General features: G+C 41.6%; 1 protein-coding gene across 1 annotated transcript; it reads left to right on the forward strand.

Annotated features, from left to right (window-relative positions):
• The first annotated feature begins 11,848 nt into the window (after nucleotides 1–11,848).
• LOC126176161 (trypsin-2-like) lies at nucleotides 11,849–29,607 on the forward strand. Its single transcript, XM_049923302.1, has 2 exons — nucleotides 11,849–12,235; nucleotides 29,237–29,607. The coding sequence occupies exons 1-2, from the start codon at nucleotides 11,849–11,851 to the stop codon at nucleotides 29,603–29,605; spliced, it is 756 nt and encodes a 251-aa protein (XP_049779259.1). The 3' UTR covers nucleotides 29,606–29,607.
• Nucleotides 29,608–72,089: the final 42,482 nt, after the last annotated feature.

Below are 72,089 nucleotides of genomic sequence, written 5' to 3' on the forward strand. Positions count from 1 at the left end.
AGGGAGGTGGGGAACAAAGATCAAACAAGTGAGTAAGGCATATTGTTGATTTTATTACTAAACGTCGTTTACACAGTTTGTTTAATATGAGCACTGTAGACGCCGACGAGATGCTTCATCCGTAAACGACACGATCAACAGTTGCTCGCAGCAGTTCCGGTGGAATCTGAGCAACGTGTTCCTGTATACTGGTCTTCAAATCAGATAGAGACCAAACCTGTCCTTCTTAAACGCGTTCTTTTAGATATCCTAGGTCCAAAAGTCTGATTCAGATCAGGTGATCTTGCAGGCCATGCATCTGGAAAACCTCTGGAGATAACACGCTCATGGAAATTTGCATTAAGCAGAGCTTTCACCGGGCGAGCGAGAAGACATGTTACCCTGTCTTGCATGAAAACAGTGATTTCGACACAGTTGCGCTCTTCCAGAGCAGGAACCACGTGCTGTACAAGGAGATCTCGATAACGTGCAGACGTCACAGTACTTCTGACAGGCCCCTTGGGTGTATTCTATTCAAAGAAAAACGGACCAAGGATAAAGGTGCTTGTCAACCCACACCATGCAGTCACACATGGCGAGTACAGTGGCTCTTCGTGTACAACACGTGGTTTAACAGTACCCCAATGTCGGCAGTTCTGTGTATATGCCGAACCCTAGAGCATAAAATGTGCCTCGTCACTCCACAGAATATTGCCCGCCCACATGTCATCAACTTTGATCTGTGCCAGAAACCAGAAAGCAAATTCAGAACGTTGTTGCAGATCAGGAAGTTTCAGTTGCTCTACCGTCTGGATGTTGTACAGGAAGTATGAGGTGTGACAATGAAGTAATGAGACTGATTTTCTTTGCAAGATGTGGCAACCCTGCAGGCTTGTGTAGGCACAATATCTTTGACCTTGATCTGTAAGCTGCTTCTAGTCCAAGTGGCACATCGATGCAACTGCTCAGTCGTGAGTTGTGCTGTAATACGTTAACACGTGTTTGTGTCTCTCGTCACTGAAATGGAACTGCATAATATTGCGCAACGGTATGCCATTTCTTTTTGCATTAAATTGGGTGAAAACGCGACGACAACTTATGGCATGCTTCAGAAGGCATTTGGAGAGGAGTTTATGTCAAGAGCTCAAGCTTTTCGTTGGCATAAAATGTTTAGTGAAGGCAGAACGAATGTTGAAAATGAAGACCGCAGTGGACGACCATCAACCTCACGGACGGATGTCAACTTGGCCAGCGTGCATGAACTCGTACGATCTGATCGAAGATTATGCGTGAAAATGATTGCAGAAGAACTGAACATCAATCGAGAAACGGTTCGTTTAATAATAAAAGAAATATTTGTGAAAAACGGTCCCCAAAAATCTCACACCATAACAGCGAGAAACGCGGAAAAATGTGGCACCCGATCTGTTAGAGCAAACGGAAATCAATCCAGAACTGTTGAGCCATGTTATCACTGGTGATGAAAGTTTGTTTTTTCAGTACAATCCAGAGACAAAACACCAAAGTTCGCAATGGTGCTCAAAGCGATCACTCAGACCAAAAAAAGCTCGCATGTCAAAGTCAAAAGTGAAATGCATGCTTGTGTGCTTCTTTGATTCCAAGGGAATTGTTCATAAAGAGTGGGTGCCTCCTGGACAAACAGTTAACCAATATTACTACAAAGACATTTTAGAAAGACTTTGTAAAAGAGTTCTTTGTGTCCGTGCCAATATTGCTGATAATTGGATTCTGTATCACGATATTGCGCCATCCCATACTGCTCTGTCAGTACAGCAATTTTTAACCTCAAAACAAATTTTAGTATTGCAACAGCCACCTTATTCACCAGATATCGCTCTGTGCGACTTTTTTCTATTCCCAAGAGTCAAAACGGCGCTCAAGGGACACCATTTTCAAACAACACAAGATGTCCAAAAAGCCGTGACGAGGATCTTGGAGGATATTACAGAAGATGAGTTCCAGAAATCTTACCATCAATGGCTGAAGCGCTGGAAAAAGTGTGTGCAGTCAGAAGGGAACCACTTTGAAGGAGACAACACTAAACTTGAGTAAAACGGTAAGCAACATTTTTTTTTCACATCAGTCTCATTACTTTATTGTCGCACCTCGTAGTATAAAATAGACTGCAAAACTTTCTGTACTGTTGACTATGGGATAGACAATCCTCGTGGCAGTGCACGAGCGCTAACACTACCTGTGGCACGTGCTGGGTGGCCAGTTAGAGCAAGAACAACTTCGTCAGTACATTCCGCAGCGGTGGGGCATTTTTCTCTTCCAGGTGCCACACGAAGCTCACCCGTGTTTTCGAATTTTATCATCATCTCCTTTAAACCATTTAATGATATCGGATCTCTCCTCTGACCTTCCAGTCGTCGATACTCTCAATGCAGCACTGTAATTGCTACCGCTCACATAAAACAGTTTCACTAACAGCACACGGTCTCCCTTCTCGATAGCCATACTGTTCACTCACGTTATGGTCTGTCAAATGACGACGTAGATGTTCATATCGTCATATAAACAGAATACTGCATCGAATTTTCATATGGTGGCTACAGCTGCAACTAATTTCTTTACCAGCTTGAATTGGTTTCACTTTGACATTACAGACCACCTGCCTCCCTTAATCCTTGATGACTTCACCAGCGGCGATGTATCCTCTAGCAGGATAACTGTTCGTGTCGCAAGGCCAGAATCGTACTACAGTGGCTTGAGGTACATGATAGTGAACTCGCGTTGATATCCTAGCCACAAAATTCGCCTGACATGAACCTGGTGGAACACATCTGGAACACTATCTGGCGCCAGCTCCGCCCTCAAAAACCATCGACCCGTAATTTACGGGAATTGCGTGACCTGTATGAAGACATCTGATGCCACACACCTCTCGAAGCCTAGCAAGGCCTTGGTGCATTCATGATATGCAGAATTGCTGTTCTATCGCGTTCCAAATGTGGACCAACACGCTCTTAAGCAGTTGATCATAATGATTTGGCTTATTGGTGTACGATGAGAAGAGGTGGTAAGCACTGTTCTGAAAGTATTTCGCCCAAATGATGTTTGTTATTAAGCCTATTAATTCGTCTTGCACAAATAGACTAGCGTGAACACCAAACACGAAGGTGGTTTGGTATGTCTGGTAAAAATTAAGAAAACAAGTTTGTTTCGTAAACAGCTCACCTTACTTCCGGACATAATCTCCTTTGAGGGATATACACTGAGGTGAGCAAAATCATGGAACAGCAATATCCACATATATAGAGGGCGATAGAATCGCGTGCATAAGGTGTAAAAGGGCTGTACGTTGGCGAAACTGTCATTTGTACTCAGGTGACTCATGTGCAAAGGTTTCCGACGTGACTATGGTCGCAAAACTGAAATTAACAGACTTTGAACACGAAATGGTAGTTGGAACTAGACGCCCGGCACATTCCATTTCGGAAATCGTTAGGGAATTCAATACTGTGAGATGCACAGTGTCGATAGTGTGCCAAGAGTACCAAATTTCAAGTATTACCTATCACAACGGACAACACAGTATCGACAGCCTTCTCTTAACGACCGAGAACAGCGGCGTTTACGTAGAGTCGTCAGTGCCAACAGACAAGCAACACTGCATGAAATAATCGCATAAATCAATGTGGGACTTACGATGAGCGTATCCGTTAAGATAATGTGGCGTAATTTGGCGTTAATGCGCTATGGAAGCGAATGCTTTTTCTGACAGCACGACGTCACTTGCAGTGCCTCTTCTGGACTCGTGACCACATCGGTTGGAAAACCGTGGCCTGGTCAGATGAGCCTCGAATTCAGTAGTTGAGAACTGATGGCAGGGTTCGAGTGTGCGCAGATCCTACCAAGCCATGGACCCATGTTGTGAACAAGGCGATGTGCAAGCTGTTGGTAGCTCCATAATGGTATGGGCTGTGTTTGCATGGAATGGACTGGGTACTCTGATCCAACTGAACCCACATCATTGACTGGAAATGGTTATGTTCGTTTACTTCGAGATCATTTTCAGCCATTTATGGACTTCATGTTCCCAAACAACGCTGCGCCATGTCACTGGGGTCACAACTGTTCGTGATTCGTTTGAAGAACACTCTGGACAATTAGAGAGAATGATTTGGCCATTCAGGTCGCCCAACATGCATCCCATTTGTGGGGCATAATCAAGAAGCCATTTCGTGCGCTAAGCCCTGCACCGGCAACACTTTCTCAATTGTGGACGGCTATACAGACAGCATGGCTCAATATTTCTGCAGGGAACTTCCTACGACGTGTTGAGTCCATGTCACATCGAGTTGCTGCATTACGCTGGGCAAAACTAGATCCAACACGATATTAGGAGGTGTCCCATGACTTTTGTCACCTCAGTATATACAGGGTGCTTCAAAAATGACCGGTATATTTGAAACGGCAATAAAAACTAAACGAGCAGCGATAGAAATACACCGTTTGTTGCAATATGCTTGGGACAACAGTACATTTTCAGGCGGACAAACTTTCGAAATTACAGTAGTTACAATTTTCAACAACAGATGGCGCTGCAAGTGATGTGAAAGATATAGAAGACAACGCAGTCTGTGGGTGCGCCATTCTGTAGGTCGTCTTTCTGCTGTAAGCGTGTGCTGTTCACAACGTGCAAGTGTGCTGTAGACAACATGGTTTATTCCTTAGAACAGAGGATTTTTCTGGTGTTGGAATTCCACCGCCTAGAACACAGTGTTGTTGCAACAAGACGAAGTTTTCAACGGAGGTTTAATGTAACCAAAGGACCGAAAAGCGATACAATAAAGGATCTGTTTGAAAAATTTCAACGGACTGGGAACGTGACGGATGAACGTGCTGGAAAGGTAGGGCGACCGCGTACGGCAACCACAGAGGGCAACGCGCAGCTAGTGCAGCAGGTGATCCGACAGCGGCCTCAGGTTTCCGTTCGCCGTGTTGCAGCTGCGGTCCAAATGACGCCAACGTCCACGTATCGTCTCATGCGCCAGAGTTTACACCTCTATCCATACAAAATTCAAACGCGGCAACCCCTCAGCGCCGCTACCATTGCTGCATGAGAGACATTCGCTAACGATATAGTGCACAGGATTGATGACGGCGATATGCATGTGGGCAGCATTTGGTTTACTGACGAAGCTTATTTTTACCTGGACGGCTTTCAATAAACAGAACTGGCGCATATGGGGAACCGAAAAGCCCCATGTTGCAGTCCCCCGTCCCTGCATCCTCAAAAAGTACTGGTCTGGGCCGGCATTTCTTCCAAAGGAATCATTGGCCCATTTTTCAGATCCGAAACGATTACTGCATCACGCTATCTGGACATTCTTCGTGAATTTGTGGCGGTACAAACTGCCTTAGACGACACTGCGAACACCTCGTGGTTTATGCAAGATGGTGCCCGGCCACATCGCACGGCCGACGTCTTTAATTTCCTGAATGAATATTTCGATGATCGTGTGATTGCTTTGGGCTATCCGAAACATACAGGAGGCGGCGTGGATTGGCCTCCCTATTCGCCAGACATGAACCCCTGTGACTTCTTTCTGTGGGGGCACTTGAAAGACCAGGTGTACCGCCAGAATCCAGAAACAATTGAACAGCTGAAGCAGTACATCTCATCTGCATGTGAAGCCATTCCGCCAGACACGTTGTCAAAGGTTTCGGGTAATTTCATTCAGAGACTACGCCATATTATTGCTACACATGGTGGATATGTGGAAAATATCGTACTATAGAGTTTCCCAGACGGCAGCGCCATCTGTTGTTGAAAATTGTAACTACTGTAATTTCGAAAGTTTGTCTTCCTGAAAATGTACTGTTGTCCCAAGCATATTGCAACAAACGGTGTATATCTATCGCTGCTCGTTTAGTTTTTATTGCAGTTTCAAATATACCGGTCATTTTTGAAACACCCTGTACGTGTTCCTGCGATCCTCCAGCTTTTTCATCTAATCGGAAAAATAGGTTCTGTCAAATGTCGCAGAATACTCGTTAACTGCAAATATCGTTTCCTTATTTGAGGAAAATTTCTTCCCAGCAAGTAAAAGTTTCAAGTCATGGAACAGGAAGATGTCACTTGGTGTTAAGTACAGTAAAGAGGGTTAATGAGGAATCAATTCAAAGCCGAGTTCACGCACTGTCACCGTTGTTATCTCTGACGTGTTGGATGGTGTACGTATTTTCCTGGTGAAAGAGCACTTTTTTCTGTGGCAACCTTGGTCTTTCCCCAGCCAACTCAAGTTTCAAACGATCCAAGAATGAAACGTAATAGGGTCCAATTATGGTTCGCCCTTTTCCAAGTAATCTTGATGATTATTCCCTGGTAATCCCAAAAAAAAACAGTGATCATCATCTTAATGGATGACAAAATGGTCTTTAAAATTAAAGCAATTACAGCCCTCGGTCACAAAATTTAGGCCTTTTGACCAGGTTTCGACACTTCTACTAGTGACTTCATCAGAAATTAAATATTCAAATTAGCATGTCACGTATAAGATAAATATCAAGCGAGAAAGGCTTTAGTCACAAAAATTTAAAAAAGAATATATGGACGGCGAGCCACTATGAGCTGCCGAGATATATATATATATATATATATATATATATTATTATTATTATTATTAGCGAATGTCCCCATGGGAGAACGATAAGCAGGTGATTAACATTTCTTAATGTTCTTCTTATTTTCCCAGTATTTCTTCATTGCCTCCCCAAAGGCCTTCTTCCTTTCTTCGGTCCACTTTGGTCGGAAAGGTTTAGATTCCGTCTCTGGAGTAAACTTCCACTTGTCGATTTTTCTTCTGAATGTATCCCGGTCTGATGTGTTTGTTATGTCAATTTTTGCCTTTTTCAAATCCTTCTTAACTTCAGTTACCCAGGGTATTGTTGCCTTAAGTGATGTCATATAGTCCAATAGACGTTTAGTTAACCTGTTTCCAGGTAATCTGTCTATATGTCCATAAAACTTCATCCGCCTCTTCCTGATATCTGCCTCGATGTTTGATATTTTTTCGGTTGTCTCGGTAGTCTGCAGCCTGTATCCATCTTGTGTGTATCGTGGTCCTAGGATTTTTCTAATAATTTTTCTCTCTACTTTCTTAATTTCGTGTAAATCTAATTTTCTATTCAGGGAGAGTGTTTCACTTGCATATGTGACTGTTGGTTTGATGACTGTGTTGTAGTGTCTGATTTTAGTGCCTTTTGATAGACATTTCTTGTTATATATATTTTGAATAAGTCCGAATGCTTTCTTGATTTTCTGTAATCGGTTTTTTTGTGCTATTTTCTCAAGTCCTGTTGGTTCAATAACTTCACCGAGATACTTAAAGTGCTTGACTCTAGTTATTTCACCATACTTTCTTTTTAGTTTCGAAATATCTAATTTTGAGCAGATGAATTCTGTCTTCTCAAAGGAGATTTGCAGGCCAACCTTCTCAGCACATTCTTTAAGTGTCTCAATTTGTTTTACTGCTGTTTCTTCACTGTCAGTTATAATTGCCAAGTCATCTGCAAACGCTAAATAAGGGATGTTCAATTTTCCTTTACCTCTTCCTAGTTCAATTGGCTTCCACAAGTTTTGTTTCCTTAGTGTTACTTCCCACTCTTTCATAACTTTGTCCAAAACTATATTGAATAATAGTGGTGAGATCCCATCTCCTTGTCTTACTCCTGTTTTAATTGAGAATGGTTCCGAAATTTCCCCTCAGAATTTAATTTTTGATTTGGTTTCTGTTAGTGTTTGTTCAATTAGTTTCCGGGTTTTAGTGTCTAGGCCTCGTTCTTCGAGAATGTGACATAGAGACTGTCTGTCTATGGAATCGTATGCCTTTTTGAAATCAACGAATGTGCAGATTATTGGTTTTGACCTGATTGCTTTAATCTTTAAAATAGTTTTAAGGTTGAATATCTGTTCCGGGCATGATCTATTAGGACGAAAGCCTGCTTGGTAGTCTGAAATTGTATGTTCTAGTTGTTCTTGTGCCCTCTTTAGGAGACATGTAGATAGAATTTTGTAGGTAACTGGTAAAAGTGAAATGCCTCTGTAGTTGTTTACGTCTGATCTCTCTCCCTTTTTGTGCAATGGGTGAATTAGTGCACACTTCCACTCCTCTGGGATATTTTCTGTCTGCCAAATTTCTTGGATGATGCTAGTGATCTCTTTTAACGAATTTGGACCAAGGTTTTTCAGTAGTTCAGCTACAATTCCATCTTCTCCCGATGATTTATTGTTTTTGAGTTTTCTAATGTGACTATAAATTTCTTCTTGAGATGGTGGTAGTGAAGTCTCATTCGTGTGTTCTGGTTGTAATCTGGGGAATCTTGTACTTGGTTGTGGGCAATTTAGGAGTTGTGAGAAATATTTAGCTAGTTCTTGGCAATTTTCTTTGTTAGTTAGTGCCAATTTTCCATTCTGTTTCCGGAAGCAGAGATTTTGTGGAGTGTATCCTTTGATTTGATTTGCGAATATTTTATAAAAATCTTGAGTGTTGTGGTTCTTAAAGTTTTCTTCAATTGTGTTTAGTTGTTCATTAAGGTATTTTCTTTTAGTTTGTCTAAGTATTTTAGCTGTTTGTTTTCTCACTTTGAAAAATGTTTGTTGTGTGGTTTCTGATTTGTCACAATTGTAATTTAAAAAGGCTTGTTGTCTCTCTTCTAATGCGTTATCACAATTCGAATTCCACCATGGATGCTTGGATATTTTCTTTAACGGAATCAAATCTCTTGCTTTCTGTATAATTTTCGTTCGGAAATCTTTCCAGTTGTTTGTTGGTTGTTTATCCCATGCTTCTGTAATTTCTGATTCCTTGATATTTTTCAAGTCAAATTTGGGAATTAGTGGTGATTTCCTTTGGCGTTTCCTTTTTGGAGTGAATTTAATTTTAACTCTGGTAAGGTAGTGGTCAGAATCTATATTTGCCCCTCTGCGGACTTGAACGTCGTGTATTTCTTTCTGGAAGTCATAGGAGATCGCAACATGGTCTATTTGAAATTCACCAAGCTGAAGGTTTGGTGATCTCCATGTTTTTTGTTTATTGGGGTCTTTTCGAAGTGATGTTGTCACGATTTTTAGGTTGTTTTGCTGACATAACTCGATGAGTCTCATGCCGTTCTTGTTTGTGAATTTGTGTGCAGGGTAATTACCGACTGTTTTTTTATATTTCCTCTCTTTGCCAATTTGCGCGTTGAAATCCCCTAGAAGAATTTTTACATCCTCCTCTGGAATTTTGGACATTTCAGTTTCGAGTTTTTCCCAAAATTTTTCTGTCTTCTCCGGTTCTTTTTTGTTGGCAATGTTGGTAGGTGCATGAACATTAATAAATGTATATATTTTGTTGGTGTGCTTGATTCGCATGGTCATTAGTCTGTTACTGATTTGATTTATGTCTATAACAGAGTCAAGGGTGTCCTTATTTACAATAAAAGCCATGCCAAATATTGCAGCTCCTTTGCCAATTTTCTTGTCTGTTTTACTTTTAAAGATACGGTAATTGTTGTAGTCTATTGTTTCTGAATCAGTGAATCTGGTCTCTTGGAGAGCAAGGATTTGAATTTTCTGTTTGTTGAGTTCTGTTGTAAGATTATGAAGTTTGCCTGTCTGAATTAGTGTCTGAATGTTAAAAGTGCCAATAAATGTATGGGACTTTCGTGGACGTTTACTAGAGAACTCCGACTTTCTCTGTCGTACGAGCCCAAGCTCCCCAGAATCCGATAGCTTGGTTGTCGCCACAGGGCGAGTGGATTGGCCACCTGGGGTAATATTAATTTTACTTGTACGAATCATACTGCTTGTAATTAAGTTCCAGCTAATGCTGGGTAGTTAGAACCAGGGATTGTTAGTTCCTGGAGCTTGGTGTTCAGCCGCACCTCACATGGTGAACAGACGCTGGCCAGAGTACCGGTGGTTGCCACACAGACGTGTCTGGGCTTTTCAATATGCTTTATCTTGTTGATAATGCTTGCCTCTTCCGCCATATATATATATTCCATTATATATATATATATAATTTTTCACTTCACTTAATTTGTATATCGACGACTAGTTATGAAATGGAAAGATGAAATACACATAGGAATTAAAACAGGATCTAGCGTACTATCAAATACTCTATTACATGCTGATGACCGGATAAATATGCAGGAAACAGAAGACAACTTACATGTTGAGCCGAAATGCAGGTTATTACAACTTAACTATATTTGCAACTAAGACAAGGATAATGGCTTTCAAAGGAAAGAAAATAATAAGAAATGAGAAAAATTTTAGAACAAGTATCGCACTTTAGTTTTCTAGGATGTGACATTAGGTGTAACCGCGACAAAGACATTGAGAAGAAGGTTCATAAATGTCACGCTATCTGCGGAACAATTGGAAGAGCTTTGGGAAGAAAGACAAGAAAAGAAACACATATGAATTTCTATAAAATTATGGCTGTATCCACTCTTGTATAACTTTCCGAATCATGGACAGTAACAAAAAAAAAAGAAGTGTCACACATACAAGGAGCAGAGATATGTAAGAGGCTGTAATACAATGGATAAAATAAGGAGCGAAACAATAAGATCAGATATAAAAATCTTTTCAGTTAATGACAAGACAGAAGAAATGGAAAGATATGGAAAGATAGATAAAATGAAATGGAAAGATAGATGGAATCGAAGGATCATGTTGATAGAAAGGCAGAAAATATATTTCCAGGCAAGATAATAAATTATCGGCCGACTGGAAAGAGAGAGTTAGGTAGACCTCGTTATAGATGGATGAATGGATAATAGACACCACAACAGATCATTAGAGCACCTAATCCTTGGAAGGAGATGATGACGATAATGATGATGATAATGGTGATGATGATGATCAAAAAGTAAGTGGTCCTCAATAATAGTGTAGTGTAGTGTAGATATTGAAATAGAAAGATAGATGTAATGAAATGGAAAGATAGATGAAATGGAAGGCTCATGTTGACAGAAAGGCAGAAAACATATTTCCAAAGAAGATAATGAAGTATCGGCCGACTCGAAAGAGAGAATTAGGAAGAACTCGTTATAGATGTATGGATGGATAATAGAGACCACAACAGATCAATGCAATGCCTAATCCTTCGAAGGAGATGATGATGATGATGATAATACAAAAGTAAACGGCCTTCAATGATAGTGTATAGAGTTCGCGTGAACTTCATCCAATTCTGTTTTGATTTTTGCTGCTGTCCAACTCTTCGAATGAAAATGTTTAACAACGGCACGAAACTTAGCTTTCTCTATCTTCAATGTCAGCCAACACTGACCATTTCAGACGGCTATCAGTAACGGACAGTACGCTGTAAATTGTCGAAATACCTTACACGATCCTTGGAATAATCGAGCTTACCAATCACGAAGGCGCAACAAAAACGTTGCATGCTTTCTTGGAAATTTACCAAATGGTTCAAATGGCTCTGAGCACTATGGGACTTAACTACTGAGGTCATCAGTCCCCGAGAACTTAGAACTACTTAAACCTAACTAACCTAAGGACATCACACACATCCATGCCCGAGGCAGGATTCGAACCTGCGACCGTAGCGGTCACGCGGTTCCAAACTGACGCGCTTAGAACCGCACGGCCACACCGGCCGGCTGGAAACTTACCAGTCTTATGAAACCACCCTCGTATCTATAAAAATAAATAATGATTGCCGCACATTGAGTACCGCTCTTTCCCCTACGATATCTCAGAGAGACTGAAAGGAAAATCCCATAGCGTGAGAATGTTGGCTGTTTATCTAATCTGGCGTGAAGTGTGCGGGTTTCTACTGCTGCTTGTTGCGGCTGAGGTCAGGAGACAGGCTGCAGCAGTATGGCGATGCGTGTGCTGCTGATGTTGCTGCTGCCGTGTCTGATCGCTGCGTCCAGCGCGCTGGCGCACGGCGCGCGGATCGTCAACGGCAGCGACGCCAGCATCGAGGACTACCCGTGGATGGCCGTCATCCAGTACCGCAGCGACATCAAGTGCTCCGGCACCATCATCAGCGACACCTGGGTGCTGACCAACGCCGCCTGCGTGCAGAAGTTCGAGCCCACAGACTACTGGGTGCTGGTCGGCACAGCGGATCGTACCAGTGGAGGACTTCTGTACAACGTCACGCGGAACGAATACAACCACAAGTTCAGCTCCAAAAAGAGGGACTACGACGTGGGCGCCGTTCAAATTGACGGCACCTTTACCTTCACCGACAGTGTGCAGGTACGGTGGCACTGTCATTCGTATTCATTTTGAGACGTGCAAGTGGTCATTCACAACTTTTGTGGTGAAGTTGCTTAAGGGGGGTAGGACATCAAACGGGCCGACTTGGAGCAGGAGAGGCACCACAGGACATTTTAATTTCCACTGTCTATAATTTTACAAATAAATTCACAAAACTTTTAAAGCATGATCAGGAAGGATTCAGGATTCATACTCATAGTAGTGGAAGCTCAAAACCGTAACAAAATACATTTTTTTACATGTAAAATTTCATCATTTTTTCACTGACTACTGGCTGCATTTGTTGCTATAGGTACACTTTTCTTCCTAAGCAAGAGAGATTCTTCGATGAATTTTGCACAGCACACAAACTACAGTTACATGTGTATATGTGTATGAAACTCAATTTTTTATTTAATTTATGAAAAAATAAATGAGCTGCTACATTTTAAACTTCTTGTTTAGAAAAAAACTCAAATTTTATAGTTAATTATCTCAATTTTTACCACAGTTTTTAATAGATTTGGAAAATTCTAGAGTTTCATACACCTGTAAGTATTGCTTATATGCTGTGCAAAATTCATCGAAGAATCTCTCTTACTTAGGAAGAAAAGTGTACCTACAGAAACAAATGCAGCCAGTAGTAAGTGAAAAAATGATGAAATTTCACATGTAAAAAAAAGGTATTTTGCTACGTTCCTCAATCCTTCCTGGTCATGCTGACAAAGTTTTATGAACTTATTTGTAAAAGTATAGACAGTAGAAATTAAAATGTCCTGTGGTGCCTCTCCTGCTCCAAGTCGGCCCGTTTGACGTCCTACCCCCTTGCATCATTATTTAAGTCTGCAAAGTTCACAGATTACAGACTCGAGTCCAAACTACAGAAGACATTTTTGTAATTGTAATTTTTCTGTAAAAGAATCAATACTTTCTGATCACGTTGATACGATACCTCGACACGCAACCGTTCACTTATAGAAAGATCCGAACAGAAAGACTGGAAAGTTGCACAAGTAACACCAACACCCACAAAAAGATATAGAAGTAATCCGCTGAATTATAGACCCCTACCACTAACGCAGATATGCAGTATCATCTTGGAACGCGTACTCTTCCCCGAAATTTTGAATCATCTCGAAGAAAAAGGTTTATTGACAAATAGCGAACACGGATACGGAACATATCGTACTTGTGAAACACAACTAGCTCTTCATCCTCGCGAAGTATTAAGTGCTATCGACAGGGGACGTCAAACTGATTCCATATTTTCAGATTTCCAGAAAGCTGTTCCTCGTAAGCGACTTCTAATTAAATTGCGTGCCTGTGGGGTATCGCCTCAGCTGTGTGACTAGATCCGTGATATGCTGTCAGAAACGTCACAGTTCGTAATAACTGACGGAAAGTAGTCGAGTAAAACAGTAATATCTGCCGTTTCCCAAGAAAGTGCTATAGGCCCTCTAATGCTCCTTATCTACATAAACGATTTATGAGACAATCAGAGCAGTCCTGTTAGATTGTTTGCAGGTGATTCGGTCATTTACCGTCATGTAAAGTCATCAGATGATCAAAACGAGTTGTAAAATGATTTAGACAAGATATCTGTATGGTGTAAGAAGCGGCAGTTGATTCTAAATCATGAAAAGTATGAAGTCATCCACAAGAACACTAAAAAGAATCTCCGAAATTTCAGTTACGGGGTAAATCATACAAATCAAAAGGCTGGAAACTCAGCTAAATACTTAAGGATTACAATTACGAATAACTTAAATTGGAACGATCACATAAATAATGTTATAGGGAAAGCAAACCTAAGACAGCGATTTATTGGCAGAAAACTTAGAAAATGGAACAGGCCTACTAAAGAGACTACTTACACAACGCTTCTTTGTCTCTTCTGGAGTACTGCTCTGCGGTGCGGGATCCGCATAAGTTACGACTGACGGACATCGAAAACGTTTAAAGACGGGCAGATCATTTTGTATTATCGCGAAACAGGGGACAGAGTGCTAGGATATGATACACGAATTGGGGTGGCAGTCATTAAAACAAAGGCGTTTTTCGCTGCGGCAAGACATTCTCATGAAATTTCAATCTTCAACTTTACCCTCAGAGCGTGAAAATACTTTTTCGCGTCCATCTACTAGAATGAAATGGTCATGATAACAAAATAAGAGAAATCAGAGCTCGCCTGAAAAGCTTTAAGTATTCTTTTCCCCGAGCGCTCTTCCCGAGAGTGGAACGGTAGAGCAGTAGCTTAAACATGGTTCGATGAACCCTCTGCCAGGCTCTTAATTGTGAATTGTAGAGTAGTCATGTAGATGTAAATGTAGATTTAGAATCGAGACGAAATGCTGTGGCCAATGCTGAGGATGTTTGCTATGGACCAAATAACTGGGTAGTCTTTCCTTGGGTTTAAGTTTAGACTAGCATCTTTCTTCTTTTTCTTTGGAGTAGGTGATCTTCCTGTTCTGCCCACAGAGGAAGATGTTATAAACGTTTCCTTGGTCTTTTGCTGTCTACTTCATTATTCGGTCTCTACGATAAAACTTTATCTGATGTTGGTGAACAACGCAACCAGTCCACAAATACTTTTAACATGTTTTATTTTAGTGCCACAAACATTTTCGGTCTACCATGCTCATCGAAAGATGACTAATATTTTCAGTTAAATAGATGTTTTGATCAGTAGCATGTCGTCTGCTCCTACACTGCACAAACACGTGTGAATACTTGGGGTAGCTTTATAGGTTGTTTCATTAATTAAAACACGCTAATGTGCTCACATTTATTTATGTGTAATGTGAAATAATTGTACTCACTTACGTACGTTCCCGTAGATGGCGATTTGTTTTGTTGTGGTCCATACGGTTTTCCATGTCGATGTATGTGTTGTTGAATTGCAAACAGCACACATACCGTAAATAAATTACTGTAGCGCACTTCGTAACATTCTTAATGCCAGTGTTGAGTGTCAAACACGTTCTATAGATTTTATGTTTTTGTTTGAAATGTAAAGATTATCATTAAGCGAAGATAAAAAGATATCGTTCGTTTCCTACCGACCAAGGATGTAAACAGAGGAAAGGTGATGTGTGGGGTGTGTAAATTAAAATACGTTAATAACAGAATAACATTTGCACTCAAAAAGTAAACTTATTATTAAAAGACAATAGGACAAACTGTTTTTGGTATATCATCTTTTTTCTGTTACTCTAATCTCAGAGTGCAAACATTTTTCCGTTATTAACATGTTGCATTTTGTACATATCACACATCTTCTTTGCCCTGTTTACATGCTTGGTCAATAGGCAATGCATGATGTCTTTATATCTTTGCTTAATGATGATCTTTGACTTGTCAACAAAAACATCACGTGTATAACACGTGTCTGATGCTCAAAACTGACGTTAAGAATATTATTAAGTGTGCCACAGTAATCTATTTGCAATACATGTGCTGCTTGTACTAGGGTATTTGACTGTTTTCTGCAAATTGTCTTAAATGATTAATTATGTCATTTTATACCCCTAACATGCTTTTTTCCTCTTGAGTTTCAGTATTCTTCTATAAAAACGGCAATGACATTCAGATAATTTGAAAGCCCGCTGAAACGCTCGCTCTATTCGAGTCATGTGATGCCTGTGACGTCACTTGCTAGCTCACTGCTTCTAGTGTCATAACGCTAATTCACGCTGATATCTTGTTTTGGTATTAACGTTTCGGAAAATGGGTTACAAATGCCGTGTAATACCATACTGTACAAACACATCTATAAAAAGTAAGTCTGTTTTAGACGTCAACTTTAGTTTACACTCTGAAACATCACAGCCCTTACGTTTGTGTCACCTGCATCTTGAACGCGCTTTATATCTCTCCGTATAACCTCATCGTCCTACAACTCGTTGTACTGTGGCCGTATGGTGATACCTTCACTATTTGCAACGCTCTTCAAAAAAAGTGAAAAGTTTGTTCGCAAAATAAATGTGTTTATCTTCCGTTATCCATTTCTCAGACTAAGACTAATGTGAAACTGCATATACTACATCACACAATCGAAACAACTGCTACAATCAATTCTTGTTAACGCTATTTTCGTATTTCGTGTAAAACTTTTAAAATATATGATCCTCCCCAGAATCGAACACGTCACCTCTCTCTTCGAAGTCGATGCGTTATGCAGTATGTTGGGCTGCGGAATGCTTGTTAGATATAAGTTTTCTCCTGAGTTTCTTCTACAGAGGAAATCGGTACTTATTTTTGCCAGTAAGTTTTGCCAAGAATAATGTTATTGTGCCTTGGGTCGTAGCTCATGACTGATAATCGACAATCTAGTTACAATATACGGACACATTTACAAAAGTTCTTCAATTCCTTAGTTCTGAGCGAGCTTAATGATGTTGCAGAATGTCCGTCGTTGCACATATCGCCGCTCTAAATGATTGGAGGCTAAGCGCATCAGTTTTCGCAAGGCATCCACTATCGGTGTTCACAAAATTCCTTTCCATTGTTACTTAAAAGTTGTAATTGCGTTTTTCATCACTAAATAGCTAAACTGTTTGCAGAAAAAGTACGTAATAACCTCGTAACGTCGGCTAACGCTTCTGTAACGCACGTGTAGCTTCGTCTTATTCCTAGCCTGTCACGTCACCAGAGCATCAGCCAATAACAGAGCGTTTTCGATCACGTGACCAGATCTTGATATTTAATGATTTTTAAGCTTTAATTACGTAAAGTAACAGATATTTTGTGAGAACATTTGACTGTAAATGCTATTTAAATGTTATGATTAATCAGAATAACAACAATCCGAACCATATTTTTAACATAGGAAAATAGCCTAACATTGACATCGAAAGCCACATGGACCACAACAAAACAAATCGCCATCCATTGGAACTTACGTAAGCGTGTACAGCTTTTCACATTATACCTAAATGAATGCAACTGTTTTCATTAATGAAACAACTTATAAAGTGGTACTAAATATGCAGATATTCTTGTGCAGTGTAGGAGTAGACGACATTATCAAAACACTTATCTAAGGAAAATATTAGCCTCTGAAGACTGACATGGTAGCCCGAAACTGGCTCTGGGACTAAAATAAAATACTTAAAAAGTACTTGTGGCTTGTGCCTCATTAGCCGGCCGTTGTGGTTGAGCGGTTCTAGGCGCTTCAGTCCGGAGCCGAGCCACTGCTACGGTCGCAGGTTCGAATCCCGCTTCGGGCATGGATGTGTGTGATGTCCTTAGGTTAGTTCGGTTTAAGTAGTTCTAAGTCTAGGGGACTGATGACCTCAGGTGTTAAGTCTCGTAGTGCTCAGAGCCATTTGAACCATTTGTGGCTCATTCACCTTCTATCATAAATGGCCAAGGAGTTAACAAGTTAAAATAACATCTATTTGATGTTTCTCCTTCTTATAATGTCCTCTGGTGCGAAAGCCATCTTTCTTTATTTTTGTTGATTCTGTCGCTTATTTCAGAAATATAAATCATAATTAAATCTAGCCAGTCTAATGCAACCTTTCCGTGCGAGCATTCTCTTCAGATGATAAATAACCGTGAATTAAATTTCTCCCACCCAAGCATTCTAATTACTTATTTTTGGGTCGTGGATCATTATGATTTAGAACCATCGGAGGTTGCACTGCTTTAGGTGAGGTAAATGTTTACTGAAGGCAGTGAATGTGTTAAGTTACCAAATCTTGCTGCAAGCGACTTACAAAACTGAACAAAATAAACACAGAGCAAAGTAAGCAGGAGAGATGGCTTATTATCGGCTATGGTATGGTTTGCTCACAGGGCAAATAGTGCAAAAATTATATTTCAGATATAATGATTGGTAAGCAGTAATATGGATGCCTTATCACTGTGTGTTCGTATTCAGTACCTGCTTTGCTACATTTCAGTTATCACATTCCAGTAAAAGCTTAATTCAGGAACAAGCCTATTAACATTATACAGGGTGAGGCAGCTAAGTCATAACACCTCTTGTATCTCCCGAACCGTAATAGATACAAAGATGCCGTTTGGACAGTGAATTGCAGGGACAAGGGCTACCCGAATACATCACATTTCATGTTTGTGATTTTTTTTTATTACAGCGATATGAGGCCATCTTTGGTTTTTTTTAATGGAACCCTATGTTAAATTTTAGCATAACATGATGGTCTTAAAAAGATGGTTTCAAATATGTGTATCATAATACTTAGGCGAATAGTTTTTGAGACACAAATATCTTCCTGTATCGTATTCGTCCTTCGCAGCGGCGTTGTCCAGTGCGACCTTTCCTGTTGACCACTGAGGAAATTAACGGGGAAGGCGTTGTTTTCCTGCTTCTCGATAACGCCGCAAGGTGACGCACGAGGTAGCTGGAGAGAAGGGTATAAATGTGCTGCAGTGGTAATGAGACATCGCGTTTCCGTCCCAGTTTCTTGGAGCAGACATGTACACCAATGAAGAAAAGTTAGATATGCTTCTAGTGTATGGTGAAAGCAGAAGAAATGCTGTTAGAGCAATAAAGCGATATGGAAAGCTGTATCCTGAACGAGAGCGTCCTACCCGCCAACTTCTTGCACGTATTTGCAAGAAACTACTTGAATCAGGATCATGGAACGCCATACAGAGGACAAGGCAGAAAACTGCAACTGGCGAGGTACATGAAATGGCATTCTAGCGTTGGCTCATAACGACTCTACTGTTTCGTCGTGACATATCGCCTCGGAATGTGGTATAAGTCAAAGAAGTGTAAGGTGTCAGGCAAATCCAACACCTTCCATGAAAACCCTGCCATGATAGCAAATCCACCAGTATGTCACATAGCTCCGAATAAATCCTGACATTAAATTAACCAAAGTAATATGATCAACGAGTGAGCAAATGGAATGCCACAGACTAACACAAGAACGTCTAAATGCATGTCATACCTTCCCACCGTGAACCAGACGCAGTTCCGAGGGGAGAAAAGCTCTACAGTAAGGGACACCCACATCGCCGGCCGATCGCCGGGAGGTCCACTCCCCAGCCCATGTTGAAGGATAGAGACCTCCAGAAGAACAGTGTAGATCTTAGAATAAGACTAAAAAGGCCACACCAGCTGCAAGTTTTAGCTTGAGACTATACGCATCTCTGTTACGTAGCAAACATTAAAAACATTGCCCCACCACGAAAAGTATAACGTTTCTCATTGGATAGACGGAATTTTTGTAGGCGGAGCTTAAGGTTAACATTGAGACCCTGACTGGTCAGTTGAAAACACAGCCAGATACCCAGATACCCAGTTCTCGGATTGTTGGATAGGACGATGTGCGGAAGTGAAGTGGCCAGCCCGGTCTCCTGATTTGAACCCTCTTGATTTTTTTTCTGTGGGAAGCAATCAAACATAAAGTGTATGCTCAAATTCCAACTACGCCAGACAATATGAAGCAACGTATCATCGAAGCATGCGCTGATATCTCACGTGACACCCTCACAACCGTTCACAAATCATTCGAACAGCGACTACAAATGTGCATTGCAGCAGAGAGGAATCATTTTGAGCACATGCTTCACTAAAGTTTTGTGACATGTACAGCACGTATTTTGCATCTTTGTGTGTATTTGCTTCGTATTGTGATCAATAGTAAATATTTTCAAATAAAAAACAAATACGTACGAAATAATTGTGACCAATAAGGACCTCCTAATTTTCATACGTATTTCTGTTACTTAAATTGTATTAACATCTTGTAGTATTTTAATACTGTATGTTGTCTTCTATTTTGGTATCACAGTTGTAAAATAACTGAATAATATTTGCGCGACATCATCAGTTAATTTTTGCGCAAAATATCGCAGTATGTATTCCTATTATCGGGTAAATGGGCGTGTTTGTGTAAGGACGGACTCGCGACGTTTACCATGTACTCTACACAACAGGAAAGGTCGCATTGGACAACTCCACGTCGAAGGACGAACATGATACGATATACACATATTTGAAATCGTCTTTTTAAGCCCATCATGTTACGCTAAAATTTAACATAGGGTTCCATTAAAAAAACCAAAGACGGTCTCACATATCTGTAATAAAAAATAGCAAAAACATGAAATGTGATGTATTCAAGTAGCCCCTGTCCTTGCAATTCACTGTCCAAACGGCATCTTTGTATCTGTTACGGTTGAGGAGATACAAGGGGTGTTATGACTTAGCTGCCTCATCTTGTATAACGGAAATACAAGGTACATAAAGGCTGATCCGAAGAACAACCGCAACTGAGCATCATATTGATAGGAGTGAGTAATCAGCTTCAGTTTGTAAATGATATTTTAGTAGCACGACTAGTTTCAGAGACTATTGCTCCATCATCAGAAGCTACACATCATACAATTTGTCAAGTGATGGGTATGGAAGGTGTGGGCCAGTTAACAGCATAGCACATGTGACGTAAAAGGTGCGCCGCAGCTACTAGAGAAACACCCGTCTTGCCAGTACACAGCTCCTGTGTGGGGACATGAGAACAGGCATACTTGTTATCATGGCTCCTATCGACTATGTCTGACCACCGCAAGGGAGGGACCCCATTTTTGTGTACCAAGGACATTGTAACCTCCTCATACCTTGCACCTGCCACTCGAGAGCAAGTAATGGGCACCACGTAACGTGCTGTGACATCCCGCACCATTGGTCGGAGGCTAGCAGCAGCGAGAGTAGGGATTACAGGGCTATGTGCAGACTGCTGTTAACATCACTACCCAAATGCTGCCTTTGGAGTGGTGCTGTGACAGAGAAGCACGGACTGATGATGGCGTCCCATTGTGTTCGGCGATGAATCGCAGCTCTGCGTTGCTATGGATGACCGTCGTTGGTGAGTACGGCGGCGACTTAGGGAGACGTCTAATTCTTCCAGTGTTTGGGAAATGCACAGGGCTGTTATTCCTGGCGTCATGGTATGAGGAGCCATTGGGCACGACATCAGGTCGTGGAAGGTAGTGCATGAGGGAACTCTGGCGGCACAGTGGCACATCACTGTCATCCTGTGTCCTCATATGTCAGTAGTGTGGGGGCTATTTTTCAACAGGACAATGCTTGCCCCCAATTAGAATGTGTTTCTATGAACTGTCTGCGTGATTTTGAGATACTCCCGTGGCCACCAAGATCTCCAGATCTGTCCTTGATGAAACATGTGTGGAACCAGATAAGAAGTCAACGCAGTCCCTGCGCCAGTGTCTAGAAAATAAAGGACAAGTTACAATAGGGTGAGCCAGTTTGCCTCAGGAGAGGATACAACGACTTTTCTGACAGCATCCAGTCGGCCGAAGTGGCCGCGCGGTTCTGGCGCTGCAGTCTGGAACCGCGAGACCGCTACGGTCGCAGGTTCGAATCCTGCCTCGGGCATGGATGTGTGTGATGTCCTTAGGTTAGTTAGGTTTAACTAGTTCTAAGTTCTAGGGGACTAATGACCTCAGCAGTTGAGTCCCATAGTGCTCAGAGCCATTTGAACCATTTTTTTGACAGCATCCAGTCCAGAGGGCCTGCAACGTCACACTGATAAGTGGGGACATACTGTTATTTGTAAATGTGACTCGGTTCTGTAATCAGTGAAATATCAATACATATCCTCTTTACCCTCTCAACCCGCTAAGTTTCATTTCGTTTCCTCCTTCCTTTCTGGATGCTTCATTTTTTATTTTATTTTATTTGTTTATTTATGTCAGCCAGCGTATACTCGTACTGAAAATTTATTTTGTTTGTCGGGGTATCGTTCTTGATGACAGATTCTTTTTAAGTGTGAATGAAATAATTCTGTTACATATGAAGATAGTAACTGTTCTCGAAAGAACAGATACCATTGATGACCGTGCAGCTTCTCTAGAATAAATGATAATTAATTGAAACCTTCAGCTGCCAACAGGTATTGCTGACATAACTTGATAGGACAGCTGAAAATGTGTGCGCCGACCGGGACCCGAACCCGGGATCTCCTGCTTACATAGATGGGCAAAGTATCTACTAGGAACATTACGTATGTAGATTGTGGACAGCCGGGAATGTGGGTCTCACGGGAAGCGTGCAAGGGATAAGTCCCTGCAGTCGCGCTATACATTTGTGTCCTCGGTGGCTGAGATGGATAGAGCGTCTGCCATGCAAGCAGAAGACCCCGAGTTCGAGTCCCGGTCGGGGCACACATTTTCAGCTGTCCCCTTCAAGGTATGTCAACCACACCTGTCGGCAGCTGATGGTTTCAATGAATTATCATTAATTCTGTTACATGTTGTTCTGTCGGAACCATAACCAGGCAATATGTTTAAATTCCTTAGGATATCAGACACTGAACTACGAGATAAGTGAATTCCTAAAGGCGATACATCTTTCCACTTCCCCAGAACGTCCATTACTTCTGTTCATCAACTCGAAACAGTTGAGGAACAGAAGTGAGGAATGCGGGTCACAGGAATATATTGACTGTTAAATATGCCATATTGTGTGTCAATGGTTTTTCACTGTGCACACTGTCAGCCATATTATGTATCTTCGATGTGCTCACGTATCCTGTGTTTCTTCGGCGATGACGTCTCATGGACAGGTGAAGTGTATTTTACCATTTCAACATGCACTTGAGAAAGGCTATAAGGCGGAAATCATGACTGTGTAAAATGAATGAACACTTGACAGTCAAATAGCGGAAATTTCATTTAAAGAGTTTATATTAAGTTTTAAACAGGTCACAATAACTTTTGCGGGAGTCCAGTGAACTTTTTCACACTGAGGAGGACTTGCTACATTGGTGATTAAATGCCCCTCTGTCTACCCTTAGGATCCCTGCAAGATCTGTGACGCCTAGCAATAGTCTGTCTTCCGTAGCCCCACAAGCTATGTGGTGCAAATGTTAAGTCAATGCGGTTCAAATTATCGCCTGGTTGCCAAGAATAGTAAACCATTTCACGAAAGCTATTCCTAACATAACCTAGACAACAGCGTAAATGCATAAAGTAGCTGAAATAGTTCAGCCAGGCACTCGATCTCTCGTAGTAGGTGTAGATCACAAGAAAAACACTGAGAATTGTTGGTCAATATGTAATAGAAATTCTTCGTTGTATTATCATAAAACATCTATAGCCAATATATTACAATTTCAGGTTACATCTTTTCTGTATCTAGGATATAGGTTACTGTTTCTATACATTATACACTCCTGGAAATGGAAAAAAGAACACATTGACACCGGTGTGTCAGACCCACCATACTTGCTCCGGACACTGCGAGAGGGCTGTACAAGCAATGATCACACGCACGGCACAGCGGACACACCAGGAACCGCGGTGTTGGCCGTCGAATGGCGCTAGCTGCGCAGCATTTGTGCACCGCCGCCGTCAGTGTTAGCCAGTTTGCCGTGGCATACGGAGCTCCATCGCAGTCTTTAACACTGGTAGCATGCCGTGACAGCGTGGACGTGAACCGTATGTGCAGTTGACGGACTTTGAGCGAGGGCGTATAGTGGGCATGCGGGAGGCCGGGTGGACGTACCGCCGAATTGCTCAACACGTGGGGCGTGAGGTCTCCACAGTACATCGATGTTGTCGCCAGTGGTCGGCGGAAGGTGCACGTGCCCGTCGACCTGGGACCGGACCGCAGCGACGCACGGATGCACGCCAAGACCGTAGGATCCTACGCAGTGCCGTAGGGGACCGCACCGCCACTTCCCAGCAAATTAGGGACACTGTTGCTCCTGGGGTATCGGCGAGGACCATTCGCAACCGTCTCCATGAAGCTGGGCTACGGTCCCGCACACCGTTAGGCCGTCTTCCGCTCACGCCCCAACATTGTGCAGCCCGCCTCCAGTGGTGTCGCGACAGGCGTGAATGGAGGGACGAATGGAGACGTGTCGTCTTCAGCGATGAGAGTCGCTTCTGCCTTGGTGCCAATGATGGTCGTATGCGTGTTTGGCGCCGTGCAGGTGAGCGCCACAATCAGGACTGCATACGACCGAGGCACACAGGGCCAACACCCGGCATCATGGTGTGGGGAGCGATCTCCTACACTGGCCGTACACCACTGGTGATCGTCGAGGGGACACTGAATAGTGCACAGTACATCCAAACCGTCATCGAACCCATCGTTCTACCATTCCTAGACCGGCAAGGGAACTTGCTGTTCCAACAGGACAATGCACGTCCGCATGTATCCCGTGCCACCCAACGTGCTCTAGAAGGTGTAAGTCAACTACCCTGGCCAACAAGATCTCCGGATCTGTCCCCCATTGAGCATGTTTGGGACTGGATGATGCGTCGTCTCACGCGGTCTGCACGTCCAGCACGAACGCTGGTCCAACTGAGGCGCCAGGTGGAAATGGCATGGCAAGCCGTTCCACAGGACTACATCCAGCATCTCTACGATCGTCTCCATGGGAGAATAGCAGCCTGCATTGCTGCGAAAGGTGGATATACACTGTACTAGTGCCGACATTGTGCATGCTCTGTTGCCTGTGTCTATTTGCCTGTGGTTCTGTCAGTGTGATCATGTGATGTATCTGACCCCAGGAATGTGTCAATAAAGTTTCCCCTTCCTGGGACAATGAATTCACGGTGTTCTTATTTCAATTTCCAGGAGTGTATTAACATCATGTTTAACTCACAGTTCCAGTTTACATCTTTTCTACATCCACAACATCTGTACATTACACCTATAAGCAGTAGATTGCAATTTCATTCATCTGCAACCCGTATGTTACTGTTAAACGAATTTTAAATCACCTCTTGTTTCACACACAGTTGCTGGCTAGCCATATCTTCTCGCATACGACGCTACGCTATAGTGTGCATTTTATCATCGAGTATGAAGCGTTCATCGTCCTTTTCCAGGTGTCTTCGTTACCATTAGATCTAATATAGTTGTCATGAGTGGCCTCCCGAACTGTTCTAGACGTTTTCAGAGTAATAGGTCAATATTGCTCTGCAAGATGTATTGTCATGCCCGCTGCTTACAAAACTGTACTTATCCCAATCGCTTGTTAGATGACTGAAGTTTCCTCAAGTAATGGTGGTGTATTTGAGGAACATACCTACTAGCAAGCTGAGGTTTTCTCGAAGGTTTGCGGCTACATATGTGGGGTGAGTCTGGTGGGCAGTAGAAGGATTCAGTTACAAATTTAAGCTCACTCTTGATACTGAGACTTTGTCTAACATATAGCATCAATTTCTGGCGCGGTACAGAGTTTCCTGTCTACTGCGATTGTTGTGTACACCAAATAAGCTTGGTATCCAACATGAGCGTGACAGGAAGAGAATCCCCTATCACAGATATTAGTTGCTGTTGTTGAGGTGGCTTGCTAACCACTGGGCAGTTAATTAGCATCGTCACAGTGGAAACGTATTATAGTGGAACCACGACAGAATAATGTTGGCAGTATACTGTACATTAAAATACAATTAACAATGTTTGATTAGAGATTATGTATGTTATATATCTTCAAAGTCCGGTTCACTAACTATGGCGGTTCGTGCAAGTCGAGGCACGGTCGGGGATTACCAGCTCCACTGGTTTTTAGGAAGTCTTCAAACTGTGATACGTTGTTGCTGGTACCACTATCTCATCCCTGCTTTCCTGTTTCATTCTCTCGCTTGTTTATGTACTATTTCTCGCTTAGCACGATCATCAGCGATAACAACTCGCAACAAATGGTATTCAAATTTACCACGCAACTCGCTACTATCACGTTTAATGCTCGCACTGACTACGACGTTCACAGCAGAGCCCTCAGAACATAACTGAACGCTCATTAGCTGTTGGAGAATGCGTGACGTAGGTGCGCAGAACAATCCTAAACTCGACAGCCGACATTCGTGACTCCAAATACAGTACTATGGTGATGATAATGCGTGGTAAAGTGGTTACACAGTTCTATCTATGAACACTGGTCTGTTCCTGAATCAGAGCAACGATGAACTCACTTAACTAGTAGTAAGTGCAATCTGGCTTTGTTGGCAGTGACAATGTTATCTAAGTCCTCGCACTCTCTGTTCATACTGTGACAACCGGCCTAAACTGAGACAACGTGAGAGACTGGAGACACTGACTCCAACACTGATTTATGAATGTAGCTGTGCATCCCCTTAACCCCGCGTTTGGCGAATGAATGTTCATTTGCGAACTATTTTCATGACGCCAGGTGGAAGCATGATTTAGTCCGCGCTTTTAGCGCCCTCTATCGCATCGAAACTTAGCTGTGTGGCGCCACTCTGAAGTTTCACCTTGCCATGCGCACTCTGTGTATGTGGCTATATACCGAAAGTACCGGCGGACTCAGCAGCGACGAATACACTGCCTCCTTTTCCCATTAACCTATCATTTCGATATTATTATGTTGTATTCCCCTCAAAACTCTCACTGCAGTTAATTTCGTTTTTTAGCAACTATCTGTACCTAGTGTTATATGAACTCCACTGGTTTTTAGGACGTCTTCAAACTGTGATACGTTGTTGCGAATTCTTTGGCAGTTGATCACTAGGATTTTGATCATCACATCTGCAGAAGGGCATTTCATTGGATCCTACGTTTATATGAGTACGAGAGCTACTTTTTTTTTCATGTGCCGATCGGTCGCAAAATGGAAACTACAGTGAAAATGAAAAATGTTTTGTTTACAACATTTAGATACACACTGCAGCAACTTCTACACAAAGTCGCTTCTGCGACTTAGACATTTGTATTAGTAAATAAATGTAAATGTCGTGTGACTTGGGCCTCCCGTCGGGTAGACCATTCGCCGGGTGCAAGTCTTTCGATTTCACGCCACTTCGGTGACTTGCGTGTCGATGGGGATGAAATGATAATGATTAGGACAACACAACACCCAGTCCCTGAGTGGAGAATATCTCCGACCCGGCTGGGAATCGAACCCGGGCGCTTAGGATTGACATTCTGTCGCGCTGACCACTCAGCTACTGGGGGGCGGACATTTGTATTAGTGTGGTACCATCTTTTCAAAGCCCTCATCATACACGTGTACAGTGCTTTCAGTCAATTCTCTACATTGGTGTATGGTTCGTCGTGAATCAAACAGGAAAGCAGGGACGAGATAGTGGTACCAGGGGTATCCTCCAGCACACTTCATCAGACGGCTTTGGGAGGTATGGTATGGTATGGTATTGTATGGCGGGTGATCGAACACTTCTCATCAAAAACGCTGCAGGAGCGTCTTAGTTGCAGCAGCAGTGTGCAACAGAGCATTGTAGTGACGAAAGACAATGCTTGATGACAACATTCCTCTTCACTTGTTCTCAGTTGCCCTGCGTAGACGTTGAAGAGTCGTAGTGTTTGAGGCTGCGGTGATGGTCGTGTCACGTTCCATGAATTCCACAAATAAAAGTCCATTTTGGTCCCAGTACACAGTAAACATACACTTTCTGATGGAGGATATTCGCTTGCACTTCTTTGGTTTACTCTGGGAATGTGAATGCACCCGCTGTTTGGATTGCTCTTTTGTTTCTTCATTTTTGAAATGGGCTCATGTCTCGTCCCCTCCGACAGTCTTGTTGAAAAACTCTTCTGCTTCATCGTGGTAGCGCTAGAGGAACGTTCAGGCGGTGCCCATTCGCTGTGTTTTCTGATGGTCATGCAGCATCTTCCGAACCCACCTCGCTCAGAAGCTGCAGAACTGAATTCTCTCACTCACGATGGTATAGACATATGACCTTGAAATTTCGGGAAACGAATCACTCAACACAGCAATTGTGAACCGATCGTTTTCTCGAATAGCCTGATCCACTCGTGAGCAAGATCATCAGTTGACACTCGCTTCCTTCCCTGACCGCCTGCATCGTGAATGTCTGTACGTCTTACGTCAAAGTTCCTGCACCACTGCCACACCGACGGCCGGTGTGGCCGTGCGGTTAAAGGCGCTTCAGTCTGGAACCGCGTGACCGCTACGGTCGCAGGTTCGAATCCTGCCGCGGGCATGGATGTATGTGATGTCCTTAGGTTAGTTAGGTTTAATTAGTTCTAAGTTCTAGGCGACTGATGACCTTAGAAGTTAAGTCGCATAGTGCTCAGAGCCATTTGAACTGCTACACTTTGCTGTCACTCATGAAAGTTTCGTAGTACACATTACTCATTCGTCGATGAATTTCGGCTGCACTGCACCCCTCAACTCGAAGAAGTCGAATGAGAGCACTTACTTTACACTTGGCGGGAGACCCTGCTCTTCTGCGCATGTTTACGTGCTCACTGCGCACTCAGAACTGACACGTGCGAGGTGACGCGATCGACGGGCGTACTAGAGACACTGTGCAACGCATCTGCACAAAGATTCATTGGATTTTCACTGCAGTGACCGATTGGATCTTGAAAAAAAGTAGCCCTTGTACTTCAGGGGCTCCATAGCTATCATTATATAGACTAATCTAAAAACCCTTGTGTGCACTACACACTCAGCTACCTGTGTAGGAGCCTCTGACATGTAGTGCATTCTTGAGACATTTATGAGGACCCTAGTTCCCAACCCTTAACGGTAAATATAGGTAGGATGTTTGAAGATGAGGGAATCATACTGAAAACTGAACGGATGGGATGGAATAGCCCCTTTGCAAGTGTCAGAACAACATGTTAAAATGTTACCAGCTTTTAAGCAGTTTGAAAACAAATCGTTACCCACCAAGGTATTGTTCAAATGGTTCAAATGGCTCTGAGCACTGTGGGACTTAACATCTGAGGTCATCAGTCCCCTAGAACTTAGAACTACTTAAACCTAACTAACCTAAGGACATCACACACATCCATGCCCGAAGCAGGATTCGAACCTGCGACCGTAGGGGTCGCGCGGTTCCAGACTGAAGCGCCTAGAACCGCTCTGTCACACTGGCCGGCCCAAAGTATTGTTGTTTGGCCTTCTTGGTCAGTGTGACGAAAGTCTGTTACTAACAATGAAGAGTGCTGACATGTACGTTTTCTTCGTTTACATTCTGAATACGTGAGTTCAGTAGCAAAACATCAAATGAAAATGTTGTGATTTTCATCTGTGATCGCAGCCAATTACTCTGTCGACGGAGGCGCCCCCGGACGGTGCTCTGGTGACGGCCATGGGTTGGGGCACGCTTTGGAATGGTGGCTACCCTGCAGAGGTGTTGCAGGCGGTGGACCTGTACGTGGTCAACTGGGACGAGTGCAGCGAAGTAGACATCTACAGCGGCAAGCTGACGGAGCGCCAGTTCTGCGCCGGCTGGTCTGGCGGCGGGAAAGGCACCTGCGGTAGGGACAAGGGCGGTCCAGCAGTGCTCAACGGCGTCCAGGTGGGTATCACCTCCTGGAGCAACGGCTGCGCCATGCCCGGCTACCCCAGCATCTTCACCAGCATCGTACAGGTGCGCGACTGGATCACGGAGACCACTGGCGTCTAGACTATGACATGAAAGAACCAGCAAAGTCAAATGGAAATTTTCGTAACTAAACTACGATGAATAAAATATATGGTCATATCGTCAGTCTGTGTATACGTTCTTGTCCTGCTACCAAGGAAAAATATTATCTTTTCAGCATGAAAAACTAGAGACTTTTTTTTATTAATAGAGAATACCAGCGTGTCTCCACGAGTAAGCACCATACTAAAAATCCAAAGGTTTGCATTTCGATATTCAGTCAGTCCTATGATTTTTTTTCTGTCAGCTACCCATCTTTATTCACTGGCAATGATTTATTACTGTGAAAAATGGTTCCGTGTTCACGTAGGACTGGGCGAACGATACCTGCATTCGAACAGGCTCGAGATTTCCTGATAACATTGCAGAACTCGATACGGTTTCCAGCGCGGCTCGAAAAATCACTCGATATTTGACACGGGTGGTGGGATTGCAAACAGTACTTCAGATCGTTGAACTAATGTCAAGAACAAGATATAGCTGTGCTTAAAATTTTACGATTTTGTGAAATACAGAAGGAAATTGCGTTATATCCTAAAGCTGCACAAACTCCTATTGTATTTGAACACATTTGCAATGACAGTTTTCACACAGTGTGTATGGATACATGGACATTTAATATAATTTTAAAGTAAAGCTGACGGTCAAAGGCAGAAATGCCCTCAAAAAATATTGTTTGACTCTGACCACAATGCAGTATTTTATTTGGTCATTAGAGAATACCAAGTGGTTGCACATGGTTCAAATGGCTCTGAGCACTATGGGAGTTAACATCTGTGGCCATCAGTGCCCTAGAACTTAGAACTACGTAAACATAACTAACCTGAGGACATCACACACATCCATGCCCGAGGCAGGATTCGAACCTGCGACCGTAGCGGTCACGCGGTTCCAGACTGAAGTGCCTAGAACCGCTCGGCCACACCGGCCGGCCCAAGTGGTTGCAAATGAGCATTCCAGTCACTGCAAGTATTAGAACAACGTGTCAAAATGTTGGCGGCCGGAGTGGCCGAGTGGTTCTAGGCGCTACAGTCTGGAACCGCGCGACCGCAACGGTCGCAGGTTCGAATCCTGCCTCGGGCATGGATGTGTATGATCTCCTTAGGTTAGTTAGATTTAAGTAGTTCTAAGTTCTAGGGGACTGATGACCTCAGCAGTTAAGTCCCATAGTGCTCAGAGTCATTTGAACCATTTTTTGTCAAAATGTTACCAGCTTTTAAGCAGTCTGAAAACAAGTCCTTAACGTTCAGATGAAACAAGGAAGGAAATTAACCAACAATTAAATTCATCGTAAACGAAATAAATATTATTAAACTAAATGTAGTGGTGGCACAACCCATCGTATAGAGAGTACCAATATACATCACTGTATTTGCTAGACTAGTGTAAGATCGAGAGTTAAACTAAATCGTGATTGCTATCTTCTATTTATTTGTTAGCTGCTGTTTTTACATACGACTTACAACTTAGAAGCCTGTGTTTCACAATTACTTTTAGAATTAAAACCCATAGTACGAGGGTTGTTTGAAAAGTTCTCGTAATGGAATAGAAAAAAAGTACTTACTACACTGAAACTTTTTTTTATTTTTCAATGTGGTCTCCTTGTAGATTAATGCACTTAGTCCAACGATGTTCCAGTGCCTTGATCCCATCTGGAAAATTAGTTTCCTCCTGGCCTGCAAAATAGTTGTCAACCCCGGCTACCAGTTCTTCATTTGAAGTGAATCTTCGTCCAACAAAAGAAAAATTTTCAATTTTGGGAAGAGATGGAAGTCTGATGGAGCCATATCAGGTGAATTAGACGGGTGTGGCAACAATTCATACCTTAGGAACTTTTAACATTGCAGCACGTCAGCAATCGTGAATAATTTAATGATTATAAAGAATCCGCCTCGATTGCAAATAGCAATTTGCAATCGAGGCGGATTCTTTATAATCATTTAATTCATGCCTTAGTTCGTATAATTTTTCCACGGCGACGGCACATGTGTGCGGGTGCGCATTGTCTTGATGGAAGAGGACTTTCTTCCTTGCTAAACCTGGCCTTTTTCGCGTATCTTTTGTCGCAGTTTGTCCAGGAGGTCAGTACAGTATTCTCCAGTAATTGTTTGCCCAGTGGGGAGATAATCTACAAACAGAAACCCCTTCGCGTCCCAGAACACTGATGCCATGTCCTTTCCCGATGAAGGAATTGTCTTTGCTTTCTTTGACGGCGGATGATCAGCTGCTTTGACTGTTGCTTTGTCTTTGGGGTATAGTAGTGCACCCAAGTTTCATCTTTGCTCACAAACCGGCGCAAAAACTCTTGTTCGTTTCTCCTAAAACGGGCCAAACATTGTTCCAATATGTCCATTCTCATGCGTTTTTGATCCAGCGTCAAGAGTCGTGGAACCCATCATGCAGATATGTTTTTCATTTCTAATTCTTCAGTTAAAATGTGATATACCCTTTCAGATGACATCTGGAAATCGTAAACAATTTCACGCACTTTCAATCGGCGATCCTCCATGCCCATTTTGTGCACTTTTGGAATGATTTCTGGAGTGGTGACACATCTTGGCCGACCACTGCGCGGATCATCATCTAAGCTCTCCCAACTTGGCAACAGTTGAATATGAAGGAGCAGAATCCCCTAGTGTATTCTGGAACTCGGCATGAATGTCCTTTGCTTTCACACCTTTCTGTACGAAGTACTTAATCACTGCTCGAATCTCGTTTTTTCCATCTTCGCAAATCACTAGGTGGGAACAACAACAGGATCACATCACTGCCACAGCTTTCTTCTAAGAGCACTGACGTGGCACGTGTTTACAGGCAACAGTCCAATAAATATCACGTGAACAACTCGTTGCGCTAGTGCTGACCTCTCGTTGTGATTCTGAGAACTTTCAAACCACTCTCGTACATTAATAAAGCTGAGAACTGCCGTGTAGATAGAACGAAAAGATGTCGCTAGGTTGGCTTCTAGATTTATCGAGCTGTCACTTAAACTGGTTCAGCCGTTCGATTTGTACTCGGGCACAGCAATGGGTCATGTATTATATATAACTGATTGAGTGAGTCAGTTCAGATCCTTCCCCTCTTTTCCCCCTCATCTGTCCGGATCCTCCCCCTCCCGTTCCCCCCCCCCCCCACCCATCTGCCTTCGTGTCTACTTTCTGGTTGAGCCGTTCGATTTGTACTCGGGCACAGCAATGGGTCATGTATTATATATAACTGGTTGAGTGAGTCAGTTTAGATCCTTCCCCTCTTTTCCCCCTCATCTGTCCGGATCCTCCCCCTCCCGTTCCCCCCCCCCCCCCACCCATCTGCCTTCGTGTCTACTCTCTGGTTGAGCCGTTCGATTTGTACTCGGGCACAGCAATGGGTCATGTATTATATATAACTGATTGAACTGATTGAGTGAGTCAGTTCGGATCCTTCCCCTCTTTTCCCCCTCATCTGTCCGGATCCTCCCCCTCCCGTTCCCCCCCCCCCCCATCTGCCTTCGTGTCTACTCTATCGTGCAGTGTTTACATTAGTGTTCAGTGTTGTGTGTGTATTCATTAGCTTAACATTTTAACACTGTATGAAAAATAATAAAGAATCATGAAACATGTGAAATAGCTATGCAGACAAAAAATATAAACGACGATGTGACCATATCACTGCTGTTGTGTATACAGGTGAAACAATAAGGAAGATTTTTTTCCCCCTCACCAGAGGCGCCGACTTATAAAAAATATTGGGGAATACTGGGGGTCTTGCCCCTGGAAATTTTCTAAATTTTAGGTGAAAAATAGTGAGTTTTAAAGTTTTTTAATCATTTTAGAGTCATATGATCAACATTGGAATTCCGAAAACTAGAGAAACTAGACAAGCCTGACACATTTTTTCGCTTTGAAAAAGAAACAAAACATAAACACGCACGGTATTTTCGTAAAAAGCTAATGTAATTTACAGTAATAATCATGCTTATGGATTATTACACAGCAGGAAAATTTATAGATCTGAAAAGACTGAAATTATATTTAAATAAATCCTAAACTACCATTAAAAGAATAAAACATAAAATATTGCTGTCGCACTTAAATGAGGGCACTGAATTTTTTCATTGACATCCTCTGCTGTGTTCATTGCATGGCAGTAAATAAGTAAAAAGAAATAAGTCTTGAATTGTAATATTGGCTCAAGGTAGCCTGCACATTTGTAACCTGCCTCTGTTTTGTCCTCTGCAGAAAATGTTTCAAGAAACTCTAGAAGTTGTAACCTCCCCCTCACTTATCGACCTTAATGACAGTGAAAAATGAAACCGCGTGTACCTAATGGGAATTTTGGAAAAGCAATCGTCACCGAAGTTAATCTGTCGGTAAAGAGGGAGGAAAGAGTTACATCTAAATGATAGGAAAAGTGCTAATGAAACTGGTGGAAATTAATTTTGAAAAGGGGTAAAGTTAATAAAGAAAGTAAATGTGCAGCCGTTACGTTAACAATTAACTAGCGGTAATTAGGTATTTGAGATTTGGGGGAAATTACGATCGCCAGTCCTAAGGACAATTACTATAGTAACTGAAAAAGAAAGGTTATTACATATATAATTAGCACTAGAAGTGTGGAACTGAAGGTTGACACGTGTAGTGTGAAAACTGAAAGTTTGTCAGAAGTAATAAATTTCGCTACACTCTGACTTAATTTAGCAAAAGAATTAATAAAACAGGAAAATCGAAAGTTAATTTAGTGACTGAAGTTAATAGTGAGCTTTCTTTCTGAAGCACATCGAAATTCAGTAAAACACGGTTAGTCTTGGACTACCTCAACAATCGTTTCAAAAGCTACTTGAATCTACGCAATTTAGAAATAAGAGATTTAACTTTGAACTTGAATCAAATGATTCTGAACAATTAACAATAGTAAAATTTAGTACGTACCAAGCTGAGCTGCAGCCACAGGTAAGCCAAAATACGGTAACAAAACTCGCACTCTTAATTTGTGCTAGTGTAATCTAAATATTGTAGCCAGCTATGAATACCTTAATTGAAATTTGAAATTAAAGCAGTGAAATAGAATATTACTTTAATGCTGGCGTTTGAATTTCAATGACACTCGGGTTCATTCCGGAAAAGGAAGGGACCCTGCTTGGTAATGCAATTGGGACAATGAGCAACAAAGGTTCATGCTACGTTGCTGTAATTTTGTGATTTTAACAGTTTGAAATGCTGAGGTCTGCCATACAGTTCTAGAACTTTACGTGCGTCCAGTCTTCCTTGTTGGTTGATTGAAGGTTTGAAGCCGTCGATCGAGGAGGTGGCGACAGTCACTCATTGTCGGCCGTCGCTGTTGCAGAAGCTGGATGTTGGCGCGCCTTCTTCTCGACACGGTCACCTGACGAAACGGGCTCTTGATGTGCGCCAGCTAATGCTTCCCGTCCGCGACACCATGTCAGAAACTATCGTCGCAAGTCGAGCGCAATTACATGCTGCCAAACCCCGAAAGCGCTGCAACTCGCGGGAGCTTCACACAACACACCTGCTCCACTCGCTACTCCAGCCAGACTCCTGTGCTCAGCCCGCGCTCCACGCGGCAGAGTTAACACTCCCAAAGATCCTACACACTTTGATTCTTCACACGACGTAATCGTTCGATAGCAGTCTTCCCTAGGCAAGACCCAGCGTAAAAATACAAATAATATTTACGAAACAAACCAATTATACATCGACATAAATGTATAAATCTATATATACAAACAGTAAAACAATTGCAATATACAAAGAGACAGAAATGTCAAATCTTGAGGTAACAAAGCAAGGAAAAAATAATAGTACAATAGATGGAAATAGGAGGATATGCATTTCCGGCGTTACAAAGTTCTTCAAAGTTTTTCAATATTCTCAGTGTACTAGAAGCTCACATAGTCCATCGAGTCAGGCAAAGGGGTCTACCCAGCTTGGTTGTTGGTGCTTTCATAGCTTCTGGAAAGTCTCATCCTTTTGTTGGATTCCCTTACAATTTTTATTAAGTCCTTGGCTAAAGCCATAATATCACTCATAGACGTAAAATGGCAGAGACTGTCTACAACTGCCAAGTCTAAACTGTGAGCAGTGCAGTGCGCATAACGTGCTTTTGGTCGCATATCCTAAACTAACTTTTCAGTGTTTTGAACTTACCTCTCGGATTCGAGGCACCATCATAGCACTGTCCTCTTAAGTTATCCACTGACAAATCAAGACGAGCAAAAACGTCTTTTAAAATACTAAACAGAGTTTGTGATTCAGTGTTGGGTGTCTCTTATAACCCAACAAAGTCTTCGTTGATGATAAAGGAATCATCGACAGTACAAAATGACACTTGTTCATGAATCGAAGAATCACTTGTTTCGTCAACCATAATAGAAAAATGTTCAGTTTTCTTGATTGAAGTCAATACCTTTCTCAACACAGACTTTCCTAGTAGATCAAAGATCTCGTTTTGAATATCGTGGGACGTCTACTTATACCCTGAAAACCCTAACAAATCTTTAAATTCAGGTATTCATTCTTTCGGAGTTCCAACAATTGAAAAAATCTGAGTTTACATCTTCGTGCCCTCTAATTGCTAGTCTTTGTTGGCATAGAAATTGCACGGCAGTAAAAATTGTCTCAGGAGCTAAACGGCTGTTCTTCATATCACTGTCTAGCTGTTCATTCAATTGGGCGGCCACACTTCGGTTAGTGATAGAATTTAGTTTCAGAACACCTTCTTTATGCGTAGACGTATTTTCATGTAGACGGAATTTTTCCAAAGACTTTTTCCAGTTAGAAAACCCTACAGAAGTTAATGCATCTTCTTTTTTTGGAGAAAATTGTAATTGCTTTTTAGCATCTGCCTCTTTGCAGGTTTTGCAAAAAACTTTTTCAGTAGATTCTTCATATTCTAGCCATGTATATTTGATCAACCAAGACTTTTGAAATGAACTTCCCTTACCGGATTGTCCAGGTTTCGGCTATGAACGGTTCTCGCCTGAAGACGACAAAGCAGTTGACGACACAATAATTGTTGGAGGTTGACTTGCAGTATCATAAACTTCCAAGCGCGCCTTTTTGGTAACAAATTTATCCATTGCAAACTTAATTCACAATATACTAAGAGACTAAAGTAAACGAATAAAATATATCATATAAAGTAGTCCACGAGACACTAAAGTCGGAGCACTAAACACGTCTGCAGCATGCACTGAACGAAACTATCCACACTGAAAGACTGCAACAACCTTGCCGTCGAGCAGGCTCCCGCACCGGTCGCTGAGAAGACCAGTACGTCTTCACAACACCTCTCTGACAATTTCATTGTACCCACCGACGCCTTCGAACCAGGTCGACGCTCCTCCTTGCCGTCGTCCGACACTGAGGAACACGTGCGCAAACAACGCTCGCCACGTAGGCGCAAACGCAGCCGCCGTTCACCCACGGGCTCTCAAAGCGTCGCCACCCACGACGACGAAGACGACACCTAACCAGCCGACATTTCCACGCAGAGGTCGGCGGACAGCTTTCACGATGAACAAGACGTTTCGCAGGACGGGACCACCACGGAGGTCGCCACGTACAGTGAAACGATCGGTGCGCAGGTTGAGACGCCTGTCTCCCCGCCGACAACTCCACATCTCTCTCACCACGACGCACTTTCCATGGACATTGGACAGACCCACGGCACAGGGGCATGGGCCTACGACGTTGAGGAAGGTACGCCCTTTCCACTGGATGAATTGCCTCCACCAGACGAGGCTGCCTGTTAACATCAAAGGCGAGGCACTGCAGCAGATTGGAGGGGACTTGTCGGCGCACTCATACTTCCCTTAGTGATGGTAGATGCGCGTCCACCACCACTGAAACAAACGTACCGGTTCGCCACACTGAACATCAGCATGATCGACTCTGCACCTAATCTGCAGCTCCTATGTGATATGCTTCGGGCCCTGACGTCGCGTCGCCCTTCTTCAAGAAGTACGCGTTGCCACACTACCACCGGTCGACGGCTACGACTCATGCATGTCCACATGTGATAATCAGGGCGTGGAGTGGCTTTCTACATACGCGAAGGAATCCCACTCACGGACACGATAATCCTTCCTTCTGGAAGGGGCATGGCTGTTACCATCTTCGACACGCGCGTCATCAATACCTACGCTCCGTCTGTCTCCACGAACCGTCGGCAGCGGTCCACTTTTTTCGGACATGATGTGGTGGCCCTGTTTTCTGGGCGCTATGATCGCCTTATCATGGGAAGCGATTTCAACTGCGTCCTCCATCCGCAGGACCAAATGCCTGGTTATTCGCCATGCCCGGCGCTGCTCACCTTAATCGAAGATTTTCATCTAGTGGATGTTTGGGAGAAAATTCATGGCAGTACCCCCGGTTTTACCCATTATACAGCACATTCTGCGAGCAGACTGGACCGGTTTTATGTCTCTGCTGACCATGGCAACGAAGTCTCCCAAGCAGAACGATGGCCCCTTGCATTTTCGGACCATTGCGCCGTCATTTGCTCCCCGGCTTTGCCACCTCAGTCAGTATGGCGCAGCAGAGGTTACTGGAAGCTTAATACCTCCCTCCTTAATGATCCACACTGCCGACAATATATTACCACTACATGGGCGTCTTGCGAAAGACGCCTCCCGCAGTACACATCCACGTTCCATTGGTGGCTCAAATGTGCCAAACCTGCGATCAGAAAGGTCTTCATGCAATGTGGCAGGGAAGCAGCAGCATGGCATCGAGACATCACAAATTTTCACAACGCCGTCCTCCGTGAGCTCGATGCGCTCCCACCATCACCTGAAATCCATAGAGAACGACAGCATACTAAAGCTCGTCTCCTCTCTCTCCAACGTGCACGACTGTATGGTGTCGTGGTGCGTTCCCGACGACAGGACCTCCTCCACAACGAAACGCCATTCACAATCAATGCTGCATCCGACCATCGCCGTAGACGTCAACTTTTCGTCCCCAACATCACGACCTCCGACGGTATTCACCACACAACACTGGCGGCAGTGTTGTCTGTCTTTGCTGAACATTATCGCCAATTTTATGACGACGAACCGATGGCAACGCCAATTCCGATCATCTCCGTCCTTCCCCTGATCGGACCCTCACCGTAGCGGAGTCAACGTCCATGATGTCTGCAATCACCGCAGAAGAGGTGGTAGATGCGATCAACAACGGGGCCAAGAACAAATCACCAGGACCGGATGGTCTCCCCGTGGAGTTTTACCGAGCGTTCGTCACGTTAATGCCTCCTCGCTGGACGGAAATGATTCAGGAACTCTTTACTCCGTCCTTCTCAATTCCACCTGAATTCGTCTCTGGTTTTCTTCTACCTGTGCCTAAGCCGAAGGGAGGGTCTCATGTCTCTCCATATCGCCCCCTAGCATTAATGAATGCAGATTATAAAATCTATGCACGCCACTTAGCAGCGCGCATACGCACCGCACCGTCTTACCTACGGTACGTTCACCGGAGCAGACTGCACGTAATCGTGGGGCCACCTTACAAACAGCCCTAGGCGAATGCCGTGACCTCTTCGCGCTGGCGGCAGTTTGTCGCCTTCGTGCGGCACTGGTATCCATCGATTTCACGAGTGCCTTTGATCGCGTTCGACACTAATTCCTCCTCATGGTGGCAACACGTATGGGGTTCCCATTACTCTTTGTCGCTGCCATTCGCCGGTTACTACTTCCCGTGGTCTCGATGGTACAAGTCAATGGGAGGCTTGTAGGATCGATTCCTATACGCCGCTCTGTGCGTCAAGGATGCCCTTTGTCTACTTTACTATATGCCATAGCACTTGAGCCCCTCGTCACTGGTCTTACCTCTAGACTGCAGGGTCTCACTTTACCTGACTGCACATTTCACTGCAAGGCTTATGCGGACGACCTCCTCTTTCTCACCTGTTCCTCCACGGAACTCAATGATGCCATCCAATGGATCTACCAATATGGACGTATTTCTGGTAGCATCCTTAATGTCCGTAAATCGGCCATGATGCACACTGGGCGCGGTCTCCTGGTTGTGGTGCCGACCCCACTCCCAGTCAGTACCACCCTTCGGTACTTGGGTATCGAATTTACGAGCTCCACACACCGCACAGTGGCCCTCGCTTACCGGCGGCTTTTACAGTTGATTCGGCACCATGTACGCGGTCAAGTGCACCGTAACTTCAACCAACTGCAGCGGGTGTCCTACGTCAACATGTATGTCGCCCCTAAACTGGTAAACGTCGCCCAGATCCTCCCAATGCCGTTACTCCTTGGCCACCGCATCCAATCAGCCTTTGGTTATTTTGTGTCAGCAGGGGCACTCTTCAAAGTCTGCTACAACACTCTAACACTGCCTCCTGCAAAAGGTGGCCTCGGACTCGTCAATGTGCGGCCACGATCTTCTGCACTCTTTGTCCACAGTATGTTGCGGCACTGGCGGGGGCCGGTCCCGTCCTTAACACGCAGTCTCTTAGATATCCTCCGACCAGCTTCTCTCGACCCACCGATCAATGTGGCACCTATCTCTCCATTATTGTACCACGTCGCCAATTGTTTCATAGAACTCAGCTACGTTCGGACCGACCTTCCAGTCACCCGTCCTCCCAGTACACAAGATTATTATCGTTTGTTTATGCTGTCCAACCCATGCGACCCCATGACGCTACAGCACCCTGGCAATAACAGGCGAACGGTTTGGGGGTGTGTGCATGCACCCTTTTTACCGTCGTCTGTGTCTGCACTCTGGTATGTTTTTGTCTATGGCAAATTCCCGATTTTTTCGCATAGGACTGGCCACTCCCCACTCTGCCCTGACTGTCAGCTCGAAGACACCGACGAGCACCGTTTTACGTGCCCCCTCAAACGAAACGTATGGCTCCTCATCCAACGAATGGGTTTTTACCTCCGTGCCCCGCCAACGACGGTGACCCCAGATTTCTTGTTGTTTCCCAAGCCATTTCACTACCCTCTTGCTAAGCACCATACACTCATCTAGTTTCGAGGACAGGCTTTAAAATATCTCTTTCAGAGTGGTCCCCATACAGTCCTTGATTTCTGGTACAAAGTTGTGACCGCGCATAGCACCGTCACATGAAAACCATCTTACTGACACACTTTTGCCGATTATCTCCGCAGCGTCTTCCTTGACCCCCTTCAAAGTTGGGTTGTGCCATGCCTACCTGTCACATGATGCAACACCCTTATCCACGTTCTCATGCATCGACAAAAAAAAAAAAAGAGGAAGAAGACAGAATATGTTCTACATCTACATCTACATCCATACTCCGCAAGCCACCTGACGGTGTGTGGCGGAGGGTACCTTCAGTACCTCTATCGGTTCTCCCTTCTATTCCAGTCTCGTATTGTTCGTGGAAAGAAGGATTGTCGGTATGCCTCTGTGTGGGCTCTAATCTCTCTGATTTTATCCTCATGGTCTCTTCGCGAGATATACGTAGGAGGGAGCAATATACTGCTTGACTCTTCGGTGAGGGTATGTTCTCGAAACTTTGACAAAAGCCCGTACCGAGCTACTGAGCGTCTCTCCTGCAGAGTCTTCCACTGGAGTTTATCTATCATCTCCGTAACGCTTTCGCGATTACTAAATGATCCTGTAACGAAGCGCGCTGCTCTCCGTTGGATCTTCTCTATATCTTCTATCAACCCTATCTGGTACGGATCCCACACTGCTGAGCAGTATTCAAGCAGTGGGCGAACAAGCGTACTGTAACCTACTTCCTTTGTTTTCGGATTGCATTTCCTTAGGATTCTTCCAATGAATCTCAGTCTGGCATCTGCTTTACCGACGATCAACATTATATGATCATTCCATTTTAAATCACTCCTAATGCGTACTCCCAGATAATTTATGGTATTAACTGCTTCCAGTTGCTGACCTGCTATTTTGTACCTAAATGATAAAGGATCTATCTTTCTGTGTATTCTCAGCACATTACATTTGTCTACATTGAGATTCAATTGCCATTCCCTGCACCATGCGTCAATTCGCTGCAGATCCTCCTGCATTTCAGTACAATTTTCCATTGTTATATTATGTTGCATTTAATTTTTTCCTAATATTTTTGTTTAGCTAACAATCATTCGTATATGTTTAAATGGTACCTTGAAGAACTTTTGCATTGTGCATATTTATGTGTACTGTTAGTTTGTTCAATAAAGATTATCGCATCAAAAAAAAAAAAAAAAAAAAGAAGGAAGATGTCGAATATTCTGTTGTATTAAAAAAAAAAGTGGTCAGCGCAACGGAATGTCATACCTAAAGGCCCGGGTTCGATTCCCGGCTAGGTCAGAAATTTTCTCCGCTCAGGGACTGGATGTTGTGTTGTCCTTATCATCATCATTTCATCCCCTTCGACACGCAAGTCGCCGAAGTTGTGTCAACCTGAAAGACTTGCACCAGGCGAACGGTCTACCCGGCGGGAGGCCCTAGCCACACGGCATTTCCATCGTCAAACAAGGAAAATAAAAAATTTCAACATAATTTTGTGATTTTACAAAGAATAATATAACTAATTATTTTCTTAAATTATTCGGGACGGGGGGGGGGGGGGGGAGGGGGCTCCGCCTCCCTCCCCCAAACGAATTTTTGAGGGGGCTCGGTCCCCCCAGGCCCCAGGAAGTCGGCGCCTGTGTCCCTCACACTCACAGGTAAGAAAGGTTAGTGTTTAACGCCCCAGTAACAGCGAGGTCATCATAAATGGTCTTTCTGGAGTAACAATCTGACACCTTCTGCTCGTTGTCAAACAGGAGGATTAGGTATAGTAGAAAAAAAAAAACGGTTTCACTGTTATACTGCTGTGAAACTACTGTTATTAAATTCATAATAACAGCGGAGGCCGCTGAGGCATTCCATTGGTGGTGCCAAAGAAAACGTAGTTTGCTAGCAACGAACGTATTACGGAATTTTGTCTATAATTCATATATTTAACAAGATGTAAACAAAACACATAAAGAAACGGAAACAAACATTTATTACAACAGCGCCCTTCTTATGCACCGTAGGAGATTGATATATTGCTGTAGAACATGATAGCAAGTGTTTGTATAAGAGAGAGACAGAGAGAGAGAGACAGAAGTCGCTTTAGCTAGGTTTTTTGCATGTCTGCATGAGATATAAAACGTAGCACTAACTCCGAAAATCTCTCTCGCGCACACAAATGCTCATTCGCACACACCTATCAACAGCACAGTTGTTCCCTTCTCACAGGGTATGTTCGGTCACTTTAACGTGGCAGTCGTTAGCAGTGGGTGTTTTGATGTATAGTTGTTTCAGATACCGGTGGAGATCGGGCCTGAACTACCACGTAACGACGCCACCAACCTGAGCTAACAATTGCGCTCTAGCCGATACCAAATTATTTATGTGCTCCGCATTGCTTTGAGTTGTGCTTGCTGGTTGTTTCCATTTCTTGTTTTGAAATGAGTGCAGAGAGAAATCTTGATCTGTCACAAAGCTCGAATATGACTCTCACAACACCCGATGGAATCAGCGATCCATACGTACATTATTACATCGGTTATGCTTTCCCAGGAGCACAGAACACGGACTTCAAAGCTGCCAGCCCTGTGAGAGGGAGGCGTGGCGTGTCCCCCCACTCCGCTCTTCTCCCCTCAAACTCCTCGTTTGTTTTACGTTCGCGGCCGACTACCAGAAAAGTATCCGCTACAACATGGGTGTCAGTACGAGAAATAATAGAGCATGTATAAATTATTCGAACTTGTAATCTGGATTTTGAGAAGCAGATTTAATCAAATTACCAATATTTAAAACTAAAAGCATTGTACTCATCAAAAGCAGCAACTCCATGACTTTAGGAAGACAGCTTCAAAATAATTAGTAGGAACGATATTGTAAAATGTTCAATTTTACACACGAAAGACTTTTCATAGGATAGTACCCCTAAGGCACTCATTCTTCTTTCAAGGTTTTTCGTAGGAACGTTTTAATTCTCTTGAGAATTGAAAAGCACCGCTCAGCTTCTGATGTCCAGATAGGCGTCGTGATTAGCAGTTTCAAAACTTTGACAGTCTCGTCGTCGAATGTGTCGTGAAGTTCATCCTCTAGAATCAGCGAAAGAAATGCAACTGCTCTCAACTCGGGCCTAGCATAGAACATTTGAAGCTCGTCCTTCAACTTACTTTATTCTAGAAATTTATGTGTCTTTAATTTCAAGGATTTTGCCAGGAAAATCTGTGATGTATTTGTCAAATTGATTAACATCAAGTAAGATGGCTACAGTGAGGTGTCTAGTGAACTGAAAACGTAATTTTATTTCATAAAGGACGGCATCGCACACTTCCAAAGCATCTCTTTTTTTTTATGGCCATCAAGAATCCGTGGCTATTTGGCAGGCATCGTTTCATCATTTTCGAAACTAATCTCGTTAAGGATGGAGTCTATGTCATCTCTGATGTTTTGCATTACCACTTCAATGTTCTGGTTGTCTTGCATTGCTGTGGTCAGTTCGGTTATCTTCTTCTGAAACTGATTAAAAAGTACATCTGCATGAGGCATTATTTTATAGAAAAACTAGCTATACCTGGCGAACTTCGATCCGCCTCTGAAAATCTTTATATGTTATAGCTGACCCGGCAAACATTGTTTTTCCATATAAATTATCTCTAGTCTATAAGAATAATGTATACGTGTGACACAATGTATACCCGGAGAACTTCGTTCCGCCTCTGAAAATCTTTATATGTTATAGCTGACCTGACAAACGTTGTTTTGCTATATAAATTATTTCTAGTCTATAAGAATAATGTATACGTGTAACACAATAGCCGTTGTTGGCGGGAGCTTGTGACACAAACAATAGTAATGGCCGAAAACTGTGTAGAGAGTGAGAAAAGGCTTAGGGGGAAGTCCGGCAGTATCGGCCACTATTCTTGCGTTCACACTGCCGGCCGGGCCGGGCCGGGATGACGCGTACTGGATCGGCTCGTGCCGACGTGCAGTGCATTCACACTGCGTGCCGCGCCGAGCCGGGACGGCGAAATGGGGGAAAATCCACTTCTCCGATTTTCATGTTTTAAAAATTCTTAGCGGTATATAAGACTTCGCCACATCGTTTTATGAACTTATTTTTTCCTTAAAAGCGTTTCTTACGTCGTGAAAAAAGAGAAAGTCTACTTTTCGTTCCGCGTGGTTTCTTAGTTTCGTAAAGCTTCCCAACCGATTATGAAGAAAGTATGCGGCTAAAAACTCTCATTTTTGTACGCGTGGTAGTGTAACATCTTAGTTTCGTATTGAATCATTTATCTTTCCATATTTCTTAACAGTCATTGTGAAATGATTCTATTTGTCAACGTTGTGCACTTGATTTACAAACCTTGTAGTGAAAAAGTTATGTAGCGGGTAGCTTACTGTTAGATCCGTTTTAGACCATACATTGTTGGGAATCAAATGTAGCTAAAAGTACCAAAAAGTTTTTGAAATGATAATGATACTGATATGTGTCTCTGGTCACAAGTAAGGCGAGCTATTCGGTGGCGTCAGTGCCGCGTCCGCAAGTTCACGCGGTTACAGCTTGATTTGTGTAGTCATATAATGCAGGACAGGAAAAAACTAATTACTAGTGATCAGCGCAGACCTAGTGTCGGTCCCTCGTATTATTTTAATGGTCTGAAACTGCTGTAGATCGACACAGATGTGCGTTTCATTGTTCATTGTTTTTTTCTTCCTTGTCGGGCTGCGCTGCACTGTCAAGGTAATCCCCACTCTTTGGCTAAATGACTGTTAGCTGCCGGAGGCCAAATAAATAAATTTTAAAAAATCCCTACCCTTCGACAGCTGACAAACAAGTCAGTAGAAAACGCAGCTGCAGTCAACAGTTGTTCACCTTTAGCTAGTCTGTGCTGTCTTGTAGAACAATGTCTTCACTCTTTTATTGGTATTGTTTTGACTCTGCAGTAACTCGTCGAGTTTTGAAGTACAGATGAACTAGGAGGTTATGGATTCATCCCATAAATAGCGACAGATATTTAGGAGAAATTTTTTCTTTACATGAAGAACTTAAAAACTGTCCTGAAAATTTTTATTCATATTACAGAATGAATCATAATACATTTCAGTATGTGCTGCAGAACATTCAAGACAAAATTTCGAAACAGAACACAAATTTTCGCAGAAGTATAACAGAAGAAGAAAAATTGTGTGTAACGATAAGGTAAGATTCGTTAGTACACACTTTTTGGTTTGCAGTAGAACTTTGTACAGCATTCACTACCCCAATTAATTTTAGTCATGCTTCTGTATTTTAAATTTCACAAACGCTACCTCTGAGGGGAAGAGAGTTTATGGGACTCCTGAGAATCATTAGGAAGTAATTAGCTTCGTAATTTTGGGTAATGTCTTGCTGTGCCTTCAATGAAGAATCGCAGAAATACTCCTTCAGAATTTTCCAACTTCTTTCTTCTTTTTTCTTCTTGATGCAGCGCTTGGCAGTGGTGATTGTTCATCATGTGGAGCCACTGATGACCTCACAAAATTCTTTTCATGACCTTGTAAGATAGACAGATTGATAGGCGAAGAGTTTTGAGATAATGCCCTTTGACTCAATGGTTCTATTTTCACTGATAGGGAACTGTGCATAGTTCTTGGAACTTAGGAAAATCATATGACAGAACAAAGCCCGAGTGGAATTGCATTTTAATATACTATTCCCTGGATCACATGACCTTATTTTGCCAAGTTACAAAAGTTATTCTCTGTAACTGTTTCTCAGGTCTTTGCATTTCAGTTTCATTATTTTAATTGAAAGAATATAGAAGGGTGCAAGAAAATGTCTCTTTAATTATTTATTGTTGTATAACAGTGAAATGGCATGGACTAAGTAAATATCTACTGTGGAAACAAAACTGTAAAAACTTCGCCCAACACCACACTTGAGTAACACATTTTACGATTTTTTTTCTCAGGTATCTGTCCACTGGCATCTGCTTTCATGCACTATCATCGTCATTCCGATTAGGAGTGTCCACCGTATCAGTGGTGGTGAAAGACGTTTGTATGGCCATATGGGAGTCTCTTGCTCCCATTCATTTACCAACGCCAACTGTGTCTCGATTTAAAGAAATTGCCAGTGAAATGCATAAGTGATGGGGATTTTCAAACTGTGTTGGATGAATTGACGGGAAGCTCATACGTGTCCAATGTCCTAAACTTTCTGGCAGCATGTTTTACAATTACAAACAGTATTATTCGATTGTACTCCAAGCAGTTGCTGATGCAAATTACAAATTTATAGCTATAGATGTTGGTGCCTGCGGTAAACAGTCTGATGCAGCCGTGTTTAAGGAAAGTATGTTATATAAGAAACTTACAAATGGGGAGCTGTTATTACCGCCACCAACAAGACTTGAAGGAATGTGTCAGGAACTACCGTACGTCATTTTGGGAGATGAAGCTTACCCCTTATTAGAGAATCTGATGAGACCTTTCCCTCGCAGAAATTTGGACAACGAGAAGATTCTATACAATGATATGCATTCCAGAGCAAGAAAAGTTGTTTAATGTGCATTTGGTATAATGACCAATAAATGGAGACTACTGAGGAAGGAAACTGAAACATCCATTTACGTAGCTGATCACATAGTCAAGTGCATTTGTCTGCTTCATAATACTGTCATTAACAGAGAAGGATGCAATGTTGAAGCTGAAATGTTTTGTAACAATGCTGATATGCAGACAGCTGGTGCCACATTCAACAGAAATTCCACATTACATTCGAAAACTTTCAGGAACACTTTAGTTGAATATTTCGTTAAAAATGCAACTTAAAATAATTAAAAACCTTTCAAAAATAAATTCTGGAATTGAAAGTACTTAGCTATTTACTGTATTTTTGTGTATCTCATTTCATTGTAAATAAAACAAATAAAATTATAAAGGAAAATAATTTATATTTGTGTGTACTATCTGAAACACACTCCTTGGTTACTTCGTTCCATAATCTGGAAACTGCATCATTACTGTCATACTAGCCGAATTTCTGGTACCAAATTGATGGACACAAGTTAATGTCATGTATATGTTATTCTGCATTCATTAAAGTAAGAACATCGCAAAAAGATGTCACAGACAACAGCTTATAGTAACATGCCACAGCATGACTTTACAATGCATTGTCATCTGGTAGGGATGACCCCATAGCGTGCCTTTTCGCCGTAGGTACAATTTTAAGAAAGCAGAATGGTCAACCTTTCAAAACCTCATGGAAGATTCTGTAAACAACCTACCACCTCAACCAAGATTCTATGACAATTTCGTGAAGGCTGTGCAGTGGTGTTCCAAGCAATCGATCCCTAGAGGATGCAGAAGCAATTATGTTGAAGGCCTTACGCCAGAATTAGAGGACCACTTGCAGCAATACCTGACACTGTTTGACGCAAACCTTCTATCCGCGGAAACTATCACTGCGGGCGAGCAGCTAACCGAGTCACTAGCTAAAACCAGGAGAGAGAAATGGCTGAGGACAATAGAGGAATTGGACATGAAAAGGAGCAGTCAGAAAGCCTGGACATTCCTTAAACGCCTCAACAATGACCCGACTTTCTCTCCAGGACATGCTCCCGTCACAGCCGACCAAATAGCCCAGCAGCTTCTCAAGAATGGGAAACCCGACTCCAAAATCAGGGAGTCGGAGACCAAAATAGACAGTGTGAATACCGCAACTCAAAACCATGTGTTTGATATCAAAGCGGGCGGCGGCCCGGCCAGGCTCGGCTCGGCCCGGCCGGCAGTGTGAACGCAGCCTCGTTTCTACGGTAGATCGCGAGGATTTAACAATTTCAGCTGAAACACGGCTCGTCCATGAGCATACAGGCATAGCGGCAGTTTTGTGTCGAAAGGTGTTCGCTAGCATTATGAATAAGGCGAAGTGCACACGCATCGATTTTTATCGTACGTAAAAATATTGTACAATTAAATTCTCTTAGAGGAACAAAGGAGAGCATAGGAACTTCGTTGTTCCACCAAAAGAATTTGATCGTAGGATATATTTCCGTACAATAAAAATCGATGCGTGTGCGCTAGTCCTAAATGTCAGTTTGGCGGATGACGCATGCTACCTATTTAAACTTCTCGGTCTAGTTCTGTCGATTCAATGAGGGATATTCTTCAATTACGTGTCTATCGAATAGTGAAAGAGTATCACTGGTAGACACCTGGCGGGGATAACGATCAAGTGATAATTGATCAGTTATCGACTAGGGTTGAAAATTATTAAATTACTAAAATCGCAATTAAAAAACAGGGGTTGGTGGTAGAAGGGTGAAATTTAGGGTTGTGTGTATTTTTTAATGCCACATCATACAAAAATAAAAATTAAAAGTTCCGTTCAAAACAGAAGAAATAAATTTTTGGGGTGGACCACCCTTATCGCTTAGGGTATGAAAAATAGATTACGACCGATTCTCGGACGTACCGAATATACATGTAAAATTTCATCAGAATCGATCGAGCCGTTTTGGAGGAGTATGGCAACTAACACTGTGAATGAGAATTTTATATATAAGGAGATAGCCAGAAAATGATTCGTTATCTCGCAGTCTTTGTATGAACCAGCTTTTTCACTACTAGGGGATAGTTTTATGCTCTCGCTTGTTTCAGTGACTTCCGTAACGGTAATACGATTTTTCCCTGTTTTCAAAAACATCTTTTACTATTTGCAAATGGTAATCTCCTCACACAAATGGGGCAAGCAATTTTGAATAATGGTATGCAACACTTTTGATCTCTGTGGCGAGTTAGAAAGAAGAATTCCCTGAAACGTGTGCAAAAAGATGCGGGCTTTGCGATTAACGTAAAGTTGAACTGATGCGTATAACAGTGAATGTAGTTTTCATTTGGTTATTTGTCTTCTAATTCTGAACCCCGTTCGACTTGCCACTCATAATGTTTGCATCATCGTAACTCTGAGCTATTAGTTATTCTCGATCATCGCCAATTAATGGTTCAATTTCTTTCAGAATACTCTCATCTATAGAATGAGCATGCTGATTTTCTGGATTAACGAAATTCCAATCTTCAACAGGTTTTCCCTCAACAACATAATGCAAGACAATAACCAGTTGAAATTCGCAAGACAAACTGTGCTTTCATCCGCGATTATTGCAACATAATCAGCCTGTTTAATTTCTTTATGAACGTCATCATGGTACACTTCCAACGTGCATTGCAGTAGTTCGTTCCGAACAGTCTTAGAAATGCCTTTGGACACTGATGCTTGAATGAGATGAACTTGTGAAACCGTTCATCCAGTTCCGTGCTGAACTGAATTAGCCCGCGAAAAAACACCTGATTTTGAGAGGCATCAGATTCATCATGACCCCTGAAAGCCTGTTCCAAAGCACCACCGAACCAAATACAGTTTATAATTAAATTCAATATGTATCCATTCTTTTCTACACGTTTGTTATGACTCAATTGTTAGTCTATATTGCGAATCTAATTTCTGCTGAATGTTGGTTTTGTCTAGAAATGAAAGACTAAGCACATTACTCATGTGTCACTTTGACATCTCATGAACTTTCATATAAGCCCATATCAGTTATTCCCGTCTTACACCAATTAACATATAAGCCCAATATCAGTTATTCCCTTCTTACACCAATTAACATCTCCCCCCAAATAATACACAAGGAAAACAAAAAACAGCGTTGCTTTGTTCCCATTTCTTCTTTTGGTAAATTTCTGGATCTTGAGACATCGATTTTGTGTTTGCTGCTACAGATTCAGATTCAGGAGCAGTCTACCTAGTGTTCTTTATCCGAGAGTCCGGTCGCTAAATGGTGTTTTTAATAACTCATTTATGATATTCATGTTTGCTGTTTTCACAGTCAACGGAATATTCTCTTACAGATAAGAATTTGCAGACAGTTATATACAGTAAATTACCCGACCTCACAATTACTACAATGCATTTGTACAGAACTGTGAAAACGAATGTAACAGAAATACTAAAACTTCGTTTGCTCAACCAGTGGTGAATACGTTCGTTTTTTTGTTCTGTAGCAATAGCCCCGGTGTTATGAAATATACCAATATTGAAATAATAGGTCTTAGGGCATAATTGTATTCAAATTACATATAGCTACTAGCTATACCAGGTCAACTTCGATCCGCCTCTGAAAATCTTTACATGTTATATCTGACCTGGCAAATATTGTTTTGCCATATAAATTATCTCTAGTCTATAAATATAATGTATACGTGTAACACAATGTATACCCAGAGAACTTCATTCCACCTCTGAAAATCTTTACATGTTACAGCTGACCCGGAAAATATTGTTTTACCACATAAATTATCTCTAGTCTATAAGTATAAGGCCAGCTGGAGTGGCCGAGCGGTTAAAGGCGCTACAGTCTGGAACCGCACGACCGCTACGGTCGCAGGTTCGAATCCTGCCTCGGGCATGGAAGTGTGTGATGTCCTTAGGTTAGTTCGGTTTAAGTAGTTCTAAGTTCTAGGGGACTTATGACCACAGCAGTTGAGTCCCATAGTGCTCAGAGCCATTTGAACCATTTATAAGTATAATGTATACATGTAACACAATGTATACCTGGAGAACTTCGTTCCACCGATGAAAATCTTTATATGTTACAGCTGACCTGGCAAACGTTGTTTCGCCATATAAATTACCTCTAGTCTATAAGAATAATGTATACGTGTAACACAATCTATACGTGTAACACAATAGCCATTGTTGGCGGGAGCCCGTGACTCAAACAATAATAATGACCGAAAACTGTGTAGGGAGTGAGAAAAGGCTTAGAGGGGAGTCCGGCAGTATCGGCCACTATTAGTTATAGCGTTTCTACGGTAGATCACGCGGATTTAACAATTGCAAAAAAAATGGTTCAAATGGCTCTGAGCACTATGGGACTTAACTGCTGTGGTCATCAGCCCCTGGTACTTAGAACTACTTAAACCTAACTAACCTAAGAGCATCACAAACACCCATGCCCAAGGCAGAATTCGAACCTGCGTCGGCAGACTGTAGTGCCTAGAACCGCTCGGCCACTTCGGCCGGTTAACAATTGCAGCTGATACACGGCTCGTCCACGAGCATACAAACTTAGCGGCAATTTCGTGTCGGAGCGTGTGCAAAAGCGTCAATTTTATCAGACGTAAAAATATTGTACAATTAAATTCTTTTAGAGTGAAACGTCCCCTTAGAACAATTTATACGTGACTGTGCTTAACCTGACACACAATATTATTTAGCGCAACGCAATCTGACTTTCAAAAATCCCTGCAAAAGAATGGCCCTGACTAACATTAACCTATACCTTTCACAAATCACTTACCTCACAAAAATCTCCGTTACTCGAACTACTGCAATACAGCGAGCACCACTACTACCAGCTAAATAAAAGATTCAAACTACGGAAGTCACTAACTACTGATAGGGATAGTTAGCAAATGAAAGGTATTAATAGAGAACAAACACTGTATTTACCTTAATAATCATAATATATATAGCAGTTCAATTTCAAAACTTCCGCCATCTCTCTCCCCACATCCACCACTGCTGGCGGCTCACCTCCAACTGTGCAATGCTACGCGCTGTTCACATCCAGCTGCCGCTGCCCAACACTACAATGGCAGACAACAATGCAAACTAGCCACATACTGCACACAGCACAGCCAGTGATTTTCATACAGAGCGCTACGTGGCATTACCAATATAAAAATCTAAACAGCCTACTTACATAGCCCCCACGCTCCCCACAAAAAATTTTACAAAATATTTTTGGGCAGTGGCCAATAATGATTTGAAAAAATTTTTCATAATTACACTAACAAAGATATCATATGCACACACTTATTGATACAATGTTGGTCAAAAGCTAAAATTTTCTCACAGTCCATAAAGACAGTCCTGATCATTCATCATAATAGTAATTACAGTTTTTTTTACAAAGTCTCATTAGTAAAAGAAATTGCACACAAAAGTAGTGGATTTCCATGCAGTCTTGAAGAAGTAGTGTTGTCCTTCCAACGGAAAGACAGTGCTGACTATTGACATGCTGACAGGTAATGGGCCACATTGGAGCAAACCCACAGCAGAGTCAGTCGAAGTAGATGAATACTGGTAGGTAGGTCATCACAGAGTAGACCAACTGTAGTCCTGGTAGAGATTGTGGTATTGGTGGGCCACCAGAGGTGCAGACCCACTGCAGTCCTTGTAGAAATAATGGTATTGGTGAGTCATCAAAAGATGCAGATCCACTGCAGTCCTTGTAGAGATGGCCAGCAGCCATCTGTTGTGACTGTGCAGGGTCACAATCACCATTGAAGAGTCTTGCGGATAATAGAGCAAATCCATAACCACCACTTGTGCACTCATAAAGTTTTTGGAATTGTCCTTAGAACCAGCAATGCTGTTATCCAGTCCCTTGCTGAATTATTAACACACGTGCATACACTATCAGTCCCTACTCCTCACATATTGTCCATATATTATGACCAACAGAAACGTGTGCAGTGAAATGAATGCTTACAAGTTACTTAATGTGATAAACTGGTGTCAATTACAATTTTATAACATGAGAATACAATTACAAAGGTACAAAATACATCATTAAAGAACATAACAATACAGATAACATTTTGTAGTACAGGCTTTACAACAGAATAGAAATAAACATATACATCAGTGTTACAGGAATTATGACATGAGTACATACATAAAAGATCAGAATAATTATTGAAACATCAACTTCACACATGAACATTAAAACAAAACAGAGTAAATAATGTCTAAGCAATAACATATTATTAACGCCAATTATATTTGAGGATAACAGTATTCCTCATCATAGTGAATGTAGCTTAATATTAAAAGAAGAAAAAATTCTATGAAACTACACAGAGACAGGAAGAAAACAAATACACAAGGGTACACAAACACATAGTGGGATAACACAAAAGGAAAGGACAGGGTTTGTTTTACTGCAGTATTTTGCATGGAGCTCTCCTTTCGTTCATCATTATTCCCAAAAGCCCTATCTAAGCCTGCTTTCTGTATTCTGTTCACATCCTCTGTCAAAAATAGTTTTTCTCCACTGTACAGTATCCTTTTTTTTTTTTTGCCCAAACCATTTTCTTATAGCTTCTCAATACATTTCTTCCAAGTCATCATAGTTAGTTTCTTATATAGTCTACCCCTCTTAAGCTAACTTAAATCTACTGAGCTCAGATATATATACCAAAGGACGAGGCAATGCAGCATCACATAAAACAATTAATATAAACAGCAATGAGAAAAAAACGCAGATTTGCAAAGCAAGCAGCATTAAGAAATTAGCAAAGCAATTGTAATATTACAACTAATCTAAGGCAATGTGCAGCAAATAATAAAAATAAATCATTAGTAAAACTGGCTTAACAGAATAATACAAAGTCAAAATCAATAACACTATGCCTGGCAAACAGCAGCAACTTATACCTAAACATGACATAGCTCAAGCAGAAAAAATATTACAGTAAAAACAACAATGCAGATAAGGGAAATGTATATTCACATCTTAATGTCTATGTAATTAAAGTGGTGCACCACAACAACTTATTGTAAAAAAATATTACCATGTACTTGAAAAGAAAATTATGTGTTACTGTTACTAGTTCCTTCTTATTGTTCTCTCCTTTCCAAGTGCTCCTTTTTTAAAGAATGTGGATCATAAAATAATTATTTAATAAATCTGTTGACAGAAAGTGTTCACATTAGCAAATGCATCTAAGTTTATTTTACAAAACTAATGCTGTAACACAGCTGGAAAACAGGTATCAAATGAAATAAGCAATTACACAAACCAAAGCATAAAAACGTCATTCAATAGTCATGAGGCATTTCATAAGTTAGTAGCTCTCAACTCTCGTAGAAAGGCACTTGTCATAATCAGGTGTGCAGATGTACGAATAGTTCCCATCAGTTCATAAGCATTTCAGTAATTAGCACAAAGTATGAGTAATCATATATTTTCAAGTAATGAGCGTGTTATATTTGCGATGCTTTCTAGAAAGAAATGTCAATAGCGAGGTTAATGGTCCCCATTTTTTTTTTTTTTTCTCCACATCTGCCTCTGAAATGCACACCCTAATGGCTTTTTCTCAAGGTGGCTGGCACACCTGGCCGCTCACAACGCATTACGTGCAGGTGGTCACTTAACTTTCTTACGGAAATATTTACGACAGCAGTTTCCACTACAGTGACAGTCTCATATACAAAATATTTCACAGGTCAAGAATTTGCGTTACAAATCTGTAGAAACAAAATCCTATGAATATAACAGTGTCCAAAAAAAATTTTCGCCGGCATTGTGATACATTCACGCATTTACACACATTTCATAACTCTTAAAGTACGATTCTTGGTTTCCAACATCCTTTTTCACAAGTCAAGAGTCCCTAACTTCTAATCATTATTCATATACATATAAACACGTAATCACATTCCTCATATATGGTAACATCATCTTATTGACATAAACATACCTCAACAGCATAATACACATCGTCGTCGTAAAAATAACATCATAACACCTCAGTCAAATCTCAAAAAGGACGTAGCTTTCTGCAATAATTTCAAACCATAAAAAATATTCTCTGCTCATTTCAATAGTGTCATCTGCCTCAAACGTACTTTAAAAATCATCATCTCATACCAAATACATCATTCAAAGCTCTCATAGTATCACAATGGTTCTGAAAAAATATGAACAGTTCACAAAGTACAGACAATAATACAATTTCGTAAGTGTGAAGTTATCCAACGGTGTAATTACGTAAACATCTGTCACTGATGTAGTAAAAAAGAAATGTTTGTCTCTCTCAGTTAAATGATCAGATAGCTGTGTAATTATGTGTTAGAGCAATATGGTACCGATGTGTTAAATTGTATAAGCAAATACCATATTAGCTAGGGCTCCTTGTGCTTGCCAAACACATGGCACACAAAGTAAGCGTGTACCCCCCTGAGGATTATTGTAATTATACCCTCAGGTGTTACAGATTACAAGAATGGAATGAAATGTATTACGGAAAACCTTTGTATCATTGTACTTCAAATATCTTTAAAAATATATGATTTAAGTACAAAATTAATCACTCAAATACGTGTCCTGTAGCGCTAAATGTGCGTCTTGCTGTAAGATAATCTCTGTGGAAGTGTCGTAGTTATCGTCCTCCAAAAGCTAAGTTCTTCAGAAGCCAATGTACTTACCTCATGATAAACAAATGTGAAATGCTTGGCATAGAGATATCTTAGTTATTACGCTTATTGATGTTATGATGAAAGTACTGTGCTGTAACGTATTGTTGTGCTATGGAAAAGGCTGTCTCCTTGTAGCTATACCACAAAAGTTACTAATAAAACATGTTTTACTTTACAGAAGAATTCAGAAAAACTATGCAGATATAAAACAGAAACACCGCAAAAGCAACATTGTAAACTGTCACTCATTAGTAATGTCGTGATATAATCGTGTAGCTGTCACATAAACCAACCACTGTGTCATCTGGTATCTCTCAGAAAGTACTTTAATTCAGAATGTATTTTCAAGTAAACCAAAATGTTGCATTAAAATCTCATTAGCAGTACTGGTAAATGTTCTAATCGTGCAACTAACAAGCAAGAATGTGTACACACAATTACACTGTGTCGTCTGTTCGCAATAACAATGCATTCGTAATTTCTGTTTAAATAAGTTCTCTTGGTTCTTGACTGGATATTTAACTTCAAACATTGTTGCATGGTAACAGTTTCTAAAGCATACTAGTAACGTGAAGTGAAACGTTTTATGGCAAAGACAAAGTTAAAAAGCAGATTATCTTTCAATAAACGGTTTTACATGTGAAACGTGGTGTAAACCTTTACTCTTCCTAGTACGCAGAGTTTCAACTTTAACGCAATTATCATGTGGTATCCGTTGGTAAAGAGTACTGGAATTTTTCTCAAGGTTAGGGTCTATGTTATTTTTCCCTGAGCCAGCGGGCGCAGGTGGCTGCCTGCGGTGCGAGTTATTGTCTGTTTCTTTGTTGGCGCGCGTCGTTATTGGGATTAGGAGACCTAACTTCTACAAATTCGCCTTGCCGAGAGGGCTCAGCTCTGTTTAAAGCTTGCCAGTTCTGATGGAATTCAGGTCTGTCGTTTTGTCGGTAGTTTCCATAGTTTCTTTCTTGTCAGTCACGTGGTGGAGAATTTCTCCCTGAGTCGCAACTGCGCGCTGGACCGTTGCGTCTAAAGTTATTCTGTCTCCCTTGATAATAATTATTTTGGTTGCCAAATTGTCTGTTTCTATGATTGTCTCTGTCATATTCATTACTACGGAAATGCGATCTTTCTCTGTAACTATTACTCTGCCAGTGGTTGTCATACGGGTGGTGTCTGTTTTGGTCACGATTTACGTTGTAAGAATAGGCTTGTCGTGGCCATTTATTGTTTCTGTCATCACGGAATTGTGACGGATGTGACCTGTAGTGATTGTTTTCGCATCCCGCGACTGTCTGTGTCAATTTCTAATTCTTGTAAGAGTCCCTGAAAAGCTTCAATGTCGTCTTTGCAACGTCCTGCCAAAATAATATGTCGTAAATGTTCAGGCAGTTTGATTAAGCAAATGCGGATGAGTTCTGAGGGGCTGTATGGGTTTGACAGGTACTGATTCTTGTGCAACATGTCTTCAAAATATTTCACAGGACTGGAAAATTCAGATTGTTCGAAATGTTTCATCATTATGATGCCATGTTTTACTCGGTCTTGTGTAGCTTGTGACCAATATGCTGAGAGGAACCCATGGTAAAATTCTCCTTCACTATGACAATCGTGAATGACCGATTGCATTCTTACAACTGGTTCATTCTCCAAGTAGCCACACATAAATTCTAATCTGTGTTCTAATGACCAGTTGGGAGGAAAACAATGAGAGAATTGATGGAGCCACGCTTGTGGATGAATGTCGTTGGCAGAATTCTTAAATGTTTTGAATTTACGTGTAGTAATGAACAGCTTATAGTCAAAATCATCGTGTCGGCGAGTAGCATATCGGTCATTGTTACGTCGTGTCGGCGGTTCCATCTCAAAATTCGGTGTACCTTGCCAATTCCTTTCATAATTACCGAAATGCCCTGAGTTATTATTTTGTGGCTTTTCCGTATTTCTATGTCCCTCTTCCCGTATTGGGGCGCGAGTGTCCTCTGAAATACGTAATTCCTGTATTACCTGTGTCAACTGATATTGTACTTCCCGGATTTCTCTTTTGTACTGTGTATTGATTTGATTTTGATTTTGTTTGAATTTTCTTATTTGTTCATACTCTTCTGTGTCAGTGAAGGCTACGGGTCTTGTGTCATTCAGATCATCATCTACCATTGTAGATAAGTTAGTGACCTGATCCGAAATTTCGGCTACTTTCTCCGATAGTGTACTTATTTCCTCCACGTGTCTTTCTGAACCAATTTTCAGGGTATCTACTGTGTCCTTTAAATTTTCCTGAGTTTTTGCAAGTTGTGTAACCGAATCGGTAGATGCAACTGAGTCAATTTTAGCCCACAAGGTCTCATGATTTTCATGAACAATGGTTTGCAGTTCTTTTATGGCTGCTTCGTGATTTTGTAATGCATTTTCATGCCGCGAAAAAATAGGTTGAAAATGCTCACAAATCTGTGTTTTTACGTCATTACAGACTTTTTGACATTTCGATTCAATGTTATGTAACTCAGTAGTTAAAGCTTCACGTGTTTGTTCAAGTGTGGTGTCTAACTTCCGAAGATTTTGTTCCATTGTGTCTAACTGTTGCTGTGTTTGTCTCTGGTGTTGTTCCATTGTGTCTAACTTTTGAAGATTTTGTTCCATTGTGTCTAACTTTTGAAGATTTTGTCCCATTTGTTTCTGATTTTGTTCAAGCGTTGTGTCTAACTTTTGTAGCCTTTGTCCCATTTGTTGCATTAACTGTAATAACAGTGCACTGGTGTCTGAAACATGTTCCTCAGTGCTATTCGGCAATGCATTTGAACCGGCAATATTTGCAGTTTGAAAAGCAGAAAATGTGTCTTGACTTATTTGAGAAAAGGGTGAGGACGCAAAACCTGAATCTACAGTATTTGCAAGATTGTGTCCTGTCATTTCGGAATCCTGAGGCGAGCTGTTGCCGACCGATCGATCGATAATGCTGCCCTGTTCACTAATTGTTTCACTGCCTACACCATTATTTGACGCCCGCTCCATTTCCCTATGCACAGTTACCAAATTACTACTTTGAATATTTGTTAATTCATTACATGGTGGCGTTAACACACTGCTTTCGTCTTCACTGTCATTTCTCAGTTTTCTTTGGAGCCTAGTATTACGTTTTTCACACGCCATTATTGTCACAATATTTCACACGACAACACAGAAAAGTACAATTTTAAGAGCAAAAATAAGAGAACACATTAACATAGAACTGAAAATAATATCTAGTTAATTGTAGCTGCAAAATACTTGGTGCAAATCTACATGCATGCCACAACTGTTTTACTGAAGAACAATGAAAGACTGCAACTACAAAGAAGATTCTCTCTACAATTACGCAATAGCAATAAACAAAATCTACACTAATTACACAAACTACAAGAAAAAATCAGAAGATTCCAGTGAGGTATCCTCGGCTAAGGGTCGACATATGAAACGTCCCCTTAGAACAATTTATACATGACTGTGCTTAACCTGACACACAATATTATTTAGCGCAACGCAATCTGACTTTAAAAAATCCCTGCAAAAGAATAGCCCTGACTAACATTAACCTATACCTTTCACAAATCACTTACCTCACAAAAATCTCCGTTACTCGAACTACTGCAATACAGCGAGCGCCACTACTACCAGCTAAATAAAAGATTCAAACTATGGAAGTCACTAACTACTGATAGGGATAGTTAGCAAATGAAAGATATTAATAGAGAACAAACACTGTATTTACCTTAATAATCATAATATATATAGCAGTTCAATTTCAAAACTTCCGCCATCTCTCTCCCCACATCCACCACTGCTGGCGGCTCACCTCCAACTGTGCAACGCTACGCGCTGTTCACATCCAGCTGCCGCTGCCCAACACTACAATGGCAGACAACAATGCAAACTAGCCACATGCTGCACACAGCACAGCCAGTGATTTGCATACAGAGCGCTACGTGGCATTACCAACATAAAAATCTAAACAGCCTACTTACAAGAGGAACAAAGGAGAGCATAGGAACTTCGTTGTTCCACTAAAAGAATTTGATCGTAGGATATATTTCTGTACGATAAAAATCGATGCGTGTGCGCTAGGCATAAATGTCGGTTTGGCGAATGACGCGTTGTACCTAGTTAAACTTCTCGGACTAGTTACGTCGATTCAAAGAGGGATATTCGAGTCGTTGCGTTTGGTACGTTTTCTTCAATTACCTGTCTATCGAATAGTGAAAAACTATGACCGGTAGACACCTGGCGGGGATAACTGGTCAAGTGATAATTGATCAGTTATCGACCGGGGTTGAAAATTATTAAATTACTAAAATCGTTATTAAATAATAGGGATTGGTGGTAGAAGGGTGAAATTTAGGGTCGTTTGTATTTTTTAATGCCACATCATACAAAAATAAAAATAAAAAGTTTTGTCCAAAAAATAAGAAAAATTTTTTTGGTGTGGACCGCCCTTATCACTTAGGGGTATGAAAAATAGATTATGACCGATTCTCAGAAGTACCGATTATACACGTAAAATTTACCAACCTTATCACTTAGGGTATGAAAAATAGATTACGACCGATTCTCAGACGTACAGAATATACATGTAAAATGTCATCAGAATCGACGGAGCCGTTTTGGAGGAGTATGGCAACTAACACTGTGACATGGGAATTTTATATATAAGTATTTATAACGATAATTCGATTTAATTAAGCATTAATTAGCATTTAGGAGAGCATTACCATTAACTTGCATAAAGATTGTAAAACTGGGTAACAAGAAATCTGCGTCCCGATGATCGCTAGATGGCAGATGGTGCTTCTCCAGGTCCTGCACTTTACTGCTCTCTGGCGGAAAGAACGTTAAGCTTTGAGCCAGACTATCTGTGGCACTACGTCCGTCATTAAGAAGCGTGTAGAAACCAACGCCTTTCACTGAGCCCTTATGACGCCAGACGGTGCCAATCTGCAGTTGGCTCCAAGCTTCAGAAAAGTACCGCGAGAGCGAGCGCGGCGAGGCGCGCCCCTTCAAATCAGTAAACACATACTCCGAAACAATGTTTTATGCACAGTTCGCATAGATTTCTCTGTCTTTCTTTTTTATACAAGTGCTGCCATGGCACAGCGGCACTATCTCAGAAGCCATCCCTGCATAATAATGACAAACGCTGTTGTTAACGTGATCCTGCTGATGTTTGAGGCTATCGATTTCACTATGCGACATTTTTAGCAGGGAGACAAGGTAAATAGCCACTTCCATTGTGATGTTGAATCTGATGATCAGTTCACCTGGGAGGTGTTTCACCTCACCTACACGTATTACACGCAAAAAGAGAGAAAAACAAGTAAACCGAAAATTTCGACGTATGTGTCGAAGTTTCTTAAGTGAAGCGGAACTGCTTATTTTACCAATTGCCACGTGAAAGGAAACTACGAAATCGTCAGTGTGTGAAAAGAAACTTTGAATTGCATTTTATTTATGTACAAATTATTTCGTGAATTTATCCAGATCCATAAAAAACGTCAAAAAACTACATTATTCCAGAAAAATCCACTGAAAATGTTTTTACTATAATACACATCCGGAAATCAAATACTATGATCGTAACAACAGAAGTAGTTTAATTTACAAAACGACTATTTATATACTTGCCTCGTAGAAAAAACCACACCAGCAAACCAGTCACATAACATTTGGTTATTTACAATAAAAGGCTATTTTCGATTGTTGTCAAATGTTCCTTCGATTTGGAGTATGTACACTAATACAATGACATCTACGTTGTAGAAACAGTTAACAACACTTTAGAATTGACTTTAATAGCCCAACCTGGTCTCGCTTGCACATAAAGAAATTCGATGCAGCTAGTGCTGTTTGCTAATAAAGGTGCAACGAACAGTTGCGGATAGATATTCTTGTGACATTACGGACAAAACTATAACTGAATAGCCACCGTAATAATAATATAATATATAACATTCATAACAATTCAGTATATAGTTTATTTTTACAGTTCTTTAAACGAAGTCTCGAGACTCTGAAAAAGATTCAGAGCATGAAAAGGAAACATTACCACCATCCTTGTCGAGAATCTCGGAACTGCATGTTCAACATTTTAGCCTTAGAGAACCATTTATAGCTACTCGTAGCAACACTGTAATTGCGCAGAAACCGTAGCCGCAGTCATCAGGTAAATTTCCTTGAATGTCCAGTAAGAAACAGTGGTGACATTAACACTCATCACTCCGGACAATGGTGACCGTCCCGCCGGATGATAGCTCCCAGCTTGCATAATACGCGGATACGGACAGTTTACAGTTTACATCTTTATGTATACCCCAATATAATGCAAATGGGTCTTCCACAGTTAGACGCATAGTGCACTACATTCGAGTACATTATTTGTCGTTCGTGACATGGTACAGTGAGTTCCCGATATCTACATGAAGTAGTACGTGTTATGAGAACGATGAAAATTGTGCTTGATTACAAAATCTCTGGTAATTGCTAATTTTTTTGCTGGCAATAAAAAAACTGTTTGGACTGGCAACACACAAAGAACTTAGGTACATGTACTCAACACTGCTTGAGACAGTAGTACCGTAATGCTACTGGAATTAATACAGCCTGTATCAGTTTCAATTGTAAAATTCGTTGAAGGCTGAAAGCAGCGATTAAAAATTATGTACATAACATATACAAGTGACGTATGCCAAGACTACATACCAAGAAAATTTTTTGCCGTAAGAAGCTTAACAGACTTAACCGATCAAAGCTATTACTAGTTGTGGTTAGATTGTGGTAACGTTAAAGAAAATTCGTCTCACAAACATATTTTATAAATGCAGTCGTGTAGGACAGTACGTTACTTAACTGATTATAAAATTTGTGGGCTAATCCATTTTAAGTTAACAAATTATCAAGATAGAATTCTCAGACACACGCAACAGCAAAAAAGGAAAAAAGACAACTGCATGCAAAAATAACGAACAGCAGTTTCAACCAATTCTATTTATAACAGCTTCAAATATTGGAATTTCCTGTAACTGAATGTCACGACAAGTTGTTCCTGTGGAGTGATTGGTTTTCTAGATTTTGTCTGTTTCATGAGGTGGGGAGAAATCATTAACAATAACGTATCGAAACTTCCAAGACAAAACAAAACAAATAATGAAATACATGAAATAATATTATCAAATTAAGAAAACAACTAAAGCGCCTTAAAAATTGGCATATCTTCGCCTAGATTCATCTTTCACACTATGCAATATAATTTCTTTAATAAATGGGTAGCATGCCTCTTTAGCTATTCTGTACTTATCCTTTAATGTTTGAAAATATTGTCTCTTGTAACTTTATTATAGCATACTACAGTTTAACAGTTGAATTATGAATATCAAATGCAACGTATACTTACCTCTGCGGTGTCATTCGGAAATATATACAGAACTTCTGTATGTCATTTCCTCCTCATATCACGTACAAGAGTGTGAAACTCTCCTCTTCACCTCGACTACGGATGGGTCTGCCTAGAATTTGCAACGGAGCTAGTCACTAGAGATGGGCAAACTGAAACACGTAACTGTTTCGAAACAAATGAAACAGTACAATGTAATGTTTCGATACGCTGTTTCGAAACAGTGAAACAGTTTGTGTTTTGTAATCTAATAAACCTAGACATTTTATCATCTTGAATGTCTACTGTATAGGTATGTCCATGTAAACACAAATGAGGTGCGAGAGCGCTAATCATATCGCAGAAAGTATGAAACTATCACTTGGGCGTCTTGGCAGTTTCGTATTTCATGCAGCAAATGCGCTGCTTTCGTGTCGTGTGACTTTCATACTTTTCAATTGGCTGAGGACAGCCATAGCTGAAGACAGAAGAACCACCACGAACGGAACTGGAGGTGGGAGCGAACTGCAGGAACAACGGATATGGTACTGGGATTCCCACATTCCGCTAGTATGGGAATATACCCATCCTGCTAATTCCCATTCACACAAAGGGAATCATTGTGGATAATAGGCACAGTGACTATAGACTCACAAATAATGCCAAATAATTCGAATAAATAACAAAATATAACAGAAAAAGTTTTGTCTTTCAAGGTGTTTCGAACCGTTACTATAAATTCACCATGCTTCCCAGCCTTCCCCGTTCACCATTACACTATCAGTGATATGTCAAACAGATTGCCTGCAATTATACCTACATTAAATTTATGTATATGTATAATAACTGTCACTCTACGCCTTTTTTTGTTCAAAATGTTCTAAGCTTACTTGCGTTTCTTAATGTGATTACTGTACTTGAACAGAGAAACGTATGTTATAAAAAAAGTGGAATTTAACTGAATGATTTTCACATATTTATTATTTTGAATGTGAATAGTATGCGTTGTTTTATTGTTTGGTTAATGTTTATAAAGCAAATGTTACGCCATTTCGGAATAGGACAGTCAGCTAGAAACGAAGCTTTATTTTCGGATATCTTAAGCTTCATGCTATTGCTTGTCAAAACGATTTCAACACTCTTGAAAGTGTTTCACGAAGTGGTACGTTGTGTTTCAGTACCTGTGCCGAGGCCGAATCTCGTCCGACACAGAGCGGAATGAAACATCACTGTTTCGATACAATCAGTCCGTTCCAAGCACAGGTGGACTGAAACAGCCTTATTTTGAAACAACGATACAGTTTCTGTGTCTGGCTCGAGATCGAATCTGGTCCGGATATCCGAGACAGGGGCGGAATGAAACACCACTGTTTCAAAACAGTGAACCACAGCCGTTCCGAAACACTGAAACAGTTCCACGTATCGATACACTGTATCGAAACATAGAAACAGTGGCCAAGTCTACTTGTCACTGTGGTATCCTTCCAGTGCTTTGTATAGAATGTAGGTGCACCTCATTGTGTGCACCGTTCTTCTTGTATTTTGCGTGGCAACAGCAGATGCAAGTTCAGTCACCAACTATTGTAAATGAGCCACGCGTGGCACGAGCCACAGTTTTGTTGTGTACACCACACCACACCGCATATTATGGTACTCTGTCGCATCATACTACTCCTAACGTTTCGTTTTTGCTGGTCTATCGAATAATTTGCAGCAGACTTCTTCGCACCATTTTCGAACTGCATGCATGGATGCATTAAAAAGAAATTGCAACTGCGCATTCTAAGTCACCGTTACGAGCCATGTTGACGAATGAACCCGCCTCCAAGGTGAATGTTGGAAAGCCTTTCAGTGGGTCCTCACCCTTATCTCAGTGGCTGTTTGTCCTTGGCAACCGGTAGCGTCTGCCCCTTCCAGATGGGAACGCCATTTCCCCGTGCTGCTACGTCACGGCAGAGAACGCTTGCCGCTGCCGTCGCTATGCTGTAGTGGGAATCCGCCTTAAGGTCGAGCTTTCCGCTCACGCTGTTAAGCCTAAAAATGCGAGTTGTGCATCAAAGGCCCGGCGGCCGCTCACTTGTCGGCGGGGCAGTCATTCAACTTACCTCCGTGAAGCTTAGTTTTCAAAAACGAACTGCTTGAAAAATAATTATTCTAACGAGTTGTCCGCTCATTTCGAAGACGCAATGAAGATTGCATGCAGTCTAAACGAATCAGATATGGACGAGATATCCAAAAAAAAAGTACAGCACAAGTTACATTAATCTACAGTTTTATTTTCTGTACATAAGTTTGTTTTGCAATTAGAATGAATAAAAATAGAGATTCAAGACCGAACCTGTAGCCTTCTTACAGGGTGTTTCAAAAATGACCGGTATATTTGAAACGGCAATAAAAACTAAACGAGCAGCGATAGAAATACACCGTTTGTTGCAATATGCTTGGGACAACAGTACATTTTCAGGCAGACAAACTTTCGAAATTACAGTAGTTACAATTTTCAACAACAGATGGCGCTGCGGTCTGGGAAACTCTATAGTACGATATTTTCCACATATCCAACATGCGTAGCAATAATATGGCGTAGTCTCTGAATGAAATTACCCGAAACCTTTGACAACGTGTCTGGCGGAATGGCTTCACATGCAGATGAGATGTACTGCTTCAGCTGTTCAATTGTTTCTGGATTCTGGCGGTACACCTGGTCTTTCAAGTGTCCCCACAGAAAGAAGTCACAGGGGTTCATGTCTGGCGAATAGGGAGGCCAATCCACGCCGCCTCCTGTATGTTTCGGATAGCCCAAAGCAATCACACGATCATCGAAATATTCATTCAGGAAATTAAAGACGTCGGCCGTGCGATGTGGCCGGGCACCATCTTGCATAAACCACGAGGTGTTCGCAGTGTCGTCTAAGGCAGTTTGTACCGCCACAAATTCACGAAGAATGTCCAGATAGCGTGATGCAGTAATCGTTTCGAATCTGAAAAATGGGCCAATGATTCCTTTGGAAGAAATGGCGGCCCAGACCAGTACTTTTTGAGGATGCAGGGACGATGGGACTGCAACATGGGGCTTTTCGGTTCCCCATATACGCCAGTTCTGTTTATTGACGAAGCCGTCCAGGTAAAAATAAGCTTCGTCAGTAAACCAAATGCTGCCCACATGCATATTGCCGTCATCAATCCTGTGCACTATATCGTTAGCGAATGTCTCTCATGCAGCAATGATAGCGGCGCTGAGGGGTTGCTGCATTTGAATTTTGTATGAATAGAGGTGTAAACTCTGACGCATCAGACGATACGTGGACGTTGGCGTCATTTGGACCGCAGCTGCAACACGGCGAACGGAAACCGAGGCCGCTGTTGGATCACCTGCTGCACTAGCTGCGTGTTGCCCTCTGTGGTTGCCGTACGCGGTCGCCCTACCTTCCCAGCACGTTCATCCGTCACGTTCCCAGTCCGTTGAAATTTTTCAAACAGATCCTTTATTGTATTGCTTTACGGTGTTTTGGTTACATTAAACCTCCGTTGAAAACTTCGTCTTGTTGCAACAACACTGTGTTCTAGGCGGTGGAATTCCAACACCAGAAAAATCCTCTGTTCTAAGGAATAAACCATGTTGTCTACAGCACACTTGCACGTTGTGAACAGCACACGCTTACAGCAGAAAGACGACGTACAGAATGGCGCACCCACAGACTGCGTTGTCTTCTATATCTTTCACATCACTTGCAGCGCCATCTGTTGTTGAAAATTGTAACTACTGTAATTTCGAAAGTTTGTCCGCCTGAAAATGTACTGTTGTCCCAAGCATATTGCAACAAACGGTGTACTTCTATCGCTGCTCGTTTAGTTTTTATTGCCGTTTCAAATATACCGGTCATTTTTTAAACACCCTGTATAATGTTTTAGCATGTGTAGGTTGAGAATATGAGAACGAAGTGTTTCGCGACGGCACTGATATGTAAAACATACTCGGTGGAGGTTATCAGAAATGAAGGGGCTGATTTGCTTTTTGTCATTTTGAAAATTCGAGATTAATGGCCTTAGAATAAAGTATATGTGGCCATTTGACTAATGTAATGTAATTTTTTAATCATAGACCTGGCTGATCTTGGATAAATGAATTATGGAATCAACAAAGTACACCACTGATCCCGGATTCGTTTTTGATATTGACTCAAAATGATCAAATTACTAAAGTGTCCCTTCCTTTCCTGCACCTTTTATGTGCACCCAAGCGACATGAACGTTATAAGGCAACACAAGTCAGGTGAAATTTATTTTCACGATAAGGTAGACTGGACTCAATTAGACCGCTGCTCTATAGTCTTTCTTTTAATTTTGTGAAAACTGATTAGCAAAACTTTACGTTATTTTCAGCACTCGTAAACATGGCGGCAGTCATCCTGAGAAATTCTGTCAGCGGCGGATCCGGTAGTTGGCTGATGCTGCCACAACGATTATTCCAGTCAGCACCAGCACTGGTCTCCCATGAATACTCACTACAAACGTAATTGTTGACAAAGTGGCCCTGACCAACTATAGACTCCCAAGAATAAGCTACATCCCACAAAATCTAGATGTCAAATCGGCGCACGGCGATTTAAAATTCCTATTCTATGTATTGTAGGATTTTAATATCATAAAGTCTGCCCCGATAGCTGAGTGGTCAGCGTGACGGATTGCCTTCCTACGGGCGCGGTTTAGATTCCCGGCTGGGTCGGGTATTTTCTCCGCTCGAGGACTGGGTGTTGTGTTGTCTTCATCATCATTTCAGCCCTATCCGACGCGCAAGTCGCCCAATGTGGCGTCGAATGTAATAAGACCTGCGCCAAGGCGGCCGGACCTGCCCTGGAACGGACCTCCCGGCCAATGACGCCAAACGATCATTTCCATTTCCATATAATAATCATGGTTGATCTTTGTCAGAAACTGAATACTAATTTTATTTAACGGAGGCGTCAGTTGCGAACTGCGAATGGTAAGTGCTTATTCTTTGTCGGTTTCGAAAATATATTTCCGTTTGTTACAATTGTTAACGTTCAATACTTTCTGAACAAGGATAATTGTCTTAGTAGCCGAATACGGTAAAGAATAAATACTTACCATCTGCAGCTTTTTGCTGTACCTGACTCCTTCGACGAATCAAGAATATACTGAAGGAATTGTAGTAGACGTGCGAAAAGTTGGTCGATCACCTCCGGGGCGAAGTTGGTACGAGCAGATAGATTTGTCTTCCTGTTGTGAGGGGACGTGACAGGGGAATGTTTTCTTGTTGGTCTTCCAGTTGTGACAACTCATGGGCGTGTGTGCCTACAACTGATCAGCTGATAACGGTATAGATTTTAAACGGGAGTAACATGATTCGTGAATGCGCTTTATAGAGACGGTCAGCTCCAAATGGTGTACATATTTGTAGCAAGGAGTATGAAATAAAATTAATGCTGCTGTAGTCCATTGCAATGAGTACAAGAAAAATGGCATTCAGAAAACATACCTTTAGTAAATATTTGTGATCGTGTCTCATGTTGCACAATGCATTTAAATATACGTAAAATAACTGTTATTAATCAGTTGATCACCAGCTCACAAAGACAACACAACACTTCATCAGGCAATTATAGTGTCGCAATTTTAGGGTCGGCAAGGGAAGCAGCATTTTTAACCGTAGAAGGAACTGTTCCGAATGGTGCCAACTTTTAACGTTTAGTACTTGGAGTTCAGCGGAAAACCAGTCCTCCCATTTCTATAGCTCGTCTGTTACGAGCTCATGACATACAAATTTATGTAATAACCTAGTAATAACAAGATCAGCTCATATGCGGCCCGAGATGCCGCCCCACAATGCCAGTATTGGCTATTGAGCAAAAAAAGTTTGAAGACCACTAGTTTAACTAATCGCACCTACAAGTTACAGCTTCAAACTATACAAACGCGATGTCTAGTTGCTGTTGTGGCTCAGTCCCTGTTAATTTTCACCTAATTTGTCAAATAGTAGTGTACCACTGCATAATGTGCAGTCGTTTACATATTTACCTCCGAAGCCGCTAACAGGAAACCTGTAAATGTGCGCGAATAAAGAGAACTTAAACATCTAGGGGGCTGAACATACCGTTCGGGATATTCCAACTAAAAGAATCATACGACTTTGTCAAAATGTATCGAGAGCTCCAAAAAAAAAAAAAAATAGTCACTTTGAATGGATTGTAGCAACGTAAGAGAATATTGTGTTTTGCTAAAGGCGGACTCCTCCAAAAATGGATTAGTACTGTCGAGTTTCTTATTTCGTTATTTAGTGCAGAAATGATGCTAAAAGAGCTTATACGCTTACAGGAAGTGTGGTGCGAAAAAAATCGGCCTCCTGCAAATCAAGTAAGTTAGCATCACAGCAAGATAAATTTAGCCATCTTGAAATAGTATCTTATGGTAAGTCTAGGAAACAAGCAGACAGGCACCTGGAAGCAGCACTTTTTAAAAATATACACATGACTTACAAGGAGAGGCCCCAGCGGTGGGATCGACTTTTTGAAACCATATATACGGTTATGTAGGTTAACATACTAGATATCACACACTGCAGTAATTCACCCTGGTGAACCCTCATTTACGAGTAACTGACGAAAAAAATTTCGGAATTTTATGTGACAGTCAGTAGCGTTAAAAGGTTTCGCCAAGTAGTGTGGTTGCTTGGTGTAATGGATAGGACAGTAGCTTCACATACGGGAGAGTATACATTCGAATTTTACCATGTGCAGTAATTTTATTTTTTAAAGCTTCATAGAAATTACTTTGATCATCATTCTTATTCTCACATGTAAGTGCATCGTAACCATAATAAATGGTTCTGCTAGTATGTCCCTAAAAAGCGCAGAGTACCATGGCGCCACCTTGCTGGGCATATCAGTTAAGCACACAAACTCTACTCTCTGATCTTTAGTCTCCTCGAAGATTCTACATCTCTCAAAATGCGGCTGTTACACAGATGGTATCGGTGACTGCAGTCTTTGAAGTGATGTATATGCCAGTCATGTGAGATCTGAACAAAGAAAGGCAGACAGCTATTTTTAGATCCCTGCATTTTAAATGCTTGTCAGTTATCTTATCGCGCTCTACTGGCCGCTCGTTTAATTGATAACTACAGTACTCAAGTAGAACGCAGCTCAATTGGTCTCTGCAAGGTTCTGCACACGACGAAACTAAAATCACTAATCGACGTCGGCAGTTACTTGACGGTTGTACAGAAAATCGTATTCAGAGCAATGAATACAATTACTGTTACATAAAGTGGAGAATTCTATAAACTATTACAGTATATTTGGTACTCATTCTAATGAGGAAGCTCAGCTGGGTTCTCGCCAAAGTCTACAGAAGAGAGTGCGAAAGAGATGAGTTCTGTATCATATGAGATGAAACGCAAACGTAGCCATCTTGTGGAGACAAATGATGTGCAAAATGGAAGAGTGTAAAATTTCCTTCCATAAGACTTGGCAATTTTGGATCAATGATTTGTATAATCTGTTTTCGAGTATTGTGGCATCTTGTGTGCATACACTTCAGAGTGCTTCTCTAGTTCGTGCCTAAACCTTATAACCTTGAGGAAGTTTCATAGTCACAGTTCTGCTATGGTCCGACAGATCTGATGGAATTTACTGTTCAGTTTTATGATCCGATTCGACATTTTATGACCATTATCAGATCTCGTAGTTGATTCTGTACGTTTTAACCAAAATTAAGTCCAAATCCAAAAACAAGTTCGTCAAAGAAGTCCAGCACATAGCACTGAAAGCTCGTTTATAAGGAAACGATCTGAATTCCTGGACGGAGAGTGCTGCTATTTATACAAAAATGAAATGCTTCAGAATAAACAAACATAATGAATTTCTGGAACCTTCCAGAAATGATATATATTAAATAACAAACAATTGCTGGTAATCGTGTTTGAACTGGCGACCCACAGACCGCCAATAGCGATCTAGCCGCTGCGCTGCACTGCATGCTCCCTCTCCTGGAGAAACTGCGGCCGGCTCTTTCAGAATTGAGGCGTTGAGATCAGAAACGGGACTTGTCATCATTTTTGGGGTATATGAGCCATTACTGTAGTTGGTATTTTCACACGATTCCGCATCTGTTGGTTCTAAAATGGAACTTGTTCAGTGTTTTTTTCCTTGTCAAAACCAGTGTTGAAATTACGTTTCGTGCATAAAGAAGACTATATTGCACGAAAGAACGTGAGGCGTGAGGGCAGCACTGTAGCGGTTTGCAGTAATCAGCTATGAGATTTCAAAATGGCTTCAGTGATGGAACCGTCAGACGAGCCCGAACACGATTTACATGACTTTAGAAGGAAGAAAAGACGCCCCGAATTGTGGAAGAGGAATGTGATTACACAAAAGAAGGTCAGGGGTTTGGAGTATACCAACTGGAAATGAAACATTGTTCCTAGGAGGGAAACAGGTGCAGTTTGAAGGTAAATAGTCATACAACGTCTATTGTTTGAATCCTCTGTACATAATGTAATATTCTGTAGCAGAGACAACTTGTGTAGGAACATTGTACTAAAATGTGAATATAAATTCCTTTCATGGACGCAGTTTCAATTTATGTTTTAGTTGTAATCGGTAAAAAATATGTTATTCGCCGAGTATATAGGTTAATAATACGCTAATATCTGTTTACAGATGCCGGCGTAAATGTTTTGAGAAGTTCTCATTTGCTGAGAAGGAATTATTGTTCACAGAATTGAACAATATGTCCAACAAAGATGGATAGGATGGGTACTTGAGTGGTCACAATCTTCCCTTCATTCCAAAAGAAAGAAGACCACGCCCAAATTCC

This window comes from Schistocerca cancellata, chromosome 3 (genome assembly GCF_023864275.1).
Source record: "Schistocerca cancellata isolate TAMUIC-IGC-003103 chromosome 3, iqSchCanc2.1, whole genome shotgun sequence".
Taxonomy (NCBI): domain Eukaryota; kingdom Metazoa; phylum Arthropoda; class Insecta; order Orthoptera; family Acrididae; genus Schistocerca; species Schistocerca cancellata.

Coding starts and splice junctions, on each gene's coding strand:
- LOC126176161 (XM_049923302.1), top strand. CDS start 11,849: ATGGCGATGCGTGTGCTGCTGATGTTGCTGCTGCCGTGTCTGATCGCT. Junction 12,236..29,236: donor CCTTCACCGACAGTGTGCAG/GTACGGTGGCAC, acceptor CTGTGATCGCAG/CCAATTACTCTGTCGACGGA.